The sequence below is a fragment of the Nicotiana tabacum genome, chromosome 24 (genome assembly GCF_000715075.1).
Source record: "Nicotiana tabacum cultivar K326 chromosome 24, ASM71507v2, whole genome shotgun sequence".
Classification (NCBI taxonomy): domain Eukaryota; kingdom Viridiplantae; phylum Streptophyta; class Magnoliopsida; order Solanales; family Solanaceae; genus Nicotiana; species Nicotiana tabacum.
The window spans coordinates 50,602,515-50,674,603 of record NC_134103.1 but is presented as its reverse complement, the minus strand read 5'-3'; the positions used below and the strand labels follow the sequence as shown (position 1 = coordinate 50,674,603).

At 38.1% G+C, this 72,089-nt stretch overlaps 1 long non-coding RNA gene and 1 pseudogene across 2 annotated transcripts; both read right to left on the bottom strand.

Annotated features, from left to right (window-relative positions):
• Nucleotides 1-19,747: 19,747 nt before the first annotated feature.
• Nucleotides 19,748-34,511, bottom strand: LOC142178452 (uncharacterized). 2 transcript variants are annotated; one of them, XR_012706600.1, is made up of 2 exons: nucleotides 33,898-34,511; nucleotides 19,748-23,337 (listed from the first exon to the last, which is right to left on the bottom strand). It is a non-coding gene; the product is annotated as an uncharacterized LOC142178452 (long non-coding RNA). The 2 variants fall into 2 exon arrangements; XR_012706601.1 differs by having other exon boundaries at nucleotides 19,748-23,306.
• Nucleotides 34,512-51,226: 16,715 nt separating this feature from the next.
• On the bottom strand, nucleotides 51,227-56,656 carry LOC142178141 (uncharacterized; annotated as a pseudogene).
• Nucleotides 56,657-72,089: the final 15,433 nt, after the last annotated feature.

Sequence of the window (72,089 nt, the reverse complement as noted above, 5' to 3'; positions counted from 1 at the left end):
AGCTTCAGGAACTCTTTGATAAGGGGTTTATTTGGCCTAGTGTGTCACCTTGGGGTGCACCGGTTCTATTTGTGAAGAAGAAGGATGGTTCCATGAGAATGTGTATTGATTACAGGCAGTTGAACAAGGTCACAGTCAAGAACAAGTATCCTTTGCCTCGTATTGATGATTTATTCGACCAGCTTCAAGGAGCGAGGGTGTTCTCCAAGATTGATTTGAGGTCCGGTTATCACCAGCTGAAGATTCGGGATTCAGATATTCTTAAGACAGCTTTCAGGACCGATATGGCCATTATGAGTTCTTGGTGATGTCTTTTGGACTGACCAATGCCCCAGCAGCGTTCATGCATTTGATGAACAGTGTATTCCAGCCCTATTTGGACTCATTCGTTGTTGTATTCATTGATGACATCCTGGTGAACTCTCGTAGCCAGGAGGAGCACGCTCAGCATTTGAAGATTGTATTACAGAGATTGAGGGAGGAGAAACTTTATGCAAAGTTCTCCAAATGTGAGTTTTGGCTTAGTTCAGTAGCATTCTTGTGGCACGTGGTGTCCAGCGGGGGTATTCAGGTGGATCCGAAGAAGATAGAGGCGGTGTAGAGTTGGCCTAGACCGTCCTCAGCCACGGAGATTAGGAGCTTTCTTGGTTTGGCAGGTTACTACCGTCGCTTTGTGGAGGGATTTTTATCTATTGCATCGCCCTTGACCAAATTGACCCAAAAGGGTGTTCCATTCAGGTGGTCGGATGAGTGTGAGGAGAGCTTTCAGAAGCTCAAGACTGCTTCGACCACAGCTCTAGTATTAGTTCTGCCATCAGCTTTAGGTTCTTACACAGTATATTGTAATGCCTCGAGGATAGGCATTAGTTGTGTTTTGTTGCAGGAGGGTAATCGCCTATGCCTCGCGCCAGTTGAAGACCCATGAGAAGAACTATCCTGTCCATGATCTTGAGTTAGCAGCCATTGTTCATGCCTTGAAGATTTGGCGTCATTATTTGTATGGGGTTTGTTGTGAGATCTATACTGATCACCGGAGTCTGCAGCATCTGTTCAAGTAGAAGGATCTTAATTTTTGTTAGCGGAGATAGTTGGAGCTTCTTAAGGACTATGATATCACTATCATGTACCATCTGGGGAAGGCCAATGTGGTGGCAGACAATTTGAGTCGCCATGCAGAGAGTTTGGGCAGTTTAGCATATCTTCCAGCAGCAGAGAGACCTTTGGCATTGGATGTTCAGGCCTTAGCGGGCCATCTTGTCAGATTGGATATTTCGGAGGCTAGTCGGGTATTGGCTTGTGTGGTCTCTAGGTCTTTTCTTTATGACTGAATCAGGGAGCGTCAGTATGATGACCCCCACTTGATCGTCCTTCAGGACAGGGTTCGGAGAGGTGATGTTAGGGACGTGACTATTGGTGATGATGACGTGTTGAGAATGCAGGGTCGGATATATGTGCTTAATGTAGATGGGCTTTGAGAGTTGATTATTGGGGAGGCCCACAGCTCGCGGTATTCCATCCATTCGGGTACTGCGAAGATGTACTAGGATTTGAGGCAGCACTATTGGTTGAGGCGGATGGAGAAGGATATAGTTGGGTTTGTGGCTCGGTGTCTCAACTGTCAGCAGGTTAAGTATGAGCATCAGAGACAGGGTGGCTTGCTTTAGAGATTAGAGATCCCAGAGTGGAAGTGGGAGCGGATCACCATGGACTTTGTAGTTGGGCTCCCACGGACTTCGAGGAAGTTCGATGCTATTTGGGTTATTGTGGATCGGTTGACCAAGTCCGCACACTTCATTCCAGTTGGTACTACTTACTCTTTAGAGAGGTTGGCTGAGATTTACATCCGAGAGATCGTTCGCCTGCATGGTGTCCTAGTTTCTATCATTTCAGATAGGGGTACTCAGTTCACATCGCAGTTTTGGAGGGCCGTGCAGAGAGAGTTGGGTACTCAGGTTGAGTTGAGCACAACTTTTCACCCTCAAATGGACGGGCAGTCCGAGCGCACTATTCAGATATTGGAGGACATGTTGCGTGCTCGTGTCATTGACTTTGGGGGTTCATGGGACCAGTTTCTGCCACTCGCGGAGTTTGCATATAACAACAGCTATCAGTCAAGTATTCATATGGATCCGTACGAGGCTTTATATGGGAGGAGGTGTAGATCTCCAGTTGGATGGTTTGAGCCGGGTGAGGCTAGGCTCTTAGGTACAGACTTGTTCTAGGATGCATTAGATAAGGTAAAATTGATTCAGGAGCGGCTTTGCACGGTGCAGTCTAGGCAGAAGAGCTACGCGGATAGGAAGGTCCATGATGTGTCTTTTATGGTTTGGGAGAAGGTTTTGCTGAAGGTATTACCCATGAAGGGTGTTATGAGGTTTGGGAAGAGGGGCAAGTTGAGCCCCCGATTCATTGGGCCTTTTGAGGTGCTTCAAAGGATAGGGGAGGTGGCTTATAAGCTTGCCTTGCCACCCAGCTTGTCGAGTGTGCATCCAGTGTTTCATGTTTCCATGCTCCGGAAGTATATTGGATATTCATACCATGTTTTGGATTTCAGCACGGTTTAGTTGGAGGGTGATATGACTTATGATGTGGAGCCGGTGGTTATTTTGGATCAGCAGGTTCGAAGGTTGAGGTCAAAGTATATAGCTTCAGTGAAGGTGCAGTGGAGAGGTCATCTTGTGGAGGAGGCCACCTAGGAGACCGAGCGGGAGATGCGGAGCAGATATCCACGCCTATTCGAGACTCCAAGTATGTTTCTAGACTCGTTCGAGGACGAACAATTGTTTAAGAGGGGGAGGATGTAACGACCCGGACGGTCGTTTCGGAAGTTATAGCCCCGTTTCCCCCATTTCTGTTTCTTTTATGCTCTTAAGCTATATTATGATATACCGGGTTAGTTGGTTTAGGTCCGGAGTGGTTTCGGAGTGGAATGAGACACTTAATCTCTTATTTAGAACCTTAAGTTGGAAAAGTCAACTGGATGTTGACCTATGTGTAAAAAATCTCGGATTTGAATTCTGATGGTTCCGTTAGCTCCGTTAGATGATTTTGGACTTAGGAGTGCATCCGGAATGTGATTTGGAGGTCAGTGGTAGAATTAGGCTTGAATTGGCGAAATTGGAAATTTGGCGATTTCGGTTGATAGTGAAATATTTGATATCGGGGTCGGAATGGAATTCCGGAAGTTGGAGTAGGTTCTAGTGTCATTTGTGATGTGTGTGAAAAATTTGAGGCCATTCGGACGTGGTTTGGTTGGTTTCGGCATCGGTTGCCGAATTTGAAAATTTAGAAGTTCTTAGGCTTAAATCTTAGGGTAATTTGATGTTGTTTTGAGTGATTCGAAGGTTCGACTAAGTTGGTATGTTGATATATGACTTGTTGGTATTTTTGGTTGAGGTCCCGAGGGCCTCGGGGTGATTCCGGATGGTTAACGGATTTGTCAAAGTTTGAAAATGCAGCTGAAGCTGCTGCTACTGCTATTTTCGCACCTACAGAAGAAAGAGTCGCAGGTGCGAGGCCGCTGGTGCACGTGGGGAGTCCGCAGATGCGGGCAATGCTGGGCTAGGCAGGATGCGCAGGTGCGAGTTGGAGGTCGCATCTGCGAGCCCGTAGGTGCATAACCTGGGGTGCAGATGCAGAAAGGGGGATGCTGGGCAGGCTTCGCAGAAGCGGAGGAAACACGTAGGTGCGCCTTCGCAGGTGCGGGGTTTTGGGCCGCAGATGCGGAATCTGGGCTCCTAAGTGAGTTCCGCACCTGCGATGGATTTTTCCGCAGGTGCGGTGGCGCAGAAGGATGAAATGTTTCGCATGTGCGAAAAACCTAGGCAGAAACCATAAATAGAACCCTTCGCGAATTTGGTTCATTTTCACCATTTTTCAAGTCGGTTTTTGGAGCTTTTGGAGTGATGTTTGAAGGGTGATTCAAGGGCTATCAGTGAGGTAAGTTTCTTGAGCCCTAATTCTCGTATATATGGTGATTTCCCGTTGTTTAATCATGTAATTAGTGAAAATAAGGGGTTAGGGTTTGGAATTTTTGGAGAGTAATTTAAGGATTTGAAGGACCAAACGATGTCGGATTTTGATGAATTTAGTATGGTTAGATTCACGAGTGAATGAGCTTTCTAGTTTGGTGAATTTTGTTGGATTTTGAGACGTGGGCCCGGGGGCCGGGTTTGAGCCAATTTCGGGTTTTGGTCTAATTTTGTAGCCTTTCTTGTGGAATTCATTCCATTAGCACGTATTGATGGTATTGTACTGATTGTGAATAGATTCGGAGCATTTGGAGGTTGAGTCCAGAGGCAAGAGCATTGCGGGGTAGAGATTTGACCGGTTCGAGGTAAGTAACGATTGTAAATCTAGTCCTGAGGGTATGAAACCCCAGATTTCTTATCATTCTACTATTTTTAGTGACGCACATGCTAGGTGATGGGCGTGTGGGCGTGCACTGTTGGGGATTGTGACTTGGTCCATCCCGTAGCAACTGTAAAGTTGCATACTGTGTTGAAACTATATGATACTTATATGTTTTAGAAAGAGTTTCTGTAAATTGGACTGAATGCCATGTTTGGGCCTTGTGCCAGTGCTTTTTGGACCTTTAAGTCTCACTGTTTTCGATTGAAAATCTATTCTCAGTCATGGTTATACCTGTTTACATCATAACTCGGTTTTATTACTCGATTTTGATGCATATAAATGTTGTTTTGGGCTGAGCACCCTGTTTTTACTAAAATGACCGAGTGGCTTGAGAGGTTTATGACTGAGTGAGGCCGAGGGCCTGATTTGTGAGGATATTTATGAGATCGGGCTGCACGCCGCATCATGTTGCATATTTATGGGATCGGGCTACACGCCACAACATGTTTGATATAGGCCGAGGGCCTGAGTGATTTATGCCATGATTTGGTTTGATATAACGCTTGGGCTGAAGGAGACCCTCCGGAGTCTGTACACACCCCAAGTGAGCGCATGTACCTACTGAGTGCGAGTGTTGAGTGCCGAGTGCCGAGTGCTGAGTGACTGGGAGGCATGAGTGATTGTGAGGTATGCCCGAGTGGCAAGAGTGATTGTGAGATTTGCCCGAGGGGCTGTATATGAGTGATGCTTTGCCCGAGGGGCTGTTTATGATTTCATCATTTTTTCTCACCTTTGCATTTTTCCTCTGTTTGAAAACTGTTGAAAAATATCTTTAAATGATTTTTTTTACTGGAACTGGGTTTAAACAAGATATTTTGATTCAATTCTTGATTTTAAAAGCATGTGGTATTTTGCTGAGATTTCCTGATATGAACGTTACATGCTTTATTGCTCGTCACTACTGCTCAGTCTTTATTTATTGTTGTTACTTACTGAGTTGGCATACTCATGTTACTCCCTGCACCTTGTGTGCAGATCCAGGTGTAGCTGGACACGATAGCGGTTGTTGATTGTTCTGATTGCAGGTTTTCCCGGGGATAGCAAGGTAGCTGCCTGGCGATCGCAGCCCTGCTCTTCTCCCTCATATCTTCCTTTAGTTGTATTTAGCTATTTTCTAGACTGAGTTAGTCTTGATATTGTTAGACAGATTGTAGTAGATGCTCATGACTAGTGACACCCCGATTTCGGGCTTTTCCTTCCGCACTTTTATTTTGATTTGAACTCCTTTACGAAGGTTTTTATGTTAAATAACATTGAGATTTTCTTGAAAATGAAAATATCGGTTTGTTTTGGAAATGAGTCGGCTTTCCTAGTTCCACGATAGACGCCATCACGACAAGGGTTAGTTTGGGTCATGACATTTACTGATTTTCATTCCTTACATACTCGGTACATTATTTATACTGACGTCCCTTTACAACGGGAATACTGCGTTTCATGCCTGCAGGTCCTGATAGACAGGTCGAGAGTCCTCCAAGTAGGTTATCAGTTCAGCGGAAGATGTTGGTGCGCTCTATTTGCTCCGGAGTTGCTATTGGTCAGTATGATTAGGCATGTATTAATTGGTATGTCAGGGCCCTGTCTCGGACTTATGACGTTTATGTACTGTTAGAGGCTTGTAGACATATGTCATGTATATGTAAGATTCTATGGCCTTGGCGGCCTATGTTCAGTGTACGCGTGATTATTTTGGCCTTATAGGCCCGTACGTCATACATATAAGTTTGGATTACATGTTGGGTGGACCAAGGTCGAGTATTTTCCCCATGTTTTATTCTACTTATCTTATGACAGCCTCTCTGGCTCATTTACCTATGATAGTATGATACGAAAGATACATTACGTAGGTACTCGGCTGAGTAAGGTACCGGGTGCCCGTTGAGGCCCATCGGTTTGGGTCATGACAAAAGTGGTATCAGAGCAGTTCTGTCCTAGGGAGTCTACAAGCCGTGTCTTGTAGAGTCTTGTTTATGGGTGTGTTGTGCACCACACTTATAAGCAGGAGGAAACAAAGCATTTAGGACTGTCACTCTTTCTTCTTACTCTAGATCGTGTGGTAGAGCTTATTTATAAGAATTCAAACTCCTAGCTTCTATTTTATCCATAATATAACGATACCTCCAGTTGGTAAGAGATTGAATTCGGATATGGAAGAGTTGAGTCAGAGGAACTCGATTTTTCATGATGCTTATGATGAGAAAATGTAAGGTCTTCAGTAGATCATGTGTGTACTAAGACGTGTAAGCCTCTTGATAAGGAGCCTTAAGGCAAGGATATCTATCCACCCCTATGGTGAAAGGCAATGAGAGATTCAGAAGATAGTATAAGTCTCAACAAGTAAAAGAAGCAAGGTGAAGAAGGGTACGAGGCGCCCAGTTAATGAGGACTATCATTATTTACCATTCATGACGGGAGATATAAGCATTTTGAGTTACCTTCAACGGTAGCAGAGGTATGTACAATTGGCCACACCCATCTCGTTTATGCCATACGGAAGCTAACAGAAGTAGTATAACAGAAGGACGGATATCAGGATCCGGCTGGGGTTAGAGTGACCCAAAAAGGGTGGATGGAATGTTTACGTTAGTTGACATTTCCAAAAGATATTGCAAATGTGGTAATAGATCTCCTCGTGAGACACCCAGACGGTGCACTCTAAAATAGTACGACTAGATATGAATACTACAAAGAAAGGCACTGGAAGTCTTGAAGGGATAAATATTACCTTAGTATGGCTCTCGTCCCTAGTAGAGAAAGAATGTTTGGCAATTCGAAGAGCCAATGGATGGAGCAAGGGGAGCTAAAAGCAAAAGAATGTCATGTTCGAATTTTCAGAATAAAGTAATAGACATAGATGTTAGCGGGAAATAAGAAGAGAGTTAATGAAACATTATGAGTAAGATGTGACACATGGAAGACAACGGTAGGTAAAAATAAATGACAATATTACAGAGTCTATAGTCAAGTGAAGGAAAAGACGAAAGGTGACAGGCCTTGAGACAACAAAAGAGTATAGGCCATAAAGTCGTATCCTCATTTCGAGAAATAAGTTCGTGACACTAACGCGATTACCAGAAGAAAAAAATTAGACCCCTAAGTAATAGAAATCAATATAGACTGGTGAACAAGATAAACTAAACATGAAGTAAGGACTGAGTGATTTGATAATGGTCGGCATCATGAGAATTTCAAATTGCGTTCCAGTAATAATAGAATGGACAACAGAAGAAGATTCATAAGAAATTCAGAGAAAGGTCATTTAAGAAGATGCTTCCCTAAAACAAGCAATGTGAGCAAAGTTAAGCTTAAGGGACTGTATGTGCCAGTTACACTAAGTATCACCATCGCGAGTAAGGAATTTTGTTATCCTTGGTACAGAAGTATTACCGCAAGGCGAGTAAGGGTCATCGATGATGTGAAAGGACGCCACAGATGAAGAGGTAAAACATCTATAGGTAGGTCGTCGTAGCTCCAACTCTTAGTACTTCCCCAAAGGGATGAATATGGAGTGATGTGGCATTAAGTCAGAATTAAGTGGTTCTAGTAATTATGGTATGGTAAAGGAAGAATACAAAAAAAAAATGAAAAAGGGATAAGATTGCACTTATTCAAAGACTAAGATATGCTACAATTCCAGAACATTATACAAGCACGACGTCAAGGAGAGGAAGTAAGGGTTCCGGCACGGGATGTTTTTGATAAATAAGGAGCCAGTGCGAGGGGTAAGTTAAGACAAAAGGAATAACCCAAGAAAGATTATGTGGAATATTAGCATGAGAATGGGCCAACGAGTAATTAGCAGTTGATTCAGGAAGAGCCTAGTTATGGCTAGACAGGTGGTTACCGATGAGTCAGGAGATCGTGCAAGATAAACATAGTAAAACCCAATATAGTGAATTCAGCCTCGCAGTAATATCATTATAATACTTGAGATATATTCAGATAGGAGTCGGGGTAGTTAAAGGTACCGTATGAATGTTACGGGAATAAAAGAGAGTGCCACTGGGAAGACAGTCAAAATATCAGTTCAGAAGCAACCCTACAAGCATAAGGGCATGGAGGTAAATAACTACGGATAATTATAGGCAAGGAAGAACATCAAAAGGTCCGTCGAGTATACGATGTAATAAGCTCGTAGCTTTACAAGAGTCAGAGGGTCCTCCCTAAGTACTAAACGAAAGACTAGCTGAGGGAATAAGGAAGAAGGCTTCAGCCTAAGAAAAGTAACCTAAAGAGGAAATGGTCTTGTAACAACAGTATCACAACAACATTGTATGCACTCCATAAGAAAGTGGCACCTACCGTGGCTAATGAACGGGAAGAAAAATCAGAAGTGATATTCAAGATCACATGAGTTGTATGGAATTTAATATGTGTTGGCACTAAGGTAAGCTAAGTATGCACGCAACAAGGGGGCAGGAAGACCAGAAAAAGTAATTGCTTACATTTAAGGAAAGCTGAGAAGGATCGGAAAAAATCATTCGATTGATAATCCAGAGTTAGTTACGTTATGAATGCACTTACGAGTTCAGAGTTTTTATACATGCAGCATGTATGTTGACAATCATACAGACATAGATGACTCTGGTATAAGTTAAAGGAAGGAATTGAGTTGTTAGAAGATTGTATCATGGATATTCCATAACACCCATGAAAGGCTAAAGTAATAACTAATACCAGGACCCGCAGATCAGAAGATAGCTTAAGCCTACATAAAGGCTGATCAAAAGGAAGAGGAAAATAAAGAGTTACATCAACCAAGTAAATCAGGAGTCTGATTATTGGACCCAGAAAATTTTAGAAAGCGTGATTGAGAACATTGCAGGATCACTCTTAATATTAGAGGTACAAGAGAGAAAGTACAACAACCATGCTCTATAATGACCCTACGATAAAGCCAGTTGAAAAAGTACCAGCCTCATAAGAAGTCAGTACGAAGCTCCCACCGGATTGTTTATGCACCAGAGGTGCTAGTATTATAATAGAGCTTCAAGTTATGGACGTGAATTACACCTATGTGGAAGGGAGGTCATGAAAGAGATAGAAGATACGATGCAAGATTTTAAGGTAGTAAGGTAAAGGTGAACAACGTACGAAATACTCAAATGCAGAAGGTTGTGAATAGTCCATACTTGGATAAAAGGCTAGAAGCACGGGGATTCAGTATCCAGGAATGATAGAGGCATCGTCAGTAGCATATCTTCTAGCCTATGGTTTCTAGGTATCGAGAGGTCTAGTTAAGAGAGTAAAAGAATAGTTTGAGACGATGTGATGTCTTTCTTGATGTTCCAGAATAACATAAGAAAATCTATGGTGCAAGCAAGTTGAAGAAAAGTTACGAGTAGTATAAATGAATATGTGTAGGTTGCAAGCTGAAGTATGGTAAAGCGACAAGGTTTTAGGAAAATAGGAGTAAGGATAAGAAAGGGCGAGTGAGAAGGTGATGAGAATGTATAAATCCTCAGGATTAAGCCCATGAAAACAAGAGAGCTGATGGTTTCTCTAAGTTATTGAAAGCTCAGTTTTGCTTGAATGAACTCAAAGGAGTCTAAGACTTGTAGTATTTAGAGGAGATGGAATGCTACCCTGGTAGTAGAATGAAGGTGTAATTAAAATAGACGAAGGATGACATTTGGGCCTTCGATGGAGTAATGATTTCATGAATTGTACATGATTAAAATACCCATGTAGGGTAAATCACATTGGGATGCTATGAAATATGATTATGGAAGTATAATGCCGTATCGCCCCTAGGTGGATCAAGAAAATCACTTCAAATATTCCATGATGAGACGTGAGCCCTAGCGACAGAGTTACATAAGAGATCAAGTTATCAGTGATAGAGGATAGATCAACATTAAGGTGAATCAACAATGGTTGGACAAAAGTCACAAAGTATGAGGTGAGATTAGGCCGTCATTCTTAAGATGAACTGTAATGAAGAAGCATTAAAGGACATAGATTTATACATATAGGATAAGCAACGAGAGTAACCTGGAGTTTGGTAGCAGACCTCAGTAATGATAAATCAAAGTAAGAGTTATGGCAGTAAAGTCATACGGATGGATAAACGGATCTATGAAATAAGGTATAACAATATTCGTAAGTTCAACAAAGCACCGAGCGAAGAACTTCAGGATACCTATAGATTCCCAGAGGGATATCTTGTCAAGCTCTGTATATGTTTACAAAGTGAGGCCTAGAGATTTGGCAAAAGCTGGAGGAAAAGGGGAGAAGAGTCGTATAGGCACACTTACAAGGTCAAAGTCGTACAGGCTACATGATAGAAGGTAACAACAGTTACGAGATTAGAAGGATTCTGACCATAAGTCATGGTGTGAGAAAGAGGCCTAAAGGGGGGAATGCCCTGGCCTTTGAGTATATTTAAAGAATAGTTGCCTAAATGGCAAGGAGAGTACTAAGGTATTCGCAAGAGCTATGGATTATGAGAATGATAAGTGCGTCAGTTAACATTCGAGGAGGAATTTTCCAAAGGGGGGAATGATGTTAAACCCCATATTTTAGTACGTGAAAGTATGACATAAGTAAATTGATATAAGCTCGGAAATGAGATGTTACATCCCACATTTTCAGACGTTAAAGTTTCATCGTAAGTTAATCGACGTAAGATCGAGAATGAGATTATTTTTGAGGTTATAAGTATTATGCTATTTCAAACAAGTGATAAGTAAATTCGTGAAGGAGAGAGGGTAAGCGAATCAAAGAAAGTAAGTTTCATCGAAGTTTGTCAATTTGGGATAAAATACGGTCCGAGCTATAATACCCAATATTTATGGACTAGTACCATACAGGGTACCACATGACTATGATAGTAGGGTACATAAAGTGTGTTAAAAGTAAGTAGTATTTTAAGTAATTTGAGATAATTCTTAATTATATGGGTATTGGTTAATTATTGGTTAATAGGAGATTAACAAGTTGAATAAGAAATTGTGGATAATTAAATAAGGTCTTTGGATAAAGACTAAGACTAATACGTGGCAGCCACATACATGAGTCATTTAAGTGACTCTTGAACAATTGTGCAAGGTGGCACTCTTTAAACAATAATTGAAAAAAACGGCTTCTTAAATTCAAGATTTACAAAGATAAGGAATTCATAAAAAGCCATAAGACTCTAACGTTATTGCTTCAGTAAGCATCTTACAAAAGTTGTGATCAAATTCACAAAGTGATTATATGGAATTTGCTACAAAAATTCATACGAGATTTCATAAGGTAATAGCAACGGGATTTTGCGATTCTAAGGGAGTACGGTGCAATCTTCCTCAATAATATCATACGGATTTTTCCCTACTCCGATCTTGCCGTCACGTATTTTGTCGAAATTAACGTGTGTTAGAGGGACTGTCAAGAGAATCGACTTAGGTATGTTAAGGCTATCCCTTCTGTCATTTGGCATGATCTATACGGCACAAATAAAACGAGCAAATGCACAATTTCCATAAATGACTCTGTTCATAGAAATACTAGAGACGCTTATGTTCTTGAATTCCCATGTGTCATATTATTCTATCAACTATTCATGGGTTTCAGAAAATATGTTAGTTGATAAAGTTTATTTCATGATATTAATCAAAGGCAAAATGGTCTTATGACACTCCAAAAGATTTTATTGACGTACTTCTCATGCATTGCATTCATTTATATTGACCCATGACCAGATGGAGTTATATACGCATATATATGTATATTTTATATATATATATATATATATATATATATATATATATATATATATGATATGAGGGAAAAGGTTATGGCATTATATATGCACCACCATCTGATCAGCTGGTATACTTTGATGAATTGCCCACAATGGCCGAGATGATATGATGGGATGCCCTCAGAGGCTTAATGGTGTTATGAACGCATATACCTATGCATAATATGACATTTATATGCATATGAATGACATTATAAATATGAAGTGATTCACAGAGTTATTCAGATATACATGTCGAGTCTTTTACTCCATGTTTCTCTCATGTCTATTGTTTACTGATTTTTATTCCTTACATACTCGGTACATTATTTGTATTGACATTCCTTTTGCTTGGGGACGCTGCATTTCATGCCCGTAGGTCCCAATAAACAGGTCGAGAGTCCTTTAAGTAGGCTATCAGCTCAGCGGAAGATGTTGGTACGCTCTATTTGCTCTGGAGTTGCTATTGGTCAGTATGATTAGGCATGTATTGATTGGTATGTCCGGGCCCTATCCCGGACTTATGACGTTTATGTACTCTTAGAGGCTTGTAGACATATGTCATGTATATGTAAGATTGTAAGGCCTTGTCGGCCTATGTTCAGTGTACGAGTGATTATTTTGGCCTTATAGGCTTGTACGTCATACGTATAAGTTTGGATTACATGTTGGGTCGACCAAGGTCGAGTATTTTCCCCATGTTTTATTCTACTTATCTTACGACAGCCTCTCTAGCTCATTTACCTATGATAATATGATACGAAAGATACGTTATATAGGTACTCGGCTGAGTAAGGTACCGGGTACCCGTTACGGCCCATCGGTTTGGGTCGTGACTGCGGGATCATGCAAAAATAAAGGAAAGGTTTAGACTTAACATAACTTAACCTCGTTGAGTCCTTAATAGCTTCCACGCAACTCTTCAAACAACTCCACTCAATCTACCATAGCATAAGGAGATTCAAAATCGGTGCTGAGTAAAGGCTAAGTCCATAACTTAAGCTAGTAGCCCATTTATGTAAATTTGGGCAGCATCTCCCCTGTAACAAGGGCCTTCTCTAATACCATATAACAACAGACCAATAACACCAATCAATCTACACAACAACAAGTGCTCAAACGTCACACACAAAGCTGTTATTTAAAATGACGGGTGGCAAGCTTGGATTGGAACCAAACCCCAACTCTTTTTACCATCTCCCCTGTACTTACAATACTAACAATAGGTCCAGCATATAAACATATATATTTACATGACATTCCAACCTTACATCCATCATAAATGTAATATCAACCAGCCCCACAAGATAAAACAACGACATGAACAACTTCTAGGTATTGTGTGGTTGCTTCTTCTCCTAATTACAACATCATCAACATACTCAACATATTGACAAGCATAAAAACAATAAGAACATTATAACCGAGCTATTCCCCACGATTTCCAGCCATATGAAGTCATATATACATCTCCAAAATAGTCCAATAAGAGCAACCAAATTCTTATACAACTTCAAGTTCTATCTTATAATTTTTCATCCAAATAACTTAACCAACACATAGATAAAATTAATCCCAAGAAATAGGGTGTTATACATACCTTAAATAATCTGGAAAAACGCGAAGCTTCCCTTAGCTTATAAGCACCCTTAATCACATCACAACACCATAAAGACTCTCTTCTTCACTTAGGCTAACTTTTGAGGTTAGGTTTAGGTAAAACACCATTGGATTGGACTTGTAACCCTTGAGAACTGTTAGAGAGGTGTTGAGAGGGTTTGGGAACTGTCCTTGGTCCAAAATGATAAAAAATAAGCCGTCAAAGCCCTTTAAAATGTTCTAGGGTCGTCCACCGCCTAAGTGGGTCCCATTGAGAGCTGCTTGCCCAGTCTCGCAAAAACGCGAATATCTCTCTACTCTAATATCGTATCAATGAACGGTTTAATGTGTTAGAAACTAGACTCATAGATCTTCCATTTGGTAGGTATATCATCCCCTAATTCCAAGTATATTGGAAGAAAAGGTCAGCTACATGTGACTTAAGTTTCAACACATTTATGAATGCAACTTGTGATGACTTTTTCCAACTTTTGTTCCGCAACTCGCTAGACTTCAAAACATAATACACGACTATCATACGACTAAAATAACTCATAACATAATCTCCTTATAATGTTAAGCGCCCTAGTCTCTCCCCAAAAATACATGTTATAACATTCCCAACTTCTAAGCCTTCAAACCCTCTTGGTACTTGGTATTGATTATCTTAAATATTTGTAACCTCTACATTAACATGATTAACTAACATTGTAAACTTTTCAAAGATGATTTCATTTCTGAGCTTACATCAATTGACTTACGACGTACTCTTACGTATGAAAACATGGGGTGTAACACTATTCCCCCCTTTGGAACATTCATCCTCGAATGTTGACTGATGCACTTATCAGTCTCATAAGCTATAGCTCTTACAGATACTTTACTTGTCATGCCCCAAAATCGAGGAGCGCACCGACGCTCAACCGAGTGAACCCGACCGAGCAAGCCTGTTAGATTTTATTCTACCCAAACTCATCCATGAATAGAGATAATACATATTATCATTAATTAGACGAAGATGTGTTCATGTCTACAATACCAATTCATTTCCAATAGTTTCATCATTTTTAAAGTCTCAAATGGACAAGTAATACGTCCACAACATAACATAGTTTTTCTTTCCCCAGCACCAATACACAACTTGTCTACGGAGCCTCTATAGATAAAGAAGAGTACAATGATAATGTCGGCAACAAGGCCCCGACTATACCTCAAACAGAATACACAAAGTACAAAAGATTCATGACCTCAGAATGAAGTGGGGCTCACTAAGTCAGCTGGGAAGAAGGTGCACTGCTATCACTGACCAATATCTCCTGCTATGGAACCACCTGCATCCATTGAAAGATGCAGCGCCCCCGGTAAAATAGACGTTAGTAATGTCGAATAACACTAGTATGTATAACTAAACACCCTCTCAGTAGAATGACAAATAATACAAATAAGATTATCATAATATCAATGAAAGCCTTAATCAACATCAAACCTCAATTTAGGATCAAGACAGTGTTCAAATTAATTTCCATATCTCACATTAGGAGATTTTTAGTATCGATATACTATTGTCCACAATACCATTATTCACAATAACGGTATCACCGTACTCTTAGCACGAAGTCCGATCACGACCTGATCGTCTAGGCCATTTCATTAGAGACATCAACCACAATTTCTCTCAATATCAATACCACCGTCTTTAACACGGAGTCTGATCACGACCCGATCGTCTAGGCTATCCATTAGGGACATCAACCACAATTACCATTTCAATTACAATTTCCAGCACAATCACCACCATGTTTGCGTCATGGTGTCCGATCACGACCCAATCGGCTAGGCCGTCTTATTTGAGACATCAACCTTCTTATATCAATCATCGCATTTCATAATACTTTCACATCTTTTCATTTCATTGGCACTAGTGGCCATAATTATAATATCATTCTTGCTACGTTGGCCATATTCAGTGTTTCATGCTCACATTATCAATTTCAAATATCATCCTCATCATCAACAATAAACACAATTCAAATCAAAGTGTGTAGTACACATGTGAGCAATTTAGAGTCTAATGCACATAGAGATATTTCACAAAATTTGGCATAATAGCCTTCATTTGAACTTGACTTAAAGTCGAAACATTATTAATGCACAGCCCATATTTTAACACATCCTCAATTGGTAACATAACATGAATAGAGCATTTGGGATGCTTGTTGAACATATATCTTTCAACCCAATCTTACTCGGAATAGCCAATTTTATAATGAATCACTCGGGACTTACATAATTTACATAATACCTCACTTGAGCTTCCTTACACTCTAAATATTCCGGAATTGTTAGCAACTTCAATCTATTTTAGAAATATAACAAATTGAACCAAAATTAGGAAGATGATCATGGTTCTAGCTCATTTGAGAATTTTATCAAACACTAGATATGCATTAAGGTTTCAAGGTCCTTTCATGGAGGATTCCATCATCCCACAACCCAACCTTTACTATTTTTAGCTCAACAATCTTTCTACACCCTTTGATAACACATGCATGTAAAATAACCAACCTCTTGCCCATAAATTATCTTGCTTATTATCCATTTCTACACAAAATTCAAAATTGAGGGTTAGGGTGTAGATTCTTACCTCTAGGATGAAGACCTAGTGAGTTTCCCTTCTCAATCTACCAAAACTTGGGCAAGAATTGAAGAACAATTATTGGAGAATACCTTCTCACTCTAGGGAACCCTCTCTCATTCTAAAATGTCAGATAATAGCTCAAAAATGACCCAAAGAGTGTATTTAACGAAATAGGGTCGGGTTTTAAAAATCCAAAAATGGAGCTCCGGAACAGGTTCTGCGGTCGCATATGTGACCGCATAATGGTTATGCAGACCGCATATCGGTCTCATAATTGATTACAAAATAGCCAAAAGAACTGCCTGTGTATGCGGTCACTATGCGGTCTGCATAACTGTTATGCGGTCGCATAATGCACCTCATAACAGTTATGTGGTCACATAGTCGACCGCATAGCTGCTTCCAGAATAGCCCTCACCTGCTCACTTCTGCGGCCATTATGCGTCCCGCAGAGTGATTATGCGGTTGCATAATGGACCGCATACCAAATACTAAAAAATATTTTCCAAAAAAGGTTTTACACTCAGCAATCAAATATGGAAATAAGTGATAAAAACACTCATTTTGCAGGAAAACATACCAAACACACCCTATATTTTAACCTTTTACGAAATTGTTCTAAACTTCCTAAATCCAGAAAATGTACTTTGATCTTGCAAAGTTCTTCTAGAGGGTTAAGTTCATAAAGAGCCTTGATAAATGTTGGTCTTGAATTTTTGGACCAATTGTCAAATTAAGTAAAAGTAGCCTTAGTTAGGTTTAATAAAAATTTATTGGATAAAAATACCCTCTCCCAGAAGCATCTGAAGCTAGAATTGAACAACAAAAGATAGAAGAAGGATAAGAGCGACAACAAGGAGAATAAGAACGAAAAAGGTGAGAGATTTTAGATCTGGGTTCTACAAAATGGAAGTTGTTTGTGGCTGAAAATATTTTACGGATTCCCACCAAGATTGTTATGTCATCTAAAACCACCGGTTAGGCGAAGAAACAACATTAACCAAGAACAAGATTAAATACATAATAAAGTCTAGTAGGACAACATAAATAAGTCAAAACAAGTGCGAAAATACATCAATAAAACCCCTAGAACTGGAGTTATGAAAGTTATCAACTACTACAACCGAATCACGATACAACTGTTTGAAACATAATATATGAATTGGGCGAAAGAAAAGTAGCAGTAATAGACAATGATAAAAGGTGACTTCAAGGAGCTGCGAGTGGATCAAAGCATCTCTACCGTGAGTCTTCAAATCAGCTCCTATGCAGTCTCTTGGGTCCTACTGATGCCAGGCTCAGTATTTACACATACGATGTGTAGCAACTGTAGCATAAGTACAATACTCAACATGTACTCAGTAAGTATCATTGATTGACCTCAACGAAGTAGTAGCGAGATTTTGTTAAAAAGATACTCAGTTTATATAAGCTGTGCAGTTCATAAATACACATAATAGTAAGAAATTAAACATAGAAGTAGTGTACAGAGTATGCACAGTTCAAGCATAAGATAAATGCATGCTTTCATCAATTATCATTTCCAATTCATATGTCAATACATCTAAACAACATATATAAGGATATGCACAAAGAAGTTTTTACATGAAATGCAGCAACAAGAGTCTTATATTACTAATGCATGATAAAGATTCAAACTTTATATTAAATCGATATTCTCCAAGTGCCAAACAACCCACGTGTACATCACCAACATAGAAAAATGAGAGGATGACTCATGAGGAACGAATCCATATCCACTCAAGTAACTATATGTCTCTTTTCTACGCTTGTTTACTGCAAGAATGCTCAGGCGATACTGCAATTAAGAGTTACATTAGTTAGTATATGAAGGGATGATTTTAGGATTGGTGCTATTGTGTGAGTTTAAGATATGGGAAGAAAGAATTTCTCTTGTATTCATTTGTGTCTTACAGTGGCCCTATTTGTATAGGGTGTTTACATAGTACTAAACCCTTCTCTACCAATGTGGGACACTATACATACTAGTATACATACTATCTCTCTAACACTCCCTCTCAAGCCGATGTATATAAGTCACATGTATTGAGCTTGTTACATATGTAACTAATACGAGGACTAGCGGGGATTTGATAAAAATATTTGCAAAATGATCATTTGACTTTACAAACTTTATAACAATATCTCCTAAGAGCATCTTCTTTCTGATGAAGTGACAGTCAACCTCAATATGTTTAGTACTCTCATGGCACAATGGATTTGACACAGTATGAGGCGCAACTTTATTATTATAAACAAGTTTTATCTGATTGATTTCTCTAAATTTTAATTCTTTTAGCAACTGTTTGATCCAAACTTGCTCGCATATTGCCATATCAATTGATCGATATTCTACATCTATGCTAGATCGAGAAACTACATTCTATTTCTTGCTCACACAAAATTATCTCCTATCAGAAGATGATCCTACCCATCATCATCTGTGTATCTAATGATCTGCTTATGGCCTTGATCCTCGAATAGCAGTCCATTGTCTGGAGCTGATTTTATATACCAAAATATGCGAACAACTGCATCCCAATGTATCACACGGAGAGTTCATAAACTAACTTACAACACTCCCAAGAAAGAAAATGTCAGGTCTAGTCACTGTGAGGTTTAATTTGCCAACGAGCCGCCTATATCTAACATGATTTCTAAGAAGCTCCCCTTGTCTTGGTAGAAGCTTAGCATTAGGATAAATAGGAGTGTCAACAGGTCTTCGGCCTGATGAGCACAAAACACACTTAAATTATGCTCTCTAATGAAATATAGTATAGTATAATATCGTATCCACAGTGATTGGATTTAAATAGTATTCTCGTAGTTTCTAGCTTGATTGCTATCAAGGAGGATCAACAGTTGAGATTTATAAGATTTCTAACAAAAATTAACTACAAATCTAAAGCTATTGGCTAATGACAATTGAAATAAGGAATAAGCAAGAAAGTTATTAGTGGGAGACAATAGGGTTTTGATAGGATAGGTGCAAGATAATTGTTCAGGATCTCACTCTAGATAATTCACTTATAATGTTCAAGTGAGTCTCTCGAATTCATTCAATTATTAGTTTAAACATTCAGCAAAAACTCTTCTTTCGATTAAGTCTTAACCTCACAAGATGAACCAATTTAAGCACGTGAAGATATGCAAGAATGTGTAGTGGATTGGTCTTTAGTAAAATCTCTTTTGATTATTCTCCTAACTAGGTTTAATCAATGATTCAACTAGCCTCTTTTGATTACTTAGAAGAATCTATGAACTCAACTAACAATATAATGCAAGGATATCACACGTTATGCCTCTCTCGATTATATAAACTAGTGAATATAGATGCAACAACTAAATCATCCAAAATAATTCAATCCATAAAACTAGAGTTATAACCCACAAACAATCATCAATACACCAAATCCATCAAACCATAAACGGAACTACTCCATAGATATAGAGAAATTCATCACAAATAAAATTAAAGTATAGGAAAACATAAATTCAATCCAAACTCGGGTCTTGAGTGAGGAAGGAATGATGAAATCCTTGTGCTTGTGTTCTTTCCACTCCTCCTTAGCCTCCTTAGGTCTAAAGTATATCAAAAGTCCAGAAAATAATATTTTCCTGTATTTATACCAAGTAGGGTCAGGCCCAAACGAAACCACCTTTTCCTAGCTGAAATAGGAAAATAACTCTGTAAAAAATACACAGGCGCGCCGCATGAGGCGACGCGCCATGCAGGACATTAGTGGGGAAATCCAAAGAGCTCAACATCTGTCAGGCAACCAAAAATACACTGCTGTGGCACGGTGGGCATCACACAGTGCGTCGCTTTAGTGACGTTTTCCAGAGAATTGGCAAATTTCAATTATGCTACTATTTTGTCTTGTGTAAGGATGAATTGGGCAGCCACTTCATGTTCACACGTCACTTGCATGTCTCAATTTGGAGGATTCAATTCCTTAACATATTATGAGACTTTTGGCTAGCCATCACGGTGCACGTCTTCCAACAAGCCATGATAGGCCATTTACATGGCCTTGAGCATTTTTCTTTCACTTTTTATATACATACGCGGTACTCCACCCCCGAACTCGATCCCGTCTTAATTTATTGGCTTTTACTCAGACTTCAAAGCTCCAAATAGCTCGAATTAGTTCCATCACATCTACATAACTCGGAATCACTCCTACAAGGCATAAACACACACAATAAGTGCAAATCATTACAAATTAAAGCTCAACACAAGTAAAGTGCAGTGAATTTGAGTGCAATAAGCGACTAAAATACGCAAGTATAGCCTACCATCAATACCTCACACTTAAATCATTGCTCATTCTCGAACAATCAAACTACACTTTTATATATACACGACCTTTCTAAACAACTCTCCTAACTCATCATACTAAGAATAATTAAAATAGATTAAGCACTCTAATGTAATATCCTCGCCTCAAGATTTGACTCAAAAGCAGCATGCATTTTTTACTACCCGCTCATTTACTCTAACACAGAGGTCAATGACATTACCTTTCCTTAGTGAATCAAGTGACCTCACACACAATGAAATTTAAGAACAATTAGGAACTCAAGATAAAAAGAATTCGCTCACTCTCAGAAACAACATTCATGTGCCACATAAGACATACCATAGGCTTACCCGTAGTGTACTACTCAACTAATTGAGCTCATTCAGTCAAGGATCAAGTACGACTTTATTTGGTTGTAATGTAGGATGCGGGATGGGTAGGATATGTTTGGATATAAGAGTGACTACACCTTCCTAAGAACTTTTAATACATACAAGTAACCATTCAAAAATCCACACTTATGTCTGAACATAACTCCACCTTCACATCAATATACATCAACTTTCTACTTCTTTGAGCAAAATTACATCAAGAGTTACCACTGTTAAGGAATGTTTTTTCACAACAATACAACTATTATTTTTCTTTTTCAATTCAAGTGGCTCTTATGTTTTCAAAACAGTGCACCCTTCTTCTATTTCAATAGTTCCACTCAAAAGCCAAACCAACCACCCCACACTTCACTTTTACAAAGTTCATAACAAATTCAAGTGCTCACGAGAGGTAAAATAGATGGTCAATTCAATCGAATAGGTAAGGCTTGTAATGTGGTTGCCAAAGAAATAGGATTATAGACTCAAAGGGGTTAACTACGATACATAACAATTAGGTGAGTAATAGCATATATGTGGCTCAACCAAAAAATGCCTATATCCCTTCCAAGACTGAATAAAACTGCCATTTCGCTTTGCAAATACACGGGGCAAGTTCTAGACATCAAATGCAATGCACATAATAACACAAAAACCTCACACCCACATGACACATAACTCACTTAAGATTGGACTATCAAGACACTCTAGTCAAAGTAGTTAAGCAAAGTTAAGATCATACAATTTAAGGTATTTATACCAAAGTCAAAAATTGAGCCTAAGTGTCTAAAGCACTCACTATTCTCAGGGAATAATAAAGTCAAGAGATATCGCCATCAATTCAACTCATAGGACAAGGTTTCCTACTCCTAAAAAATAAAAACTAACTACACCCGGTTCAAACAAAATCCTTGGAAAAGAACCGCGGCACAAAGAAAAATCAAGGGGGAATTATTACATTACCTACAAAAGAAAATCTTTTTGTCATTTTGCTTCCGACTTTAATCCCTCAAGAAACTTGTCGATGATATCCTTCGTCGGGAAAAATAGAAAATTTCAATTTTTAATTTTGTTTTGTTTTTTTTCTATCTCTAACTACTAAAACTAAGCAAAAAGAAACACGAATATACATACATACATACAAATATCCCCCACCCACACTTAAAGTTGTGGCATGTCCCCATGGCACACAATTAAAAAGTATAAGGTAAAGGAAACTTCCCTGAATTTTCTTCTTTTCCGAGAACTTATGGACTCCACCCCTAATTTTGAATTCATTCCTCGTTTTCGCTCCTTGGAATTCTTTATGGATCTCATTAAGACCAATTCTTCTTAGGATACCTGCAAGATCCACTCTTTTCTTTCTCTCTTGTTCTCATATTGAGCGGTGAATTACTCGTTCAGGATAATCATTAACTTGTTTCTACATTCTTTCACAGGATCAATCCTTACATATTCCTATAAATTCTCAAAAATAAAAACCACATGATCAAGGTTAGAATAAGAAAACAAAGAAGAAAGGTCAAGTGAATATTCCTCTGGTATATCCAACACCATTTGTTTCTCATTCTCTTATACTAAGGGTTGCAAATGTGAAAAGGTGGATGGGGGTTTGAACTCTTCTTCTGTTTCTTTACATTCAACCACAACCTTATTTTCGATCATCTCAGTTGAATCAGAGTCCTCTTGTATCGTGGAAACCTCCCTCTATAGATGCTCATCCTCTTGGGTAGGCTCATTCTCGCAGGAAATCTCCTCCATATATTCCCCATCACAATACCCTGAGCTTTCTGAAAGTATACTTACTATTCGACTCATTTGCATTGTTAGGTTCTTAATGGCTTTATCATTTTGCATAAACCTTCCTTCAATACTATTCATGAACCTATACATAAATGCTTCTAAGCTACCATTCTCCTCCTCTCACTCCGCTTTCATTTCATTCAAAATAAGGATATTCATCCCAACCAAAGTCAGGATTGCGCCCATATGAATCCTCATACCTGCAAGGACTAGAAATAGAGTGAGACTGTTCAAAATACGAACCATTGGAAGAATACATACCTACTTGATAGTCAACCCATAGATGATTTCCACAATATTTAAAACACATAGCAGATCACTGATAATGTTCAGATGCCAACTCTTCAACCGTTTTTCTAGGCTGGTTGTACTCCATCTTCAACAGCAATTATAGTTCCATATCAAGAATATCGTCTTCCACTTGTCAGGTACTAAGAAAATAAATTCTTGAAAAGAAGTTAACTAACAAAGAAAACAAAATAAGAAATAGAAAGAAGAAATGAAAAAAAAAACAGGAATTAGTACCAAAAAATACTTTGAACATTATTGATTGTCAATCCCTAGCAATGACGCCAAAATTTGACGAGCGCAAAGGACACACTTAAATTATGCTCGCTAATCAAATATAGTATAGTATAATATCGTATCCACAGGGATTGGATTTACAAAGTATTCTCGTAATTTCTAGCTTGATTTCTAACCAAGATGATCAACAATTGAGATTTATAAGATTTCTAACAAAAATTAACTAAAAATCTAAAGCTATTGACTTAATGACAATCAAAACAAGGAATAAGCAAGAAAACTATCAATGGGAGACAATAGGGTTTTGATAGGATAGATGCAAAATAATTGATCAAGATCTAACTCTAGATAATTCACTTCTAATGTTCAAGTGAGTCTCTCGAATTCACTCAATTATTAGTTCGAACGTTCAGCAAAAACTCCTCTCTCAGTTAAGTCTTAAGCTCACAAGATGAACCAATTTAAGCACGTGAAGATATGCAAGAATGCGTAGTGGATTGGTCTTTAGGAAACCTCTTTCGATTATTCTCATAACTAAGTTTAATCAATGATTCAACTAGCCTCTTTCGATTATTTAGAAGAATCTATGAACTCAACCAACAATATAATGCAAGGATATCACAAGTTATGCCTCTCTCGATTACATGAACTAATGAATATAGATGCAACAACTAAATCATCCAAAATGATTCAATACATAAAACTAGAGTTATAATCCACAAACAATCATCAATACACCAAATCCATAAAACCATAAAGGGAACTACTTCATAGATATGGAAAAATTCATCATAAATAAAATTAAAGTTTAGGAAAACATAAATTCAATCCAGACTCAGTTCTTTAGTGAGGAAGTGTGATGACACGATAGGTCATCAAGAGTTTAAAAGCTTAATTCTGTGTTTCGAAGACTCCAATAGCTTCCTTATGTCTTCCTCAATTTGTGTGCGCAGTCCGGGTGTTTTGCCGGAAGGCTTTTATGTTAAAAATTGATAAAATATGAACTTTTGCCTTAAAAATCCATTTGAGTGGACTTCGGTCAACATTTTGAGCAAACAGACTGGGATCCATGTTTTGATAGTCTCGATGGGTCCGTATCGTGATTTGTGACCTGGGCGTATGTCCGGAATCGAATTCGGAGGTCCCTAGCTCGAGTTATCGCTTTTTGTCGAAATTTTGAAGTTTAAAGGCTTAATGAATCTAAAGGTTTGACCAATATTTGACTTTATTAATACCGGATCCATATTTTGGTTCCGAAACTCGGTATAGGTTTATTACTATATTTATGACTTGTCTGTAAAATTTGGCGAGAAACGGAGTTGGTTTGACGTGATTCGGACGTCCGGTTGTTAAAATAGGAATTCTAAAGCTTCATTGAAAATTTCATTTGATTTGGTGTTCGATTCATAGTTTTAGGTATTATTTTAGCAATTTGATCACGCGAGCAAGCTCGTATGATGTTTTTAACCTTGTGTGCATATTTGGTTTGGAGCCCTGAGGGCTCGGGTGAGTTTTGGATATGCTACGATTGGATTTGGACTTAGAATTCATAGCTGATGCATTGGGTTTTTGGTGTCTGCTGCAAACTTCGCAATTGTGAGGTCTGGCTCGCAAATGCGAGCCTCGCATTTGCGAGCAGAGGCATGGGGGTGGACATTCGCATTTGCGAGATCTGGGGTTTCATTTGCGATCCCCTCAATTTCGCATTTGCGAACATATGGTTTGCATTTGCGATGGCGGCAGGAATGTGAAGGCTTCACATTTGCGATAGTTTATTCGCATTTGTGGGGTTCGCAATTGCGACATCTACACCTGATCAAAATCTATTTTCTCTCAATTTTCAATTTCATTTCATAAGATTTCAACCTAAAATCTTGGATTTTCATGGTGGAAATTGGGGGTTTGAGAAGAATTAGGGATTTTTGTAAAATTGGAATTTAGACCTCAAATTGAGGTCGGATTTTGAAACAAATTACATAACCGGGCTCGGGGCTGAATGGGTAATCGGGTTTTGGTTCGAATTTCAAGATTGGACCAAGCAAGCCCGGGAGTTGACTTTTTCAATAATGACCTAAATTGAACCTTTTTCATTCGTGGGTAGTTCCCAAGGCTTATTTTGAATCGTTTGGTTGATAATTTGCTAGATTTGGTTGGTTCGGAGGCTTGTTTGAAAGGCAAAGCTGTGGTTGAGCTCTGAGTTGATCTTTGGGAGCAAGGTAAGTGTCGTAGTTAACCTTGACTTGAGGGATTAGGACTTGTTTGCCTATTTGCTACTTGTTTAAATGTTGAACGCAACATATATGTGAGGTGAGGAGTATTTTTGCGTTGTTATTAGGTTAAAGCATGCGGGTAGGACTTGTTTCTTGTAATTTATCTCTTTCTTTGATCCTGATATCCATGCTTAGACTAGTTAATTGATAAATTGATCGTTCTTTCCGTTCTTATGAACTATCTGTGATAATTGAGTATTGTGTCTGAAGTTGAGATTAGTATTGTGGAACTATTGTTTACAAAAGACTTGATCTTGCTTATTCTATCTCCCTGTTGTTATATGTTCATTGTTACATGGTAAGGGAGAGTGTTAATGCACGAAGGGTGATGTCATGCCGTATTCGAGAGTTAATGCACGAAGGGTGATGTCATGCCATATTTGAGAGTTAATGCATGAAGTTTGTTGTCGTGCCATATATGAGAGTTAATGCACGAAGGGTGATGCCGTGCGTATCTATTATTTCATTATGAAATTGAGAGTAAAAGCACGAATGGTGATGTCGTGACATATTTATCATTGTATGGTGAGATTGAGAGTAAAAGCACGAAGGGTGATATCTTGCCATTATTACTGTTTCATGGTGAGGCTGAGAGTAAAAGCACGAATTGTGATGTCGTGTAACTTTATTCATTATGTTTTGTTCATTTTGTTGGTTGAAGGTTTATTGACTAATTCTTGTTATCATCTCCTGCTGTAGTTACCCTATCTTGTACCCCTTTCGCATGTCCCCTCCCAATTGTACTTGTTAATTCTTTATTTATTGTTATTTGGTACGTATATTTCCGTCTGTACATGTTTAATTACGTGGGTGTCATGTCATAGTTTCGTCACTACCTCGTCGAGGTTAGGCTCGACACTTACGGAGTACATTGGGTCGATTGTATTCATACTACACTATGCACTTCTTGTGCTGATTTTTGTACTGGTCCCAGCTGTCTGTGAGGCGTATCAGCTCGAATTGGCATTTGGAGACTCGAGGTAGATCTGCTAGCATCCGCAGCGTCACGCACCGAACTCAGGGAGCGCGACCAGCGTTCAACCGAGTAAACCCAATCGAGCAAGCCTAATTTACATTAACCTCTCATCATTACTCATACATGATTTACCATAACATAATTAGATCTTGACTTTTAAATCGAATACATTTGGCTCAATGTCCTACAATCTTTCTCATGATGGGTGTGTAGCCTCATAAATACTGTGAACAACTCAAATCCTTAATTATATTACCACAATGTACATGGAGCTTCTATGACAATAGATACCTAACTAAATAAAATGAACTAAACCCAAACACTCACTAGAACTGTAGCGGGCTCACCATAAGCTGAGTAGTGAAGAAGATCCCTATCAAAGATCCATATCATCCTATAGAAGTATACTTGCATCATTAAAAGATGCAGCGCCCCAGGCAAAAGGGACGTGAGTACATGTGGAATGGTATGGTAACTCAAATAAGAGGCAAATAAAATAAATCAAGAAACTACAAAATATCCCATAGAATCACATTTCAAGTCTTATTATACTTGCATCATTCTAAACCTCTTTTAGGATCAACTGAGCCATATGAACTATATGTGAAATACATTATATAATGCAATTGTAACAATATGTACAAACAAGGTCAATGAAAGTGGCACCTTCCTCTCTTATTTTACACATATACATTTCATAGACCGTCCTTAGTGTTCGTATATCATATTATACACCTATGCGTCTCATAGACCGTTCACAGACTTTACTTACACAATACAAATACACCTATTCAAGGGCTGGGAATACAACATGAATATGATGAATCATGGTAACAATAAAAGGGCTTAGATAGCCATCAACGTCGAGCCAATTTACTAAGAGCTTCCATTAATCATTTATAGATATCAAGTCGGGGATCCTCTGTAACCACCTTCACACAAAGCAGCCCTGCCGCCTCACCCCAACATATGCGGGTAGAGGTGTATCACAATACCACAATATCTACACAAAGCGGCCTTACCGCCTCACCCCAATATATGCGGGTGGAGGTGTATCACAATACCACAATCCCTATACAAAGCGGCCCTACTGCCTCACCCCAATATATGCAGGTGGAGGTGCATCACAATGCCACAATCCCAACACAAAGCGGCTGATAGCATCCTAGGAAGCTCAAATCTATTCAAGGACAAGAATGAAGCTTTGGAATCTCAAAGAGGGCCTTTAACAAAATGTCAAGCTAAAGAGTTGCAAAATAAGGTCATTAGACTTCAAGTGCAAATAAAGAAGTTGTTAATTGGGATGGAGAGCTCAAGGATAAAGGATATGAGTTATCTAGGTATTATAATTATTTTATGATCCAAATTCATGTCCAAGAAAAGGTGGATTAGATCCCAAGAGACATCCTCTGAAGAAGGTCCAAATCAGGCCATTATTGGACCTATTTGGCACCTAAAAATGTGTCCAAACTTAAATGTCATACCATGCATGGGTATATGCATTCATAATCATATGAGGGCATCTCATCATATCATCTCGGCCACTGTGGGCAAATCATCAACGTATACCAGTTGATCAGGTAGTGGTGCGTATATAACGCCGTAACCTTTTCCAATATCCCATATAATATCCCATATACATATATATACGAGTATATAACGCCATCTGGTCATGGGTCAATGTACATGTATAAATGAATGCAATGCATGAGAAGTACGTCAATAAAACCTTTCGGAATGCCATAAGACCATTATGCCTTTGATTAATATCATGAAGTAAACTTTATCGACTTTTGTATTTTTTGAGAACCGTGAACAAATGATCGAATAATATGACACATGGGGAATCAAGAACATAAGCATCTCTAGCATTTCTATGAATAGAGCCATTTATGAAAGTAGAGCATTTGCTCGTTTCGTTTGTATCGTATGGATCATGCCAAAAGAAAAGAAGGGAGAGCCTTAATATACCTCAGTCGAGTCTCTTGATAATCCCTCTAACACACATTAATTGCGACAAAACATGTGACGGCAAGATCGGAGTAGGAAAAAATCCGTATGATATTCTTGAGAAAGATTGTACTGTACTCCCTTATAATTGCAAAATCTCACGTTGCTTAAGATGCTAAGAAATCATGTTGAATTGCCATGAAATCTTGTTGAATTTGTTGAAGATGCTAAATTTCCCACGTTACTAAGATGATAAGGAAATTTGTATTTAAATTCTTGTTGAAGACCGTAGCTAACACTTTGATATATGAGATCTCTCTTTGAATTAGAGAAATTTTATGCCTTAAATGGTGTGGGTCCACATACTAATGACTAAGCTACAAAAATTCCTCCAAGTGTGCCACCTTTTATGTGACTTTAAGAGTCACCATTTGGCTTGATGTGTTGCCACGTTGGGAGATGTAAATCTTTATTCAAATATTTGAATTAATTATCCACTAATCATTTGATTAACTTGTTAATCTCCCATTAACTAATACTTAACCAATTACCCACATAATTAAGAATTATCTCAAATTACTTAAAATATTATCCACTTTTAGCACACCTTATACCTCTCACTATCATGATCATGTGTTATCTTGTATGGCACTAGTCTAGAAATATCGGGAATTATAGCTCGGACCGTATCTTATCCCAAATTGCCAAACTTTGACGAAACTAATTTTTTTAAGATTCGCTTACCCTCTCTCCTTCACGAATTTACTTATCGCTTGATTGAAATAGCGTGATATTATAATCTCAAAATAATCTCATTCCCGAGCTTACGTCAATTAACTTATGACGAAACTTTAACGTACAAAAATACGGAATGTAATATCTTATTTCCGAGCTTTCATCATTTTATTTATGGCGTACTTTCACGTACAAAAACATGGGGTGTAACAGTTCCTGCGGCTCACTCATCGCATCTGTGACCACTGACTCCCAGGACTAAAGGCGCACATGCGATCCCAGCCTCGCTTCTGTGGGGCCGCACCTGCGGGCTCCCCACCACAGATACGAAAACACCAGAAACCAGCATGACAGAAATTCTTCTAAGTCCAAGCTTTCACCCGTTAAGCACCCGAAACTAACCCGAGGCCCCCGGAACCTCGACCAAATATAACAACCGATTCTAAAACACTATATGAACTCAGTCAAGCCTTTAAACCACATCAAACAATTTTAAAATCACAAATCATCCTCCGATTCAAACCTAAAGAACTTGAAACTTCCAAGTTTGACGATCGATGCCGAAACAAACCAAACCATGTCCGATTGACCCCAAATTTTGCACACAAGTCCTATTCGACATTACGTACCTACTCCAACTTTCGGAATCAGAATCCGACCCCGATATCAAAAATTTCACTACCGGCCCAAAACTCTGAAAATTTGACTCTCGCCATTTCAAGCCTAAATGAGCTACGGACCTCCAAAACACAATCCGGACACGCCCCTAAGCCCCAAAATCACTCAACGAAACTAACAAAATTGACAAAAATTCCATTTCGGAGTCTTCTTCATACAGTTCCGACTACGGTACCAATCATAAGGCTTAAGCTCCTGTTTCAGGGACTAAGTGTCCCAAAATACTCCAAAACCAAAAACAAGACCTCTCGACAAGTCACATAAGTAGAAAAAGATACGGAAAAAATAGTAAATGAGGGGGATGCTACATCAATCTTTCTTTTCTTCTGTGCATTCTCCGCTCCCTTTTCTCAGCATGAATGAGCTTCTCTGGATTCTTTTCTTTCTCTGTAGGTCTCTTCTCCTCCCCCGCCTCATAGCATAAATGAGTGATTTAGGATGGGAAGAAGAAACTTTTAGTCCTCTCCGCAATAACCTCTTCTATCTCATCAACAGTAATTTGCCCCACATTCATTAGTGTGCCCTCTATGATTGCGCAAACCACCCTTGCCTTCTCAAGTGTAATTTCTATCTCATTATGTGAAGGCATAACTCAAGCACATATAATTTAAAACCAAGTCTTGGCTTTGGCAGTAAACTCAGAAGACTCGATCCTTGAGTGATTTTTATCCAATTTGGCATCTTTCTGCCATCCAAATAATCCACAAACCATTGTGTGCCCAACTCGTTAACTCTTTCCCTGTACACCTTCTTATCAGTATTGGAAAGATCGTAGTATGCATTTATCAATTCTGGATCAAAGCGAACTTTCTTTTTTACATCCCGTATTTTCGTATGTTAAAGTTTCATCGTAAGTTAATCGACGTAAATTCAAGAATGAGATGTTTTTGAGAATATAAGCATTATGTTATTTCAAACAAGTGATGAGTAAATTCGTGAAGGTAAGACGGTAAGAAAATCGAAGAAAATGAATTTCGTTGAAGTTTGACATTTTGAGATAAAATACGGTCCAAGCAACAATACCCGGTATTTATGGACTAGTGCCATACAAGGTACCACATGACTATGATAGTAAAGTGTATGAAGTGTGTTAAAAGTGAGTAGTATTTTAAGTAATTTGGAATAATTCTAATTATGTAGAATTATTGAATTAATAGGGGATTAACAAAGTTGATTAAGGAAAATGGGGTTAATATTTGAATAAGAGTAAGGGCTCCAACGTGGCAGCCCATGAGATTGGAGAAAGAACCCATTTGTGACTCTTAAGTATATGGTAAGGTGGCACATTTTGGAGGATTTTTTGGTGACTTAGTCACCCCTAAAGTGGGGCCCACAAATATTAAGAAAAGAGATTTTCATATATCTTGTAAGTAAGACACTTATGTTGCTAAGCAACTGGTGAAAGTCTCAAACAAGATTTCATATGAATCTTTTACAAAGTGAGATAAGAAATCGCTCACATCTTTAAGGAATGCTTATGTCTCTACAAAGTGAGGAAAGAAAGCTTCAGCAAGTATGATACAAATTTTGGCATGGCAACGTGAGTACTTCATCAAATTCATACAAGACTATAAAGTAACATATGGAATTCAAGGATTTATATGATCCCTTACAATGCTTATGGCAACGTAATTTGCTTCAAGAATTTCATACGAGGTTATACTGCATAATAGCAGCGTGAAAGGTAATTCTAAGAGAACACGGTATAATCTTTCTCAAGAATAACACACGGATTTTTCCTTACCTCAATCTGCCGTTACGTGTTGTCGCAATCGACGGGTGTTAAAGGGATTGTCAAGAGAATTGGTTCAGGTATGTTAAAGCTATCCCTTCTTTTTTTTTTTGGCATGATCCATACAATACAAAGGAAATGAGCAAATGCACAATTTCCATAAATGACTCTATTCATAGAAATACTAGAAGTTCCTATGTTCTTGATTCCCCATATGTCTTATTATTCTATCGTTTGTTCATGGGACTCAGAAAATACATAAGTGGATAAAGTTTACTTTATGATATTAATCAAAGGCATAATGGTCTTATGACATTCCGAGAAATCTTATTAACGTAATTCTTATGCATTTCATACATTTATACATATACTAATCCATGACAAGATGTCGTTATATACGCGTATATTATATGGGATATGGGAAAAGGTTACAGCGTTATATATGCACCACCACCTGATCAGCTGGTATACGTTGACGATTTACCCACAGTGGTCGAGATGATATGATGGGATGCCCTCAGAGGCTTGATGATGTTATGAATGCATATACCTAAGCATGGTATGACATTATACGTATATGCATGACATTGTAAATATTAATGATTCACAGAGTTCTTCAGACTTACATGTTGAGCCTTTTACTCCATGTTTCTCTCATGTCTATTACTTATTGATTTTTATTCCTTACATACTCGGTACATTATTTGTACTGTCGTCCCTTTTGCCTGGGGACACTGCGTTTCATGCCCGCAAGTCCCGATAGACAGATCGAGAATCCTCCAAGTAGGCTATCAGCTCAGCGGAAGATGTTGGTGCGCTCCATTTACTCTGGAGTTGCTTGTTTGGTCAGTATCATTTAGATATATATTGATTGGTATGGCGGGACTCTCTCCTGAACTTTATGATAATTATGTATTCTTAGAGGTTTGTAGACAGATGTCATATATACGAAAGATTGTAAGGCCTATGTTCAGTGCACGAGTGCTCATTGTGGCCTAATAGGCCTGTATGTCAAATGTATAAGTTTTTATATCAGAATGGGTCGTTTTATATTGAGTATTCCCTTATGTTTATTCTAGTTATCCCATGACGGCACGTTTGGCCCATTTGCCAATGACAGTACGAAAAGAATGACATGTAATATTGGTACTCGATTGAATAAGATACTGGGTGCCTGTCGTGGCCCATCGGTTTGGGTCGTGACATCCTTGCCCCTGACAGTGACAATCAAATCATTCTTGAAGTCGGTCTCTGAGGAATTCACATAAAATACCCTTGTCACTTCGTGATTAGCTTTTTTTGGTTCCTCAGCAAAGCAAATCCATCCACTCAACACCAACCTTTCATAGAACGCAGGCCATTGACCTTCAAGGTCAGCCAAAAGAATACCTTTTTCCTTTATAATGCTTCTACAAAATTGTTTGTCATAGCGGTGGGAACATCTTAGTGATGAGAATGTGTCCCGATCCAAGTACTCCTCTTGGAAAACTTGGTCGGTATATTCTTGAACATTTTCATTTGATGCCGAAGCCATTTTCAAGCTTAATCTACCTACAAAATGAGTTATCATTTTAAACACTTGTATAGACACTTAAAGAACTATGTTATGATGAGTTTAGGCCAAAGAAAGGGATCAAAAAGCTTCCAGATCAAAATTGACAGAGCTACCATTTTGCTGCCCGGAGGTTTAAGAATCGCGCTCGCACAATTGACCATTGCGATAACGATGAACATTTTTATTTTTAGCATACCTAAAGCAACGCGATCGCGGAAAGGGCACCATGATTGCAAAGGGCGATTTTCATTCTCAGCTGAATTAGACTTACGCAATCACAGAATAGGGCATCGCAAAACTCTTCTTCCCCGCCTAGAAATAGTTCTTTCAAAAATTTCATCAAGCACAAGATAGGCACTGGATTTTAATAGCAGTTTCACATAATTAAAGCTCGGATCTATCTCAAACATTTTAAGAATTAATGCTCAATCATTCAACCAACCTCACCCAGCAAGCAAACATATAAAGTACACAAGATTTCCACATCAAACATTAAACTCAAGCCCTAAAACCTCAAGAAATTGCTGCTCTTCGACCATTTCACACCAAACAAAGGAGAAAAAAAAAAAGAAATTAAGAGATAAGAGAAAAAGCCACATACCTTGAGAGTAATGAGTGAATATTACAATAGAATTGAAGCAAAAGGAGAATGTTGAGATGATTTTGGGGTTATAGGATTAGGAAGAACCGTTTCTATTTTTGGAAGAAGTGGGTTCGATTTTGATCTCCAGTGCTTTAACATTGGGGAACTTACCTAGGTGGGTCGCGATCACGGTTGATACATGTGTTTGCAAAGAACAAATATATTTTCCAGAGACACGTGATCGTACTTCTATCTTTGCGATCATGAAGAATTTGGGAAATTACATGTTCTTCGCGAACTTGTGACTCTGCTCGCGAACGCGCTAAGCTGCAGTTTTCTGCAAATTTAGCAGCTCTGGATTGGGACTGTCCGGACCACCCGACCTGCCCAAATCAACTCCAAAAAATGTGAAACTTTACATATTAATCAAAAATAATATACTAATCTATTATAAAAAGAAAATTTCAAAAACGAATTAAAAATTTAAAAACGATTGGTTGCCTCCCACCAAGTGCCGAATTTAACATTGCGGCACGACACGAATCAACTTTTCCAATTTTCTCTCCACTTGGAGAATATGAATTAGGCACTTAACTTTGACTCAAGTTTGTGACCACGAACGACATGAGGTGGTAAGTTGATAAAAAAGCCGAATGTCAAATTCTTCATTTTGCACCTTTTGGCTTTAATGTGAGGAATGCCATTTTGTCATTTTTCACCTTCAAATCTCAAAATGTACGGCTCTTGCCTTTCATCTTCTCATTCCCTCATCGATTAATGTGGTTCACATATCATTTAACCACATAGCTCCAATATCGAAAAATTCTTAGAATGAGACATCAAGCCTTCAAATTAAAATTTTGCATGAATCTTGACATCCCCTTTTTTCCCCGAACTAGAGTCAATTTCAACGATGTTTTTGATTACGTCGGTTGATGCTAATTACAATTTTTTTTCGGCATCGCCAACAAGCATGTAGTGGTTGGCAGATGTAGAATTCTTGATTCAAGCTGTAAACCATTTTGGAGACTATTTTTCAAGATCTCCTCTAAGGCTTTTTGTTCTTTATTTTCTACTTCAAGTAGGCACTTCATCATGAGTTTGAACTCTCCATTTTACCCATACTTATTTTCTTCAACTTCAAAAACCCTATAAATATCAAAATCCAAAGTAGAATCGTCATAGTAGGGGTTCGGGGATGGGAAAAACAATCAAGCACAATTACCCAAATGGCCATTTTGACCACCACACCTATCACATATACTCCACTCATAGGTTTGAGATTATGTGCACAGTTCGTCCCTGGGAGAATGGGTCATCAAAGTATGAACAACTACCATCCGATCAACTTTTATTTTTTGATGCCATTTCATAAACTAATAAAATAAACAAGAAAAAAAACAAGAAAATAAATAAAGACAAGAAAGATATCTACACAAATATTCACAAGTAAGCACGTACTCTTACTTCTCAAGCAATCTAAATGCACCAAATTGTTCCTCGGCAACATCGCCAATTTTGATAACGCCCAAATCTACTCCTCAAAGAGTAAGCGAACATGGTTGCATGTAATATAAATTACCCAACTATGAGTCGAGGTCGAATTTCACAGAGAATAATATGTAGGCGATTTGGCAAGTAAGAGAACTTTTGCTTATTATGCTAAGCTAAGCACTAAAAAGGGTTTTGAGAAAGTATTAAAAGTAATGGTAAAATTTAAACTAACCAAGAAAGCAAGTAAAATGATCAATGGCTACAAGCATTGAACAAGGGGATTAACACTCAAGTAACAATCCAATGTATTTCATGATTTTATAAATATGAGCGAGTTTATGTTAATTAGCCTCGGATAATAATTCTACATTAGCTACTTACGAAGACTAACAAAATATTCTAATTGAATTATCCCTAAAACAATTAAGATGATTAAGTGCATTTGAATGCGGCTACAAGTAGTTTAATCCTATCCCTCTCAAGTTCTTGTTAATTAATCTTTCACAACCCCGAGTTGTCTTTTTCAAGATTAATTCGAAGTTAATGGGTGAGCCATAGGTATATCTAACCCTTTTGAAAAAAATTAAAGAACAAGAATAATTAAAGAAACAATAATTGTAACGACCCGACCGTTTGTTTTGAGTATTTGCACTTCGCTCAGTAGTTTGGGGCACGAGTAGCCCCGTATGATGTATTATGACTTGTGTAAATCATCAGTTTTAGTTTTCAGGTTATTCGGAATTTGTTACACCAATATTTTTGTACGTGAAAGTACGCCATAAATAAATTGATGAAAGCTCGGAAATGAGATGTTACATCCAGCATTTTTGTACGTTAAAATTTCATCGTAAGTTAATCGACGTAAGTTCGGGAATGAGATTATTTTGGGATTATAAGTATTGTGCTACTTCAAATAAGTGATAAGTCAATTCGTGAAGGTGAGAGGGTAAGTAAATCGAAGAAAACAAGTTTCGTTGAAGGTTGTCGATTTGGGATAAAATACGGTCCGAGCTACAATATCCAGTATTTATGGATTAGTGTCATACAAGGTATCACATGACCATGATAGTAGGGTACATAAAGTGTGTCAAGTAAGTAGTATTTGAAATAATTTGAGATAATTTTTAATTATGTGGGTAATTGGTTAATTATTAGTTAATGAAAGGTTAACTATTTAATTAAGAAATGGTTGGGTAAGACTAACCCTCCCCCACGTGGCAGCACCCCTCCATCCCCATGTATGACTCATAAGTCATTAATATATGTGGCAAGATTAAAGATGTGAAAAGTGGTCAAGTGTTATAACGTGAGTCATATATCATTTTAGAAAAAGAGAACCATTATATGTCTTAAAGACATGAGAATCACATCTCTATTCTTAAAAATGTGAGATTTCAAGGCTCTTCAGGAATTTCAAGTATGATATTTCATAGCGTCTTCAACACTTCAAAAATCCGATATTTCAGAGCACCTTAATTAACTTAAGATTTTGCAATATTAAGGTAATACGGTATAATCTTTCTCAAGAAAATCGACTTAGGTATGTTAAGGCTATCCCTTCTTTCTTTTGGCATGGTCCAAATGATACAAATGAAACGAGCAAAATTCGCAACTTCCATAAATGACTCTATTCATAGAAATACTAGGGGTGTCTATATTCTTGATTCTCCATATGAATTATTATTATATCTTCTGTTCATGGGTCTCAGAAAAATACGTATTTTATAAAGTGTATCCGACACGCATATTATTTTTATGACATTCCGAGAAATCTTATTAACGTATTTCTTATGCATTTCATGCATTTATACATATATATTGACCCATGACCAAATGGCGTTATATACGCGTATATTATATGTATATGGGATATGAAAAAAGGCTACGGCGTTATATACGAACCACTACCAGATCAGCTGGTATACGTTGATGATTTGCCCACAGTGGCCGAAATGATATGATGGGACGCTCTTAGAGGCTTGATGATGTTATGAACACATATACCCATACATGGTATGACATTTATACATATATGCATGACATATAAAAATGAAATGATTCACAAAACTATGCAGACGTACATGTCGAGTCTTTTACTCCATGTTTCTCTCATGTCTATCATTTACTAATTTTCAATCCTTACATACTCGGTACATTATTTATACTGACTTTCCTTTTGTCTGGGGACGCTGCGTTTCATGCCCACAGGTCTCGATAGACAGGTCGAGAGTCCTCCAAGTAGGCGATCAGCTCAGCCGAAGATGTTGGTGCACTCCATTTGCTCCGGAGTTTCTTGTTTGGTCAGTATGATTTAGATGTGTATTGTTTGGTATGGCGGGGCTCTATCCCGACCTTTATGACAATTATGTATTCTTAGAGGCTTGTAGACAGATGTCATGTACGTAAAATATTGTATGGCCTTGTCGGCCTATGTTTAGTGTACGAGTGGTTATCTTGGTCTTAGAGGCCCATATATCCTATGTATAAGTTGGTATTACATGTTGTATTCTACCTATCTCACGATAGCCTCTCCGGCTCAGTTTTCTATGATAGTATGATACAAAAAGATACATTATGTTGGTACTCGGTTGAGTAAGGTATGGGGTGCCCGTCACGGCCCATCGGTTTGGGTCATGACAAAAGTGGTATCAGAAGCAGTTCTGTCCTAGGGAGTCTACAAGCCGTGTCTAGTAGAGTCTTGTTTATGGGTGTGTTGTGCACCACACTTATAAGCAGGAGGCTACAGGGCATTTAGGACTGTCACTCTTTCTTCTTACTCTAGATCGTTTGGTAGAGCTCAGTTCTAAGAAGTCAATTTTCTAAACTCTATCTTACTGATAATACGATGATGCCTCCATCCAGAAATACGGTTGGTAAGAGATATAGTTATGGAAGAGTTGAGTCAGAGGAACTCGATTTTGCATCATGTTTATGATGAGTAAACGTGAAGTTATCAGCAAAACATGTGTGTAAGATTCTTGATAAGGACCCTTAAGGTAAGAATATCTACCCATATGGTGAAAAGCAATGAGAGATTCAGGAAGTAGATATAAGTTTCAATAAGTAAAAGAAGCAAGGTGAAAAAGGGTACGAGCTACCCAGCTAATGAAGATTATCAGTATTTACAATTCAGGCAGAGGAATATAAGCCTTTTGAGTTACCTTTAACAATAACAGAGGTATATACAATTGGCCACACCCATCTCATTGATGCCATATGAAAGCAAACAGAAGTAGTATAAGAGATGGACGGATATTAAGATCTGGCTGGGGTTAGAGTGACCCAACATGGTGGACGGCTTGTTTGCGTTGGTTGACATGTCCGAAGGATATTGCAAATGTGTTAATAGATCTCCTTGTGAGACACCCAGATGGTGCACTCGAAAATACTACGGCTATATATGAGTACTATAAAGATAGGCACTGGAAGCCTTGAAGGGATAAATATTATCTTAGTGTGGCTCCCGTCCCTAGTGGAGAGAGAATATTAGGCAACCCGGAGAGCCAGTGGATGGAGCAAGGGGAGCTAAAAGCAAAAGAATGTCTTGTTGAAGCTCTCAGAATAAAGTGATAGACAGAAATATTAGCAAGGAAATAAGAAGAGAGTTAGTGAAGCATTATGAGTAAGATGTAATACATAGATGACAACGGTAGATCAAAAAAATGACAGTATTACAGAGTCTATAGTCAATTGAAGGAAAAGACGAGAGGTGACAGGCCTTGAGACAATAAAAGAGTATAGGTCATAAAGTCATATCATTATTTCAAGAAATAAGTTCGTGACTCCAACGCGACTACCCGAAGGAAAAGTTAGACCCCAGAACAATAGAAATCAGTATGGGCTGGTGAACAAGATAAACTAAACATGAATTAGGGACTATGTGACTGGATAATAGTCGGCATCATAAGAATTTCAGATTTCGTTCTAGCGATAATAGAGTGGACAATAGAAGAAGATTCATGAAGAATTCAGAGAATGGTCTTTCAGGAAGATGCTTCCCTAAAGCAAGCAATGTGAGCAAAGTTAAGCTTAAGGGACTATATGTGCCAGTTATACTAAGTGTCACCCTCGTGAATAAGGAATTTTGTTATCCTTGGTACAGAAGGATTGCCGCAAGGCGAGTAAGGGTCATCGATGATCTGAAAAGATGCCAAAGACGAAGAGGTAAAACATCTATAGGTAGCTCGTCGTAATACTAAATCTTAGAACTCCCCTAAAGGGGAGAATATAGAGTGATGTGGCATTAAGTCAGAATAGAGTGGTTCTAGTAACTATGGAATAATAAAGTAAGAATGCGATAAGAATGAGATAGGGATAAGATTGCACTTATTCAAATCCTACAGATATGCTACGATTCCAGAACATTATGCCAATACGGCGTCAAGGAGAGGAGGTAAGAGTTCTTGCCTGAGATGTTATTGATAGATAAGGAGCCAGTGCGGGACGTAAGTTAAGATAAAGGAAATGACCCATGAAAGATTACGCATAATATTGATATGAGAATGAGCCAATGAGTAGTTAGTAGTTGATTCAGGAGGAGCCTAGTTATGGCTAGACAAGAGGATACAGACAAATCAACAGATCGTGTAAGATAAACATAGTGAACCCCAACATGGGAAATTCAGTCTCGCAGATATGACATTGTAATACTTGAGAAATATTCAGATAGGAGTTGAGGTAGTTAAAGGTACCGTATGAATGTTATGGAAAGAAAAGATAGTCTCACTGGGAAGACAGTCAAAACTTCAGTTCAGGAGCAACCCTACAAGCACAAGGGCGTGGAAATAAGTAACTACGGATAATTATAGGCAAGGAAGAACATCAAAAATGCCGTCAAGTATACGATGTAATAAGCTCGCAGCTTCACAAGAGTCAGAAGGTCTTCCCTAAGTACTACAACAAAAGACTAGCCGAGGAAATAAGGAAGAAGGCTTCAACCTAAGCACAATGACCTATAGAAGTAATGGTCATGTAAAAACAGTCTCACTACAATATTGTATGCACTCCATGAGAAAGTGGCACCTACCGTGGTTAAGGAACGGGAAGAAAAATCAAAAGTAATATTCGAGACCATGTGAGTTGCACGAAAATTCCGGCATGCGTGGGAACTAAGATAAGCTAAGTATACATGCATCAGAGGGGCAGAAAGATCAGGAAAAGTAATAGCTTACATTTAAAGGAAGCTCAGAGGGAACAAAAGGGATTATGCACTTAAGACTTCAGAGTGATATCCATGCACCATATATGTTGACATTCATACAGCCATAGAAGACTCCGATATAAGTTAAAAGATAGAATTGAGCCTAGGGCATAGACAAAGCATTGAATTATCAGAAGATTATATCATGGATATTCCATAACGCCCATGAAAGGCTAAAGTAATAACTAATACCATGAGCCATAGATCAGAAGATCAACCAAGTAAAGGCTGATCAGAAGGAAGAGGAAACTAAAGAGTTACATCAACCAAGTAAATCAGGAGTCTGATTATTGGACCTAGAAAATTATAGACATCATGATTGAGAACATTGTAGAATCACTCTTAATATCAGAGGTACATAAGAGATAGTACAGTAGCCATATTTTATAATGGCTCTATGATAAAGCATGTTAGAAGAGTACCAGCCTCATAAGAAGTCAGTATGAAGTTCCCACCAGATTGTGTATGCCCAGAGGTGCAAGTATTATAATGGAGCTTCAAGTTGTGGATGTGAATTATACCTATGTGGAAGGGAGGTTATGAAAGAAATAAAATATGTGATGCGAGATTTTAAGGCAAGTAAGGTAAAGGTGAATAACATACGAGATACGCAAGTGCAAAAGAGCGTGAATAGTCCATACTTCAGGCAGAAGGCTAGAAACTCTGGGATTCAGTATCAAGAAATGATAGCAACGTCGTCAGTGGCATGTCTTCTAGCCTAAGGTTTCTAGGTACCAAGAAGCCTGATTAAGATAGTAAAGAAGAGTTAGAGGTGATGTGATGTCACGCCTGATGTTCCAAAATAACATAAGGAAATCTATGATGCTAGCAAGTGGAAAGGTTGCGAGTAATATAAATAGATATGTATAGGTCGCAAGCTATTGTACGGTAAAGCGACAAGGTTTTAAGAAGACATGAGTAAGGATAAGAAAGGGCTAGTGAGAAGGTGATGATAATGGATAAGTCCTCAGGATTAAGCCCATGAAAATAAGAGAGCTGATGGTTTCCCTAAGTTATAGAAAGCTCAGTATAGCCTGAATGAACTCAAAGGAGTCTAAGACTAGTATCATTACAAGAGATGGAATGTTGCCCTGGTAGTAGAATGAAGGTATAATTGTAAAAGATAAAGGATAACGTGTGGGCCTTCGATTGTCCACGTAAGGTAAATCATATTGGGATGCTATGAAAAACGATTATGGAAATACAGGATTGTATCGCCCCTAGGTGGATCAGGAAAATCACTTCAAATGATCCTCAATACAACGTGAGCCCTAGTGATTACGTAAGAGATTTCAAGTTATCAGTGGTAGAGTGTAGATCAATATTGAGGTGAATCAACAATGGATGGATAAGGGTTACAAAATATGAGATGAAAGTAGGCTGTCATTCTTAAGATAAACAGTAATGAGGAAGCATTAAAGGACTTAGATTTATACATATATGATAAGTAGCGAAAGATTAACCTGGAGTTTGGTAGCAGACCTCAGTAACGATAAATCGAAGTAAGAGTTATGGTATAGTATGACCTACATAGATGCAGTAAAATCATACGAATGGATAACCGGATCTATAAAATAAGATATAACAATATTCGAAAGTTCAATAAAGTATCGAGTGAAGAACTTCATTATACTTATAGATGCCCAGATGGACATCTTATTAAACTCTGTATATGTTCACAAAATTAGGCCTAGGGATTGGCTAAAAGCTGGAGGAAAAAGGAGAGAAAAGTCGCATAGGCGCACTTACAAAGTCAGAGTCGTACGGGCTGCATGATAAAAGATAGCAAAAGTTACAAGATTGGAATAATTTCGACCACGAGTCGTGGTATGAGAAAGAGGCCTAAAGGGGGGAATGCCCTGGCGTTTGGGATTCATTCACAGAACAATTGCCTCGATGGCAAGAGGAGTACTAAAGTATTCGCAAGAGCTATGGGTTATGAGAATGATAAGTGCATCAATCAAACATTCAAGGATGAATTTTCCAAAAGGGGGAATGATGTTACACCCTATATTTTCGTACGTGAAAGTACGCCATAAATAAATTGATGAAAACTCGGAAATGAGATGTTACATCCCGTATTTTTGTACGTTAAAATTTTGTCGTAAGTTAATCGACGTAAGTTCGGGAATGAGATTGTTTTGGCATTTTAAGTATTGTGCTACTTCAAACAAGTGACTATTAAATTCGTGAAGGTGAGACGGTAAGTGAATCGAAGAAAACGAGTTTCGTTGAAGGTTGTCAATTTGGGATAAAATACGATCCGAGCTACAATACCCAGTATTTATGGATTAGTGCCATACAAGGTACCACATGACCATGATAGTAGGGTATATAAAGCATGACAAGTGAGTAGTATTTGAAGTAATTTGAGATAATTCTTAATTATGTGGGTAATTAGTTAATTATTAGTTAATGGAAGGTTAACTATTTAATTAAGGAATGGTTGGATAAGACTAACCCTCCTCCCACGTGGCAGCACCCCTCCATCCCCATGTATGACTCTTAATCATTAATATATGTGGCAAGATTAGAGATGTGAAAAGTGGGCAAGTCTTATAACGTGAGTCATATATCATTTTAGAAAAAGAGAACCATTATATGTCTTAAAGACATGAGAATCACATCTCCATTCTTAAAAACGTGAGATTTCAACGCTTTTCAGGAATTCAAAGTATGATATTCCGTAGCGTCTTCAACACCTCAAAAACCCGAGATTTCATAGCACCTTAATTAACGTAAGATTTTGTAATATTAAGGGAATACGGTGTAATCTTTCTCAACAGAATCGACTCAGGTATGTTAAGGCTATCCATTCTTTCTTTTGGCATGGTCCAAATGATACAAATGAAACGAGCAAAATACGCAACTTCCATAAATGACTCTATTCATAGAAATACTAGGGGTGTCTATATTCTTGATTCCCCATGTGAATTATTATTATATCTTCTGTTCATGGGTCTCGGAAAAATACGTATTTGATAAAGTTTATCCGATAGGCATATTATTTTATGACATTCCGAGAAATCTTATTAACGTATTTCTTATGCATTTCATGCATTTATACATATACATTGACCTATGACTAAATGGCGTTATATACGGGTATATTATATGTATATGGGATATGAAAAATGTTTACGACGTTATATACGCACCACCACCTGATCAGTTAGTATACATTGATGATTTGCCCATAGTGGCCGAAATGATATGATGGGATGCCCTAAGAGGCTTGATAATGTTATGAACACATATACCTATGCATGGTATGACATTTATATGCATATAAATGATATTATAAAAATGAAATGATTCACAGAGCTATGCAGACGTACATGTCGAGTGTTTTACTCTATGTTTCTCTCATGTCTATTAGTTACTGTTTTTCATTCCTTACATACTCGGTACATTATTTGTACTGACATCCCTTTTGCGTGGGGACGTTGTATTTCATGCCCGCAAGTCTCGATAGACAGGTCGGGAGTCCTCCAAGTAGGCGATAAGCTCAGCGGAAGATGTTGGTGCACTCCATTTGCTCCGGATTGCTTGTTTGGTCAGTATGATTTAGATGTGTATTGTTTGGTATGGCGGGGATCTGTCCCGACCTTTATGACAATTATATATTCTTAGAGGCTTGTAGACATATGTAATATACGTAAAAGATTGTATGGCCTTGTCGGCCTATGTTCAGTGTACGAGTGGTTATCTTGGTCTTAGAGGCCCATATGTCTTATGTATAAGTTGGTATTACATGTTGTATTCTACCTATCTCATGGCAGCCTCTCCGCCTCAGTTATCTATGATAGCTGCGGAAAAATCCTCGCGTTGGTACTTGGTTGAGTAAGGTTCTGGGTGCCCATCGCGGCCCATCGGTTTGGGTCGTGACCGAATTGATTTGGAAGAGTGGATTTCATGATTTAAGCTTTAAAGCTTGTAACGACCTGATCGGTCATTTTGGGAAGTAGCGCCCCGTCCGTTGGCTTAAGGTCTCGAGAAGCTTCGTAATGTATATTATGACCCGCGTGTATGGTCGAGATTGGTTTTCACATGATTCATGATTTAATTGAAAGAACAATTCTTATTTTTGAAGCTTAAATGAAAATAGTTGACAGGAATTTGACTTTTGTATAGACGACTCCGAAATGACATTTTGATGATTTCAATAGCTTCGTATAGTGATTTTGGACTTAGGCGTGCGTCCGTTTTTGGATTTGGAGGTCTGTAGGGTAATTTAATGCATTTTGGCGAAAGTTGAAAAGGTTAAAATTTTGGAAAGTTAAGAGATTTGACCGAGAGTTGACATTGGTGATATCGGGGTCGGATTTCGATTACGAGAGTTAGATTATCTCTGTTATGTCATTTGGGACTTGCATGCAAAATTTGACGTCCTTCCAGGTTGATTTGACATATTTCGGCACGAGTTTTGGTAGTTGGAAGATTTGAAAGTTCATAAGTTTGATTCGTGGTGCGATTCATAGTTTTGATGTTGTTTGATGTGGTTTGAGACCTCGAGTGGGTCCGTGGTATGTTATGAAACCTGTTGGTATGTTTCGATGGGGTCCCAGGGGCCTCGGGGGTATTTCGGATGGTCTACGGGCCATTTTCTCATGTTTGGATGGTTGTTCTGATATTTGGTGTCCCCTTCTACACGATCGTGAAGATGGTGTACGGCCAACGCGAACGCATAATGAATTTCGTGATCGTGTAGAAGGGGACACCAGATATCAGAACAGCCATCCAAACATGAGAAAATGGCATGTAGACCATTCGAAACACGCCCGAGGCCCCCAGCACCCTGTCAAAACATACCAACAGGTTTCATAACATACCACGGACCCGCTCGAGGTCTCAAATCACATCAAACAACGTCAAAACTATGAATCGCACCACGAATCGAACTTATGAACTTTTAAATCTTCCAACTACCAATTCTAATTAATTATCCATCAATCTCTTGATTAACTTATTAATCTCTCATTAATCAATAATTAATCAATTACCCACATAATTAAGAATTGTGGGTAAGGTTAAGGCGCCCAACGTGGCAGCAAGATATGATCAATTAAGTGAATCCTTATTCACAAAGCAAGGTGGCATATCTAAAGAGTTGTGTGGCTTAGTAATCACAAAGAAATGGGGCCCACAACCCATAATCTTAAAAGCTTTTCCTACATTATGAAGTGAGATAGATTGGCTTGCTAAGTAACGGGTGGGATTCTTAAACAAGACTTCATATGACTCCTTTACAATGCTTAAGGCAACGTGATTTTGCTTCAACAAAATTTTATACGAAGTTATACTGCGTTATAGCAACGGGATTTGCAATTCTAAGAGAGCACGGTACAATCTTTCTCAAGAATATCATACGAATTTTTTCCTACTTCGATCCGCCGTTGCGTGTTTTCGCAAAAGACATGTGTTAGAGGGATTGTCAGGAGAATCGGTTCAGGTATGTTAAGGCTATCCCTTCTTTCTTTTGGCATGATTCATACGATATAAACGAAACGAGCAAATGCACAACTTTCATGAATGACTCTATTCATAGAAGTGCTAGGGGTGCCTATGTTCTTGATTCCCCATGTGTCATATTATTCTATCATCCGTTCATGGGTCTCAGAAAATACGTAAGTTGATAAAGTTTATTTCATGGTATTAATCAAAGTCATATTGATCTTATGGCATTCTGAGAAATCTTATTAACGTATTTCTTATGTATTTCATTCATTTATACATGTACATTAACCTATGAGTAGATGGCATTATATACACGTATATTATATGTATATGGGATATGGAAAAAGGTTACAGCGTTATATACGCACCACCACCTGATCAGGTGGTATACGTTGATAATTTGCCCACAGTGGCCGAGATGTTATAATGGGATGCCCTCAGAGGCTTGATGATGTTATGTACGCACATGTATGAATGGTATGACATTTATACGCATATGCATAACATTATAAATATGAAATGATTCAAAGAGCTATTCAAACTTACATGTTGAGTCTTTTACTCCATATTTCTCTCATGTCTTTTATTTACTGATTTTCATTCCTTACATACTCGGTACATTATTTGTACCGATATCCCTTTTGCTTGGGGACGTTGCGTTTCATGCCTGTAGGTCTCGATAGATAGGTTGAGAGTCCTCCAAGTAGGCTATCAGCTCAGCGGAAGGTGTTGGTGTGCTCCATTTGCTCCGGAGTTGCTTATTTGGTCAGTATGATTTCGACACGTATTGATTAGTATGGCGGGGCCCTGTCCCAACCTTTATGGTATTTATGTACTCTTAGAGGCTTGTAGAGATATGTCATGTACGTGAAAGATTGTATGGCCTTGTCGGCCTATGTTCAGTGTACGAGTGATCATTTTGGTCTTATAGGCCCATATGTCATATGTATAAATTTGTAAATCAGGGATTAAGTGATTTGATAATAGTCGGCATCATGAGAATTTCAGAGATTGCATTCCGACAATAATAGAATGGACGACAGAAGAATAACCTTCAAAGGTCATTCAGGAAGACGCTTCCCTAAAGCAAGTAATATGAGCAAAGTTAAGCTTATGGGACTATGTGTGCCAGTTATAATAGGTGTCACCCTCGTGAGTAAGGAATTTTGTTAACCTTGGTACAGAAAGATTTCTGCAAGGCAAGTTAGGGTCATCAATGATGTGAAAAGACGCCAAAGATGAAGAGGTAAAATATCTATACGTAGATCATCGTAGCACTAAATCTTAGTACTCCCCTAATATGGAGTGATGTGACATTAAGTCAGGATTAAGTGGTTCTAGTAACTATGGAATGGTAAAGAAAGAATGCGATAAAAAAATGAGAAAGGAATGAGATTGCACTTATTCAAATCCCAGATATGCTACGATTCTAGAATATTATGCAAACACGACGTCAAGGAGAGGAAGTAAGGGTTCCTGCCTGAGATGTTATTGATAGATAAGGAGCTAGTGTGAGACGTACGTTAAGACAAAGGAAATAACCCAAGAAAGATTACGCGGAATATTGATATGAGAATGGGCCAACGAGTAGTTAGTAGTTGATTCAGGAAGAGCCTAGTTATGGCTAGACAAGAGGATACAGACAAATCAACATATCATGCTAGATAAACATAGTGAATCCCAACATGGGAATTCAGTCTCACAGATATGACATCGTGATCCTTGAGACATATTCAGATAGGAGTTGGGGTAAATAAAGGTGTCCTATAAGTGTTACGAAAATAAAAGAGAGTGCCACTAGGAAACAGTCAAAAATTTAAGTTCAGAAGCAACCCTACGAGCACAAAGGCCCGAAGGTAAGTAACTAGGGATAATTATAGGCGAGGAAGGACATCAAAAATTCTGTCGAGTATACGATGTAATAAGCTTGCAGCTTTATAAGAGTCAGAAGGTCTTCCCTAAGTACTACAATGAAAGACTAGATGAGGAAATAAGGAAAAAGGCTTTAACCTAAGCACAGTGACCTAAAGAGGAATTGGTCTTGTAACAGCAGTCTCACAATAACAATGTATGCACTCCATAAGAGCGGTACTCGTCGGGTTCATTGACTACTAATATTCAGATTTTTGCTATGTGGCACGGAAGAATTTTAGAAGTATTCCTCATGGGATGATCGTGTATGAGAGATGTGTTAGACATTCGGGCGATGGAGTTGGGATCAGATATGATGATTTGTGTATTCTATGGATTTGGAGATTGGGAATTCTTAGAAGCAGATTGTTTCGTGGTTATGGACTGTGGAGGTGTGGATAAAGCTAGCCAGATGATAGTATGTGTTATGGTTAGGTCATTATGTGTCACGACCCAAACTGATGGGCCGCGACGGGCACCCAGTACCTTACTCAACTGAGAACCAACGTAACATATCTTTCTTATTACATCATCACGGGTAAGTGGGACAGAAGGTGCGTCATGAGATAACCAGAGCAAACATGAGAGAATACCCGACATAGAATGACGCAACCTGCTATAGAAACTCATACCTGTGACATACAGGCCTATAAGGCCAACATGATCCTTTATATACTTAAAACCTACGCCGACAAGGCCATACAAGTATCCGTATACATGACATCAGTCTACAAGCCTCTAAGAGTACATAAATATCATAAAGGTCGGGACAGGGCCCCGCCATACCAATCAATAGATGTCCTAATCGTACTGACAAAATAAGCAACTCCGAAGCAAATGGAGAGCACCAACATCTTCTGCTGAGCTGATAACCTACTTGGAGGGCTCTCAACTTGTCTATTGGAACCTGCGGGCATGAAACGCACCATCTCCAGGCAAAGGAACGTCAGTACAAATAATGTCCCGAGTATGTAAGGAATGAAAATCAGTAAATAATAGACATGAGAGAAACATGGAGTAAAAGACTCAACATGTAAGTCTGAATAACTCTGTGAATCATTAATATTTACAATGTCATGCATATGCGTATAAATGTCATACCATGCTTAGATATATGCGTTCATAACATCATCAAGCCTCTGAGGGCATCCCATCATATCATCTCGGCCACTGTGGGCAAATCATCAACGTATACCAGCTGATTAGGTGGTGGTGCGTATATAACGCCATAACCTTTTTCCATATCTCATATACATATAATATACGCGTATATAACACCATCTGGTCAGTAGGTCAATGTACATATATAAATGCATGAAATGCATAAGAAGTGCGTTAATAAGATTTCTCGGTATGTCATAAGATAAATATGCCTTCGGATAAATTTTATCAACTACGTATTTTTTTGAGACCCATGAACAAATGATAGAATAATAGGACACATGGGGAATCAAGAACATAGACATCTCTAGCATTTATATGAATAGAGTTATTTATGAAAGTTGCGTATTTTGCCCATTTCGTTTGTATCATGCCAAAAGGAAAGAAGGTATAGCCTTAACATACCTGAACCGATTCTCTTGACAATCCCTCTAACACACGTCTTTTGCCAAAATATATAACTGCGGATAGAAGTAGGAAAAATTCGTATGATATTCTTGAGAAAAATTATACCGTGCTCTCTTAGAATTTGTAATTCATGCTTTATCCCATTGGCACGGAATCAACAAACAACATTATCCATATTTGGTATGGAAATATTTGCTTTCTGAAGGACTCACGACCAGCCCACTCTCTCTACATAAGAGACTCAATTCTTGATTCTTGATCTTTAGTTATTAAGGAATAAAACATCTTACTAGTGTAGGAAAGCTCTTAGTGGGTGTGGCCCACTTAGTAGATGACCAAGACACATAATCCTCGAAATGTGCCATCTATGCAAGAATTAAGAGTCACTTAAATGGGATGGGGGTGCTACCATGTTGGGGGAGGGGTTAATCTTATCCAACAATTCCTTAATTAATTAAGTAATATCCCATTACTTAATAATTAACCAATTACCCGTATAATTAAGAATTATCTCAAATTACTTAAAATACTACTCACTTTTAATACACTTTATGTACCCTACTATCGTGGTCATGTGGTACCTTGTATGACACTAGTCCATAAATACGAGGTATTGTAGCTTGGACCGTATTTGACCTTAAAATGTCAAATTTTGACGAAATTCATTTTCTTCGATTTGCTTACCCTCTCACCTTCACGAATTTACTCATCACTGGTTTGAAATAGCATAATGCTTATAATCTCAAAATAATCTCATTCCCGAACTTAGGCTCTTGTTGATTTGTCTGTATTCCCGGTCTGTTGATTTATCTGTATCCTCTTGTCTAGCCATACCTAGGCTCTTCCTGAATCAACTACTAACTACTTGTTGGCCCATTCTCATATCAATATTTCGCGTAATCTTTCTTGGGTTATTTCCTTGTCTTAACTTACGTCCCGGAATGGCTTCTTATCTACCAATAACATATCGGGCAGGAACCCTTACTTCCTTTCTTTGACATCGTGTTTGCATAATGTTCTGGAATCGTAGAATATCAGTAGGATTTGAATCAGTCACGACCCAAACCGATGGGCCGCGACGGGCACCCGGTACCTTACTCAACCGAGTACCAACATACCGTATCTTTTCGTATCATACTATCATAGATAACTGAGCCGGAAAGGCTGCCGTGAGATAAGTAGAATACAACATGAAATACCAACTTATACGTAAGACATACGGGCCTATAAGACCAAAATAACTACTCGTACACTGAACATGGGCCGACAAGGCCATACAATATTTTACGTACATGACATCTGTCTACAAGCCTCTAAGAATACATAATTGTCATAAAGGTCGGGACAGAGCCCCGCCATACCAAATAATATACATCTAAATCATACTGACCAAACAAGCAACTCCGGAGCAAATAGAGCGCACCAATATCTTCCGCTGGGCTGATAGCCTACTTGGAGAACTCTCGACCTGTCTATCGGGACCTTCGGGCAAGAAACATAGCGTCCCCAGGCAAAAGGGACGTCAGTACAAATAATGTACCGAGTATGTAAGGAATGAAAATCAGTAAATAATAGACATGAGAGAAACATGGAGTAAAAGACTCGACATGTAAGTCTTAATAGCTCTATGAATCATTTCATATTTATAATGTCATACATATGCGTATAAATGTCATACCTTGCATAAGTATATGCGTTCATAACATTATCCAGCCTCTAAGGGCTTCCCATCATATCATCTCGTCCACTGTAGGCAAATTATCAGCGTATATCAGTTGATCAGGTGGTGGTGCGTATATAACGCTGTAACCTTTTAACATATCCCATATACATATAATATACGCGTATATAACGCCATCTGGTCATGGGTCAATGTACATGTATAAATCCATGAAATGCATATGAAATATGTTACACGATTTCTCGGAATATCATAAAATCAATATTCCTTTCGGATAAATTTTATGAAATACATATTTTTTCGAGACCCATGAACAGAAAAGTGTGATAGCATCAAGGACAAGGATAGAGTTTTGGAAGCTCCAAAGCCATTTACAAGATCTCAAGCTAAAGAGTTGCACTCTAAGGTTGCTGGACTTCAATGGCAAATAAAGAAGATTTTAATTATAGAGAAAGAGCTCAAGCCCAAAGTAGATGAATTATCCAAGTTTTATAATTATTTGGTGATCCAAATTGAAGTCCAAGAGGAGGAAGATTGGGCGGCCAAATCCCTTTGGGGCATATTTGGACCTTAAAACTACTAGTTTGGGCCATTAATTTGGACTCCAATTGGGCTCCCTTTGAAACACCCCCTTTTGGACCTCTTTTAAGCTCATTTTGAGCCCCTTTTTGGTGGACTTCAAGGGCTGATTTGGTGGCCCAATCTTCCTCCTCTTGGACTTCAATTTGGATCACCAAATAATTATAAAACTTGGATAATTTATCTACTTTGGGCTTGAGCTCTTCCTCTACAATTAAAAGCTTCTTTATTTACCATTGAAGTCCAGCAACCTTAGACTGCAACTCTTTAGCTTGAGATCTTGTAAATGGCTTTGGAGCTTCCAAAACTCTATCCTTGTCCTTGATGCTATCATTCCCCTCTTCTTGAAAAGAATTCGTCCCCGAATTCGATCCTACATCAAACAAAGATAAGTCAGCAACATTGAATGTAGCACTTACTTGGAACTCACCAGGTAGGTCTAGCTTGTAAGCATTGTCTCCAATCCTTTGAAGGACTTGAAATGGGCCATCTCCTCTAGGGTGCAACTTTGACTTCCTTTTGGAGGGAAATCTCTCCTTTCTAAAGTGAACCCAAACTAAATCTCCAGGTTTAAAAATTACTTGTTTTCGACCCTTATTCTTTCTCAAGGCAGTTTGCTCATTTTTCTTCTCAATTGCAAGCCTTGTTTGTTCATGAATTTTTTTCATCATCTCAGCCTTTGTCCTATCATCAAGATTAACAATATCATTAGTAGGTAATGGTAATAAATCAAGGGGAGTGAAGGGATTAAAACCATAAACAACCTCAAAAGGAGACATACCTGTAGAAGAATGGATTGTTCCATTGTAAGCAAATTCAATCATAGGTAAGTGAGCCTCCCAAGAAGTTAATTTACCTTTCAAAATAGCCCTCAACATGTTTTCTAAGGTTCTATTAACTACTTCAGTTTGTCCATCAGTTTGTGGGTGACAAGAAGTAGAAAACAACAATTTAGTGCCTAACTTCCCCCAAAACACACACCAAAAGTGGCTCAAAAACTTAGCATCCCTATCACTAACAATAGTTCTAGGTATACCATGCAATTTGATAATTTCTTTTACAAAAAGATCAGCAACATGTGAAGCATCATTAGTCTTTAAACAAGGAATAAAACGAGCCATTTTGGAGAACCTATCTACCACAACATATATACTATCCTTACCATACCTTGTTCTAGGCAAACCTAACACAAAATCCATAGAAATATCAATCCAAGGTGAAGTAGGAACAGGTAGTGGCGTGTAAAGACCATGTGGTAACACTTTAGATTTAGCTTGTTTACATTCCAAACACTGTGCACACATTCTTTCAACATCTTTTCTCATTCCAGGCCAAAAGAAATTTTCAGCAAGTATGTCTAGCGTCTTTGGGACTCCAAAGTTACCCATAAGCCCTCCACAATGTGCTTCCCTTACAAATACTTCACGTAAAGAGCAATTAGGGATACACAACTTATTTTCCTTAAAGAGAAACCCATCTTGGAGGTTAAACCTCTCAAAAGGACCCAACTTACAATCTGTAAAAATCTTTCCAAAATCAACATCATTAGCATAAAGTCCCTTGATTTGATCAAAACCCATCAATTTAGAAGTCAGGGTAGAAACTAAGACATACCTTCTTGAAAGTGCATCCGCAACAACATTCTCTTTCCCTTGTTTGTAAGAAATTACATAAGAAAAAGTTTCAATGAATTCAACCCACTTAGCATGCCTTCTACTAAGCTTACCTTGACTCTTCAAGTATTTCAAGGATTCATGGTCAGTTTTAATGACAAACTCTCTTGGCCACAAGTAATGTTGCCATGTGGCTAAAGCCCTTACCAAAGCATATAGCTCTTTGTCATAAGTGGAATAGTTCAATGTGGCTCCACTCAACTTCTCACTAAAGTAGGCAATAGGTTTAGAATCTTGCATCAAAACAGCACCTATTCCTTTGCCAGAAGCATCACATTCAATTTCAAAAGATTTAGAAAAATTAGGCAATTATAACAATGGAGCAGAACATAATTTTTCTTTCAACAAGTTAAAAGCAGCATCTTGTTCTTTTCCCCATGTAAAAATCTTATTCTTTTTAATAACTTCAGTTAAAGGAGAAGCAATGGTGCTAAAGTCTCTCACAAACCTCCTATAAAAACTAGCAAGTCCATGAAAACTCCTAACTTCAGTTACACTCTTAGGTTTTGGCCATTCTTTTATTGCTTTAATTTTCTCTTCATCAACCTCAACTCCTTTAGAACTAACCACAAAACCCAAAAAAATCACACGATCCACACAAAAAGTACACTTTTTAAGATTAGCAAATAAGAGTTGCTTTCTAAGAACTTCAAAAACTTGTTTTAGGTGTTCTACATGCTCTTCTAAAGTGTTAGAAAAGATCAAGATATCATCGAAGTACACCACAACAAATTTTCCATGAAAATCCTTAAAGATATGATTCATTAATCTCATGAAAGTGCTAGGTGCATTAGTCAAGCCAAAAGGCATAACTAACCATTCATAAAGCCCATATTTGGTCTTAAAAGCAGTTTTCCATTCATCTCCAGGATTCATTCGAATCTGATGGTAACCACTTTTTAGATCAATTTTAGAAAAGATTTTGGATCCATGTAATTGATCCAACATGTCATCAAGACGAGGAATAGGATGGCGATACTTTACCGTTATCTTGTTGATTGCTCTACAATCCACGCACATCCTCCAAGTTCCATCCTTTTTGGGTACCAATAGGACGGGAACAGAGCAAGGGCTCATGCTCTCTCTCACAAAGCCTTTCTCAAGCAGCTCCTCAACTTGCCTTTGAAGCTCTTTTGTCTCTTCTGGATTACTCCTATAAGCAGGCCTATTTGGGATTTGTGATCCAGGCATGAAATCAATTTGATGCTCAATGCCACGTAAAGGTGGCAATCTATTAGGAATATCTTCAGGAAAGACATCTTCAAAATCCTGCAAAAGAGAAGAAATACTACTTGGCAAAGAAGAAGTTAGTAACTCAGAATTAATCAAAACTTCTTTGTAAGTAAGTAGTATTATGGGCAACCCCTCTTTTCTTGCATTTAAACACTCTTTGGCTTTTATATAAAAACTCTCTTTTTTATTTCCTTAGCCTCTTTCTTCTCACCAAGACTTTCTATTTTTTCATTCAAGCCCCTTTTTATCTCTTCTCTCAAATTGTTGCCCTCTCTCTCTTTCTCTCGGCCATCTCTCTTTTTTTCCAACTCTTGGCCTCCTTTCTTTTCTTTTTCCTCAAGCTCACTTTTTATCCCTCCCCTTGGTTTTCCCATTGTTTCCCTTAATCTCTTTTGATCTTCAAACACTTGAGAAGGAGATAAAGGTGCAAGAGTAAATTTCCTGCCATTTAGCTCAAGAGAATATCTATTCTTCCTTCCATCATGAAAAACATTCCTATCATACTGCCAAGGACGACCCAGTAAGATATGACAAGCTTGCATAGGGACTATGTCACAAAGAATATCATCCTCATATCTACCAACATTGAATGAAATCATGCATTGTTTGTTTACCTTTAGTTCACCACTATCATTTAACCATTGGAGTCTATAGGGAGTAGGGTGTTTCATGCATGCAAGTCCCAATTTTTCTACAAAGTATGAACTCACCACATTAGCACAACTACCACTATCAATGATCATAGAACAAGTTTTCCCCTTTATCCCACACCTAGTATGGAATATATTCTCCCTTTGTTCTTCACTATTGCTTCCCAAATTGATAGTCATAATCCTCCTAACTACCCCAATCATGCCATCATTAGGTAGTTCTATATCATCATCATTACTCACATCTCCCTCTTCTTCTCCCTCAATTTTTTTACTCTCATATCCTCCATCTTCTCTAAGAATGATGTTTCTTCTACTTGGACATTCATGCATCATATGTCCCCTTCCTTTACATTTATGACACTGAATAGAACTAGAAGGTGTAAAAGGTTTAGGGTTAAAGGTTTTACCTCCATCTTTGTTCTCAAATTTACCTTTATCCTTGTCTTCTTGAGGTCTAGAAGAACTCTTCATCTCTTGATTCGACCATGGCTTCTTGGAGATGGTGTTTGACCGACCTTTCCATGAGCTAGCTTGCTTTCTTTTATTTTGATTTTCTACCTTTACAGACAAATCAACTAACTCATCTATTGTTACATATTGTTGTAATTCTACTACATCAGCTATTTCCTTATTTAAACCATTTAAAAACCTAGCCATTGTAGCCTCTTCTTCCTCCATACAATTAGCTTGGATCATAGCCATATCCATAGCCTTAAAGTACTCATCCACAGACATGGACCCTTGCTTCAATGTTTGAAGGCATTGTTGTAGCTCTCTTTGAAAGTGTGATGGTATGAATCTCTTTCTCATCATCCTCTTCATCTCAGCCCAAGTAGCAATTGGTGCTTGTCCTTCTTGCAATCTGTCCCTAGTAAGCTTTTTCCACCAAATAGCAGCATAGTCAGAAAACTCAACAATAGCAAGTTTAACCTTCTTACCCTCAGAGTAGTTGTGGCAGTCAAATATGGCTTCAACCTTTCTCTCCCAATCAAGGTACAAGTCTGGATCCCTTGTTCCCTTGAAAGATGGCATCTTCATCTTTATACTACTTATATTATCATCTTCTACTCTACCTCTTTGTCCCCTCCTATCTCTTCCCACCCTATCAAAATCGATATCATTAAAATCATCTATTGGGTTTTCTTGATTTACAATGGGAGCAAGGGGTACATTTCTCCTAGCTTGGGGCCTAACATTATTTTTCCTTCTAAGTTCAGCTATTGTATCATTTTGCTCGGCAATGGTGTCCCTCATCTCTTGGAGTTGCAAATTCCACCTTTCGAATTGTTGATGCATAGCTTGCAAGGTAAAATCATTTCTTGCTTTGATTTCGGCTTTTTGGAGAACCCTTCGTTCATCATCACTACCTGTATGTGACATCTTAAAAAACTATATCAGAAAATTGATTTTTTCCTCAATTGTTCTCACACACACTTTGCCCTTTTTTTTTCTCTCTCGAAATAACCTTTGAACGAAATACTTTGTAGATTTATAGTTAAACCCAACTCGTATAAAGTTTTTAGTAGTAAAATATAGATTTTTGGGGAACAAATGAAAGAAGAACCAAATCCTAGAACTATTAGGCTCGGTTGAAACAAGACACGAACAAAAAGGAAATGATTATATATTTAGATTAGAAAGGTAAGAAAAATTAAATTTTTGTCTTATCTTTGAAATCTGGGATCCCCTCTTCTTGTTTCCTTTGATAGTTTTTGGAAACAAATTAGATACAAAAGAAAGTTCCTAGAGAGCAAGCAATTTTTTTAAAAAAATTGATTTTCGTATTTTTTTGTTTTTTTTTAACTTTTTTTTTCGCTCTTAGTATTCAAGAAATTCCCAGAATTATCAAGAACGAAACCTTGATAGAACCGCTCTGATACCACTTGATAACGACAAGGTCGGGAATCCAAACTAGGGTAAGAATTTGAAAAGTAAATGCGGAAGCAATAACAATAAGGAATTGAACAACTAGAATTAAAGGGCAGAAAATAAAGGATATGGGAAAATTCAAGGAAAGAATTCCAAGAACTTCCAAGAACGCAAGTTCTATAGCCTTGACAAGATCAAAGCAACAACGTCTTGATTTATTGAAGAAATCAAATGCCTTTACTTAAAAGCAAATCAAAACAATAGATTCGGATCTTGACCGCTTTACGAGTAACTTGAGACAACAATTAATAACTAGTATTAATCGCCTTCTAAGAATACCACAAAGAAATCAAAGATATCACAATAGATAAGTAATCTTACTACCTTGAACTATGAACTAGTAAAGGTTGAAAGATAAATCTCAAAGCACAAGTAACAAAGGTTCAAAAGAACTCTCAAAGTATGATATACTTAATCAATAATCAAGTGTCTCAATGAATGAGAAGAGCTCCTTATTTATAGGAGTACTAAGGCACAAAAAGTCCTTAAAATTAGGTAGGGTGGTTGCTAAGACATAAAAAGTCATTACAATTAGGTAGGGTGATTGCTAAGGAGTAAGAAAAGTCATTACAATTAGGTGGGGGGCGGCCAAATCCCTTTGGGACAGATTTGGACCTTAAAACTACTAGTTTGGGCCATTGATTTGGACTCCAATTGGGCTCCCTTTGAAACACCCCCTTTTGGACCTCTTTTAAGCTCATTTTGAGCCCCTTTGGTGGACTTCAAGGGCTGATTTGGTGGCCCAATCTTCCTCCTCTTGGACTTCAATTTGGATCACCAAATAATTATAAAACTTGGATAATTCATCTACTTTGGGCTTGAGCTCTTCCTCTACAATTAAAAGCTTCTTTATTTGCCATTGAAGTCCAGCAACTTTAGAGTGCAACTCTTTAGCTTGAGATCTTGTAAATGGCTTTGGAGCTTCCAAAACTCTATCCTTGTCCTTGATGCTATCAGAGTGTCATTTATGAAAGTTGCGTATTTTGCTCGTTTCATTTGTATTATTTGGATCATGCCAAAAAGAAAGAAGGGATAGCCTTAACATACCTAAACCGATTCTCTTGACAATCCCTCTAACACACGTCAATTGCGACAACACGTAACGGCGGATCGAAGTAGGAAAAAATTCGTATGATGTTCTTGAGAAAGATTATACCGTGCTCTCTTAGAATCGCAAAATCCCGTTTATATTATACTAAGAAGTCTCGCATGAACTGAAGTAACTTACGTTATTATCATGTATGATCTTGGATGAAACTTTCTTGCTGAAGCTTTTCATTCCTTTGTAGAGAGACACAAAATGAATTAGAATGATTTTTTAAGCCTTTAGGTGTGGGCCCCACACTTTTGATGACTAATCCATATAATCCTTTAAATGTGATACCTTGCCATATGATTCAAGAGTCATTTAAGTAACCAAATCTTGCTGCCACGTTGGGGGGAAATTTCCCACCCAATAATTATCCATAATTCTTTAATTACATTATTAATCTTCCACCTAAAATTCACAATAATCAAATATTTACGTAATTAAGAATTATCTCAAATTACTTAAAATACTACTCACTTTTAATACACTTTATACACCTTACTATCATGGCCATGTTGTACCTTGTATGATACTAGTCCATAAGTACCGGCTATTTTAGCGTGGGTCGTATTTTATCCAAAATGTCAAACTTCGATGAAATTCATTTTCTTCAATTTGTTTACCCTCTCACCTTCACGAATTTACTCGTCACTTGTTTGAAATAGCAAAATTCTTATAATCTAAAAATAATCCCATTCCCGAACTTATGTCAATTAACTTATGACGAAACTTTAACGTACAAAAATGCGGGATGTAATATCTCATTTTCGAAATTTTATCAATTTACCTGTGGCGTACTTTTACGCACGAATACATGGGATATAACAGAACCAGTGCAATCTCATCCCTTTCTCATTTTTTATCGCATTCTTCCTTTACCATTCCATAGTTATTAGAACCATTTAATTCTGACTTAATACGACATCACTCCATATTTCTCCCTTTAGGGGAGTACTAAGATTTAGTGCTATGATGATCTACCTATAGATGTTTTACCTCTTCATCTTTGGCGTCATCATCGATGACCCTTACTCGCCTTGCGGTAATCCTTCTGTACCAAGGATAACAAAATTCCTTACTCACGAGGGTGACACTTAGTGTAATTGGCACACATAGTCCCTTAAGCTTAACTTTGCTCACATTCCTTACTTTAGGGAAGCGTTTTCCTAAATGACCTTTAAGGTTATTCTTCTGTCGTCCATTCTATTATCTCTGGAACGCAACCTGAAATTCTCATGATGTCGACTATTATCAAATCACTCAATCCCTAATTTTAGTTTATTTTGTTCACCATCCCATATTGATTTCTATTATTCTGGGGTCGAACTGTTCCTTCTGGTAATCACGTTAGAGTCAGAAACTTATTTCTCGAAATGAGGATATGACTTTATGGCCTATACTCTTTTGTTGTCTCAAGGCCTGTCACTTCTCGTCTTTTCCTTCACTTGACTATAGACTCTGTAATACTGTTATTTTTTTATCTACCGTTGTCATCCATGTATCACATCTTACTCATAATGTTTCATTAACTCTCTTCTTATTTCCCGTTAACATCTATGTCTATCACTTTATTCTGAAAACTCGAACAAGACATTCTTTTGGTTTTAGCTCCCGTTGCTCCATCTACTGGCTCTTCAGGTTGCCTAACATTCTTTCTCTACTAGGGACGGGAGCCACACTAAGGTAATATTTATCCCTTCAGGGCTTCCACTGCCTATCTTTGTAGTACTCATATTTAGCTATACTATTTTAGAGTGCACCATCTGGGTGTCTCACAAGGAGATCTATTTTCACATTTGCAATATCCTTCGGAATTGTCAACTAACACAAATAATCCATTCACCATTTTGGGTTACTCTAACCCCAGCCGGATCGAGATATCCCGTTCTTCTCTTAAACTACACCTGTCAGCCCCCATAGGGCATAACTAAAATCGGTGTGATCAATTGTATATATCTTCGTTACTGTTGAAAGTAACTGAGAATGCTTATATTTCTTTGCTTGAATTATAAATACTGTAAACCTTCATTAACTGGGTACCTCGTATCCTTCTTCACCTTGCTTCTTTTACTTGCTGAAACTTGTATCTACCTTCCTATTCTCTTAGTACACATATGATCTGCTGAATACCTCATATTTATCCATCATAAGCATGATGCAAAATTGAGTTCCTCTGACTCAACTCTTCCACTACTATCTCTTACCAACCGTCTTTCTGGATGTAGGTATCATCTTATTATGAATAAAATAGAATTTAGTAATTTGAATTCTTACAAGTGAGCTCTACTAGAGTAAGAAGAAAGAGTGACAATCCTAAATACCCTGTAACCTCCTTCTTATAAGTGTGGTGCACAACACACCCATAAACAAGACTCTAGTAGACACGGCTTGTAGACACGGGCACCTGGTACCTTACTCAACTGAGTACCAACGTAACGTATCTTTCTTATTACATCTGTCACGACCCAAATCGATGGCCCGCGATAGGCACCCGGTACCTTACTCAACCGAGTGCCAACATAACGTATCTTTTCGTATCATACTATCATAGATAACTGAGCCAGAGAGGCTGCCGTGAGATAGGTAGAATACAACATGTAATACCAACTTATACATAAGACATATGGGCCTCTAAGACTAAAATGACCACTCATACACTGAACATAGGCCGACAAGGCCATACAATCTTTTACGTACATGAAATCTGTCTACAAGCCTCTAAGAATACATAATTGTCATAAAGGTTGGGACAGAGCCCCGCCATACCAAACAATACATGTCTAGATCATACTGACCAAACAAGCAACTCCAAAGCAAATGGAGTGCACCAACATCTTCCGCTGAGCTGATAGCCTACTTGGAGGACTCTCGACCTGTCTATCGGGACCCGCGGGCATGAAACGCAGCGTCTCCAGGCAAAGAAACGTCAGTACAAATAATGTACCGAGTATGTAAGGAATAAAAATTAGTAAACAATAGACATGAGAAAAACATGGAGTAAAAGACTCGACATGTATGTCTGAATAGCTCTGTGAAACATTTAATACTTGTAATGTTATGCATATGCGTATAAATATCATACCATGCATAGGTATATGTGTTCATAACATCATCAAGCCTCTGCGGGCATTCCATCATATCATATCGGCCACTGTGGGCAAATCATCAACGTATACTAGCTGATCAGGTGGTGGTGCGTATATAACGCCATAACATTTTCCTATATCCCATATACATATAATATACGTGTATATAACGCCATCTGGTCATGGGTCAATGTGCATGTATAAATGCATGAAATGCATAAGAAATACGTTAATAAGATTTCTCGGAAGACAATAAATATCAATATGCCTTTCGGATAAACTTTATCAAATATGTATTTTTCTGGGACCCATGAACAGAAGATATAATAATAATTCACATGGGGAATCAAGAATGTAGGCATCTCTCATACTTCTCTAAATAGAGTCATTTATGAAAATTATGCGTTTACTCCTTTCGTTTGTATCGTATTGATCATGCCAAAAGAAAGAAGGGATAGCCTTAACATACCTGAGTCGATTCTCTTGACAATCTCTCTAACACATGTTAATTGCGATGAAACACGTGACGGCGGATCGAAGTAGGGAAAAATCCGTTAGCAAACTTAGCATCCAACGTTGCTGGTCCATGGAGATTAAAACTAATACGTTGCTTTCATGATTCTTAAGATAATGACTAATACGTTGCTTTCATGATTCTCAAGATAATGACTTACGATTCTTCATAAAGAATATGTGAATCTCTTCAAGGAATTCTTATCACATGGATATAAGAATGACTTTCTTTAAGAATGAATATATGTTTCTTCTTTAATAAATGGATATGACTCATGCCCTTTAAGACTTGCCACATAATATAATGACTAAGAGGCACAATTTGTTACACCTCATATTGTCGTACGTGAAAGTACTCCATAAATAAATTAATGAAAGCTCAAAAATGAGATGTTACATCCCGTATTTTTGTACGTTAAAATTTCGTCGTAAGTTAATCGTCGTACGTTCGGGAATGAGATTATTTTGGGATTATAAGTATTGTGCTACTTCAAACAAGTGATGAGTAAATTCGTGAAGGTGAGAGGGTAAGCAAATCGAAGGAAATGAATTTCGTCAAAGTTTGATATTTTAGAATAAAAATACGGCCCGAGCTATAATATCCGGTATTTATGAAATAGTGCCATACAAGTACCACATGAGCATAATAGTAAGGTGTACAGAGTGTGTTAAAAGTGAGTAGTATTTTAAGTGATTTAAGATAATAATTCCTAATTATGTAGATAATTGGGTAATTATTGGTTAATGGGGGATTAACAAATTACTTAATGAAGTAAGTGGATAATTATTGGATAAATATTAACCCCCAACGTGGCAGCCATATAAGAGCAACTAAGTGACTCTTAAAATCACAAAAAAGGTGGCAAAATGTGGATGAAGTTGCTGAGAAACGTTGCAACAAATACAAAGGCAATTGTTGTCTTCCTAGTGGTCACGGCAAAGAGGGCACATGATTACTTAATTGTAAATCCCTTCTCTAAATATTTCTATACGTAAGGCAAGCCTCCCTAGAAGCTAACCAAATAAAATACTTTACCTTGTATAGAGCTTTGCACTTTCAAATGTTCCTTCATGGTTATTTGGAGCTTTACTTGTGGAGCCAAAAGTTTTGTAGTACAACAATACGGATGATGCATCAACAAAAGGTATCTCTACTTTAAGCATATATCAAATGCCAAAATATGCATCTTCAAGAATTCAACGTGAGATTTCATAGCATCTCATTTCATAGCATCATCAACAGTTCAAAACATTAGATTTTCCAGTTATAAGGGAGTACGGTTCAATCTTTCTCAAGAATATCATACGAATTTTTTTCTACTCCGATCTTGCCGTCACATATTTTGTCGAAATTAACGTGTATTAGAGGGATTGTCAAGAAAATCGACTCAGGTATATTAAGGCTATCCCTTCTTTCTTTTTGGCATGATCCATACGATATAAACAAAACGAGTAAAATGCACAATTTTCATAAATGACTCTATTCATAGAAGTATTAGGGGTGTCTATGTTATTGATTCCCCATGTGAATTATTATTATATCTTCTGTTCATGGGTCTCAGAAAAATACGTATTTGATAAAGTTTATCCGTAAGACATATTGATTTTATAACAATCCAAGAAATCTTATTAACGTAATTCTTATGCATTTCATGCATTTATACATGTACATTGACCCATGACCAGATGGCATTATATACGCGTATATTATATGTATATGGGATATGAAAAAAGGTTATAGCGTTATTTATGCACCACCACCTGATCAGCTGGTATACGTTGATGATTTGCCCACAATGGCCGAGATGATATGATGGGATGCCCTCAGAGGCTTCATGATTTTATGAACGCATATACCCATGCATGGTATGATATTTATATGCATATGCGTGACATTATAATATTAAAGGATTCACAAAGGTATTCAGATATACATGTTGAGTCTTTTACTCCATGGTTCTCTCATGACTATTATTTACTGATTTTCATTCCTTACATATTTGTACTGACGTGCCTTTTGCCTAGGGATGCTACGTTTCATGCCTGTAGGTTCCGATAGACAGGTTGAGAGTCCTTTAAGTAGGCTATCAGCTCAGGGGAAGATGTTGGTGAGTTCCATTTGCTCCGGAGTTGCTTATTTGGTTAGTATGACTTAGACATGTATTGATTGGTATGTCGGGGACCTGTCCCGGCCTTATGACGTTCATGTACTCTTAGAGGCTTGTAGACATATGTCATGTATATGAAAGATTGTATGGCCTTGTCGGCCTATGTTTAGTATACGAGTGATTATTTTGGCCTTATATGCCCGTACGTCATATGTATAAGTCAGTATATACGGTTGGATCATTTTATGTCGAGTGTTCTAGCCAATTTACCCATGTTGATGTAATGCGAAAGATACGTTACGTTGGTACTCGGTTGAGTAAGGTACCGGGTGCCCGTCGCGGCCAATCGGTTTGGGTTGTGACAACTCTTTTCTCCTCAGCCACAACAGCTTCCTCAGTTTTGGAATGTAAGTTCTCCAGAATCATTGATTATCTAAAGAATTTAATTAATCTCCCACTAAAAATCATTAATTATCCAATTATCCACATAATTCCCTAATTAATTAGGTAATATTCTATTACCCAATAATTAAGAATTATCTCAACTTACTTAAAATACTACTCACTTTTAACATACCTTGTACACCTTACTATCATGGCCATGTGGTACCTTATATGGTGCTTGTCACGCCCCAAAATCGAGGAGCTCGACCGGCGCTCAACCGAGTGAACCCGGCCGAGCAAGCCTGTTAGATTTCCTTCTACCCAAACTCATCCACGAATAGAGATAATACATATTTTCATTAATTAGACAAAAGTTGTTCACGTCTACAATACCAATTCATTTCCAATAGTTTCATCATTTTTAAAGTCTCAAATGGACAAGTAATACAACCACAATATAATATATATTTTGACTTTCCCACCACCAATACACAACCCACACTATGTCTACGGAGCCTCTATAGATAAAGAAGAGTACAATGATAATGCCGGTAACAAGGCCCCGACTATACCTCAAACAGAATACACAAAGTACAAATGATTCATGATCCCTGAATGAAGTGGGGCTCACCAAGTCAGCTGGGAAGAAGGTGCACTGCTATCACTAATCAATATCTCCTGTTGTGGAACCACCTGCATCCGTTGAAAGAGGCAGTGCCCCCGGCAAAATGGACGTTAGTATCGTCGAATAGTACTAGTATGTATAACTAAACACCCTCTCAATAGAATGACAATTCATATAAACAAGATTATCATAATATCAATGAAAGCCTTAATCAACATCAAACCTCAATTTAGGATCAAGACAATGTTCAAATTAATTTTCATATCTCATATTGGGAGATTTTTAGTATCGATATACCATTGTCCACAATACCAGTGTTCACAATACCAATGCCATCGTACATTTAGCACGGAGTCCGATCATGACCCGATCGGCTACGCTATCTCATTAGAGAATCAATCACAATTACCATCAATACCAATACCACCGTAAATTTAGTACGGAGTCCGATCACGACCCGATCGGCTAGGCTATCTCATTAGAGAATCAACCACAATTACTGTCAATATCTATACCACCGTAAATTTAGTACGGAGTCCAATCATGACCCGACCGGCTAGGCCACCTCATTAGAGACATCAACCATAATTACTATCATTACCAATACCACCGTAAGTTTAGCACGGAGTCCGATCACGACCCGATCGGCTAGGCTGTCTTATTTTAAGACATCAACCAAAATCTCAATTTCAATTACAACTTCCAACAAATCAATACCATGTGTGTAGCATGGTGTCCGATCATGACCCGAACGGCTAGGCTGTCTTATTCGAGACATCAACCTTTTTATATCAATCATCGCATTTCATACTTCTTTTACATCTTTTCATTTCATTGGCACTAGTGGCCATAATTATAAGATCAGTGTTGGCACGTTGTCCATATTCAGTATTTCATGCTCACCTTATCAATTTCAAATATCATCCTCATCATCAACAACAAACACAATTCAGATCAAAGTGTGTAGTACACATGTGAGCAATTTAGAATCTAATGCACATAGAGATATTTCACAAAATTTGGCATAATAACCTTCATTTGAACTTGACTTAAAGTCGAAACATTATTAACGCACAACCCATATTTTAACACATCCTTAATTGGTAACATAACATGAATAGAGCATTTGGGATGCTTGTTGAACATATATCTTTCAACCCATTCTTACTCGGAATAGCCAATTTCATAATGAATCACTCGGGACTTACATAATTTACATGAATATCGTGGGATTCAATTCTAAGAGAAGAGTTTAGCCAACATACCTCACTTGAGCTTCCTTACACTCTAAATATTCCGAAATTCTTAGCAACGTCAATCTATTTTAGAAATATAACAAATTGCACCAAAATTAGGAAGATGATCATGGTTCTGGCTCATTTGAGCATTTTATCAAACACAAGGTGTGCATAAGGTTTCAAGGCCCTTTTATGGAGAATTCCACCATCCCATAACCCAATATTTACCATGCCTAATTCAACATTCTTCCTACACCCCTTGATATCACATGAATGTAAATAAACAACCCTCCTGCCCAGAAATTACCTTGCTAATTATCCAATTCTACACAAAATTCGAAAGTGGGGGGTTAGGGTTTAGAATCTTACTTCTAGGATGAAGACCTAGTGAGTTTCCCTTCTTAATCCTCCAAAACATGGGCAAGAATTGAAGAACAATTATTGAAGAACACCTTCTCACTCTAGGGCACTCTCTCTCACTCTAGAATATCAGATTATAGTTCAAAAATGGCCCAAAGAGTGTATTTAACGAAATAGGGTCGGGTTTTAAAAATCCAAAAATGGAGCTCCGGAACAAGGTATGCGGTCTCATAACCGATATGCGGACCATATATCGGTCGCATAATTGGTTACAAAATAGCCAAAAGAACTGTCTGTGTATGCGGTCACTATGCGGTCTGCATAACTACTATGCGGTCACATAATGCACCGCATAACAGTTATGCGGTCGCATAGTCGACCGCATAGTTGCTTCCAACTGACCCAATTAACTGCCTCACTCTGCAGCCATTATGCAGTCCGCAGAGTGGTTCTGCAGTCACATAATGGACCGCAGAAATGCACTTTACTTTTTCTTTACTTTTCGGTGCATTGTTAAACCCAAAAATTCTACCGGACTTTACCCTTAAGTAGTTCGAAATTTTCCGGGGTGTTACAGTAACATCTCATTTTTCGAGCTTCCATCAATTTACTTTTGGCATACTTTCACGTACGAAAACATGGGGTGTAACAACGTCATCATGGGTAAGTGGGCCAGAAGGGGCGTCATGAGATAACCAGAGTAAACATGAGGGAATACCCTACATAGAACGACCCAACCTGATATATCATACCTGTGACATACGGGCCTATAAGGTCAATGTGATCCTTTATGTACTTAAAACATAGGCCGACAAGGACATACAAGTATCTGTATATATGACATCTGTCTACAAGCCTCTAAGAGTACATAAATATCATAAAGGTCGGGACAGGGCCCCGCCATACCAATCAATACATGTCCTAATCGTACTGACCAAATAAGCAACTCCGAAGCAAATAGAGCGCACCAACATCTTCCGCTGAGCTGATAGCCCACTTGGAGGGCTCTCAACGTGTCTATCGGGACCTGCGGGCATGAAACGCAGCGTCCCCAGGCAAAGGGACGTCAGTACAAATAATGTACCGAGTATGTAAGGAATAAAAATCAGTAAATAATAGATATGAGAGAAACATGGAGTAAAAGACTCAACATGTAAGTCTGAATAACTCTATGAATCATTAATATTTACAATGTCATGCATATGCGTATAAATGTCATACCATGCTTAGATATATGCGTTCATAACATCATCAAGCCTCTGAGGGCATCCCATCATATCATCTCGGCCACTGGGGGTAAATCATCAACGTATACTAGCTGATCATGTAGTAGTGCATATATAACGCCGTAACCTTTTCCCATATCCCATATACATATAATATACGTGTATATAACGCCATCTGGTCATGGGTCAATGTACATGTATAAATGCATGAAATGCACAAGAAGTGCATGAATAAGATTTGTCGGTATGTCATAAGATCAATATGCCTTCGAATAAATTTTATCAACTACGGAATTTTTTCTGAGACCCATGAACATATGATACAATAATAGGACACATGGGGAATCAAGAACATATGCATCGTTTCGTTTGTATCATTTGGATCATGCCAAAAGGAAAGAAGGGATAGCCTTAACATACCTGAATCGATTCTCTCGACAATCCCTCTAACACACGTCTTTTTCGAAAAACATGTTACGGCGGATCGAAGTTGGAAAAAATCCGTATAATATTCTTGAGAAAAATTGTATCGTCCTCTCTTAGAATTTGCAATTCACGCTTTCTCCCATTGGCACGGAATCAACAAACAACGTTATCCATATTTGGTATGGAAATATTTGCTTTCTGAAGGACTTACGACCAGACCACTCTCTTTATATAAGAGACTCAATTCTTGATTCTTGATCTTTAGTTATTAAGGAATAAAACATCTTACTTGTAACGACCCGGCTGATCGTTTTGAGAATTTAAGTCCCGATCGGTGGTATAAGACCCTGAGTAGCTCTGTATTATGTGTATTGATATGCGTGCATGGTTGAATTCAGTTACCTGATAATTCAAAATGATATGGGACACTTAGTCCCTAAAACGGAAGCTTAAGTCTTAGGATATTGACTGTAGTCAGAACTATGTGAATACTACTCCGAAATAGAGTTCCACCAGTTCTGTTAGCTCTGTTGGGTGATTTTAGACTTAATAGCATGTTCGGACTATGAATCTGAGGTCTGTAGCTGATTTAGGCTTGAATTGGCGAAAGTCGAATTTTTGGAGATTTGGACCGGAAGTGAACATTTTGATATCGGGATCGGAATATGATTCCGAGAGTTGGAACAACTTCGTTATTTTATTTGGGACTTGTCTGCAAAATTTGACGTCATTATGGGTTGATTTGATAGGTTTCGGCACGAGTTTTAGAAGTTGGAAGATTTGAAAGTTCTTGAGTTCGATTCTTGGTTTGATTCGTAGTTTCGCCGTTGTTTGATATGATTTGAGACCTCGAGCTAGTTTGTATTAGGTTATGGAACTTGGTTGTGTGCTTGGACGGGGTCCCAGGGGCTCGAGGTATGTTTCAGACGAGTTTTGGATGGTTTTTCGTGGTTGTGACGAGGTCTGCATTCTGGTGTAATTGCACATGTAGATCTTGGGCGCATGTACGATGGTCGCAGGTGCGAAGATGGAGGCGTAGGTGCCAGAAGAGATGGACTTGGCAATCTCCGCAGGTGCGGAGAATTTGTGCGCATCAGCGGCTCCGCAGAAGCAGATTCTGGGACGCAAAAGTGAGAGGAAGCGCAGGTGCGGTTGGACGTGCGCACCTGCGGTTGCACAGATGCGGCTAATTATGTCGCAAGTGTGGTCACGCCTTGGCAAAAAAAAGAAGTTCAAGGGTTTGATTTCATTCTTCATTTTTGGACTTGAGTGCTCAGAATTTGTAGATTTTTCAATGGATTTTCTGAGGAAGCTTTGGGGTAATGATTCCTAACTCGTTTTTGGTTGTATTCCATTAATCTATAGTTGTTTTCTCCATTTAATTTCGAATTTGGGTTGAAAAGTTGGGAAAATGGGGGAAACGTTCTTCAATCGAATTTCTGAGCTTTGATTGGGATTTAGACACCGGATTTGGATAATTTTGGTACGAGTGAACTCGTGAGTGAATGGGTGTTCGTATTTTGTGAGTTTTACCCGATTCTGAGACAGGGGCCCGGGTCGACTTTTTAGGGCGTATTTCGGATTTTTTTGTTAAAGTATTGATTTCATTAATTAGATAAGCCTATTATAGTTGTATTTATGATATGCAATTATTTATGGCAAGATTTAGGCCATTCGGAGTCGGATAATTTAGAAAATGGCATTCTTACGGACTGATTGAGCTTGGTTCGAGATAAGTATCTTACCTAACCTTGTGTGGGGGATTTCCCTTCAGGATTTGAGTCTTCTATGTTGATTGTAGTCCATGTACGCGAGGTGACGAGTGCGTGCTCGGATTTATTTGTGGAAAGTTGGCCTTTCAGGGTGTTAGGTCCTTATATTCACTGAGTATGAAGTTGTTCTTGATATGATTAAGTTCCTATTTACTAATTTCTCCTCTACATGCTTTAATTTGAATTAATTGCTTAAGGATTTACTCTTATTGCCTATTTGACTCTTATTTAGCTTAATTAAAGATTTTACCTCTTCTATTGTCATGCTATCTTTTCATAACTGCTGATCTTTATTTGGAATTATTATTATCTTATCCTATAATTGTTCAGTCTTAATTGAGGTTATGATTATATTTACACGGTTTATCCTTAATTGAATTGTTGAATATCCTTCGTAATTTTTCAACCTTAAAAGAAGTTTAGATATCCTATATCTTAGTCGACTTGTTTTATTTGGAATTATTTGACTCGTGTTAGCTTCCCTATTATTGAAATGTATATTGTGGGATCGTTTCTACATATTAGTTTTTCCTTGTTGAGCTGTTCTCCTCACGCCTAACATCCTTTACTGTGGTTATTCCTTGTGAATTGATCCTACCGTTTCTTTGTGATTTAAAGTTCTTGAGTTGATTTATTTGTCGTACTTTGTATTATTTTCATTGTTGAAGTTGTACTTGTTGTTATTGTGATGCACGATGTTTCTATCGTGCATTTGTTGTTATGGGGTTGCACTAGGTTTCTGCCGTGCGGTGGATGCTATTGATATTTGCACATGCGGCGTGACAAGGCGGGATATATATATATATATATATACACATATGTTTGTGTGTGTGTGGGTTGCGCATGTGGTGAGACAAGGTGGGAACATTGTTATGCACGTGTGGCGAGACAAGGCGGGCACTTACTTTATTATTGCACTCATGGCGAGACAAGGTGAGTTGTGTCAGGGATTGATTTGTGATGATTTGTGGCCTGGGAGCATTCTTATTGTTGATATTTGTGTAGTGGTATACGTACTATGTGAGCTTTATCTTGTGAAAGCTGTGAGAAAATATTCTACGTGTTGTCCGTTCTTTTTTCTTATGCCCTATGTCACGCCCCGAACTCAGGGAGCGCGACCGGCGCTCAACTGAGTCAACCCAGTCGAGCAAGCCTAATTTACATTAACCTCTCATCATTACTCATGCATGATTTACCATAACATAATTAGATCTTGACTTTTATATTGAATACATTTTGCTCAATGGCCTAAAATTCTTCTTACGATGGGTACATAGCTTTTTAAATATCCATAAATACTGTGAACATAGATACATGACAAAACTCAAAACTTTAAGTACATAACCCATAGTGTACATGGAGCTTCTATGACAATGGATACCTATATACATAAAACGAACTAGACCCAAACACCCACTAGAACTGTAGCGGGCTCACCATAAGCTGAGTAGTGAATAAGATCCCTATCAAAGATCAATATCATCCTGTATAAGTGTACCTGCATCCATTAAACGATGCAGCGCCCCCAGCAAAAGGGACATGAGTACATGTTGAATAGTACTCGTATGTAAGGCAGTCAAAACAACATATGAAAAATACGGTAACTCAAATAAGAGGCAAATAAAGTATTTTATACCCCATATTTTCGTACGTAAAAGTACACCATAAAGAAATTGATGAAAGCTCGAAAATGAGATATTACATCCCGTATTTTCGTACGTTCAAGTTTCATCGTAAGTTAATCGATGTAAGTTCGGGAATGGAATTATTTTGAGATTATAATCATTATGCTATTTCAAACAAGTGACGAGTAAATTCGTGAAGGTGAGAGGGTGAGCAAATCGAAGAAAATGAATTTCGTCGAAGTTTGATATTTTGGGATAAAATACGACCCGAACTAAAATACTCGATATTTATGGACTAGTACCATAAAAGGTACCACATGGCCATAATAGTAAGGTGTACAAGGTATGTTAAAAGTGAGTAGTATTTCAAGTAAGTTG